A 72089-nucleotide genomic window follows, 5' to 3' on the forward strand; every position below is an offset into this window, starting at 1 on the left:
ATCCTAACATAAAATTTTATTTTTCGAGGTCATCTTGACACGTTTATGAATTTATCCGTTTTGAGATATTACCCGGTGTCAATTTACACAGTGTCAGCTACACGACAAAAATTTAACTTTATCGGGTTCCATATTTTAAAATTCAACTAAAATCAAAAACTTTGACTAAAAATATTATTCCTATGTATTTATTTTACTAATTAATACGCGATTACGGTTAATATAATTACCAGATTAGTCTAATTTTTGGCGGTTGTCACATTCACCCATCCTTTTAGAAATTTCGTCCCGAAATTTAGGATGTAGTGCTGGTTTCGGTTTCTCCTGGGAAGAGGTGAGGGTATTTCGCCTTCATTTGATCCTGACGTTCCCACGTGAACTCGGGACCAAGTCTTGAATTCCAGCGAACCTTGACAAGCTTAATCCTGTTATGTCTTAGCTTCTGGATTTTCCAGTCCATGACTTCAATAGGTTCTTCTACAAATCGAAGCTTATCATCAACCCTTATGTCTTCAATAAGAACAATCAACGATTCGTCAGATAGACATTTCTTCAGATTGGATATGTGAAACACGTCGTGTATTCCACTGAGTTCTGAAGGTAGGTCAAGTCGATAGGCTACCGACCCTACTCGTTCGGTAATTTTGAACGGTCCTACGTAACGTGGACTAAGTTTTCCTCTTTTACCGAATCTGACTATGCCTTTCCAAGGTGATACCTTTAGTAACACTTGGTCTCCTACCTGGAATTCCAACGGTCTCCTGCGATTATCCGCATAACTTTTCTGTCTGTCGGCTGCAGCTTTTAACCTATCCTTGATTTGAAAGACTCTGTCGGTGGTCTCTTGGACAATTTCAGGACCTGTAAGTTGCTTTTCTCCGACTTCTGCCCAACAAAGAGGAGATCGACATTTTCTTCCGTACAAGGCTTCAAACGGTGCAGCCTTAATACTGGAGTGGTAGCTGTTATTATAGGAGAATTCAGCTAAATGCAGATAAGTATCCCAACTACTTCCGAAATCAATGATACAGGCTCGCAGCATGTCTTCCAATGTTTGGATAGTTCTCTCGCTTTGACCGTCTGTCTGGGGGTGATAGGCGGTGCTCATATCTAAGCGAGTTCCTAAGGATTCGTGAAGAGATTGCCAAAAACGAGAAACAAATCGTCCATCTCTATCAGAAATGATTGAGACCGGTATTCCTAAGTTATAGCATAATTTCTGATTGTCGGACGTGCACGTTTGCTTGATTATCCTCCTTGTGCTCTCTTCCCATAGTCAGTTCGTTTCATACCTGATGATTCCCCGACCATTCTCAACACTCCGCTTCTTACCAAGTCGAAAGTTACGATGCCGGCCTGAGTCACGGCATTCTCGAACGAAGTGTGACCCACAGAGTTCACCAAACTCCTCACTCCCGGGGCTAAACCCCAAATATAACGTTCAATTCGTTTATTTTCAGGAGTTACTAACCATGGTACTAAGCGGGCCAATTCATTGAAGCGGTTCGTGTATCCCAAATGATCCGCTCCTCTCATCTCCAAATTCCAGAGTTCGTGTTCTAATCTTTGAATTTCGTTCCTTGGGCAGAAATGTTCCAGCATAAGTGTTTTGAGTTCAGCCCATGTCATGCGATTCACCGTATCTTGACCTTTTATCTGTACCGTAGTGTTCCACCACATTAATGCGTGATCAGTGAAAGTAGAAGCAACATACTTGACAATGTTTTCGGGTGGACAATTGCTGATATTGAGGACAGATTCAGTCTTTTCGATCCATTTAATCAGCCCGTTTGGCCCTTCGGTGCCCTTGAAATCAATTGGTTTACAGGCCATAAAGTTTTTGATCGAATATTCCATTCGAGGGGGATTAGGGTTGTTATTGTTATTGTTTGGGTTCGGTGGGGGATTATTTGCATTGGTAGGGGTATTTGCATTAGGTGGGGGATTGTTATTTGCAACTGTTTCATTGTTGGTTTGGGGAGCATTATTGTTTTGTTGTTGGTTTGTTTGCATATTTGCGCTTACGCCGGCAGTTACTTGTGTTACAATAAGAGGGATTACTACCTGCATTTGCCGAGCAATCATCTCGGCTATTTCTGCCTCAGTCATAGGGTTTGCTTTCTTTGGGGCCATTCTATTATGATAAACAAATATAAGCCAATTAGTACTAATTCCAGTCTACGGCACTGTGTAATAATAATCACAATAAATGTTGTACAGGTAAACCAAATAACATACTGACATTTCACAAAATTTTCTGTACATTGATAATAAAAGGTAAATAGACTTAGCCTGATAAAGGCCAGTGCTTGCATGTATATATCAAAATCTGTCACTAAGTAACTGTTAGACTTAACCCTATAAGGGTCAGTGCTTGTAATAATGTACAAAGTTGTGCCCCATATTAACATAACATATTACTATATACATACATGGGGTATCAAAAGATCATGTACACATAGTTGTAATATTCCGCATCTATCCATACAGACGATAGGCTAGCCACAAACATAAAAATAACAGCACCGTAATCACCCAGTAACAGTTCCACAGCCGAACTGTCACCCTATCCAAACACCAGTGGTAGTAGGCATCTGACTGCTGCAAGTTCAGTACCGTCTGCTGTAATGTCGATAGGCACTGAGTCACGTCCCTCCTCTCCCGGTTAATGTTAGCTATGGCTATCGAGTGGTCTATCACACGGTCAGTCAGGACAGCCATCCAAGAGTTGTTTCCTGCGTTTGGGAGGTCAGGACGAGGGGTAGGTATACTCAATGAACGAGAAGATGAAGTATCTACCCTAGGGCGTGAAGGTCCTCCCCGGTCATGGGTAGATCTGAATGGAATGGAGGTAGGGTCAATCGGGGTTACCCGAATACGAGCAGTCTGCCGGACTCGTGCAGTAGCTGAAGTCGTCGGCGACAGGTGTATAGGTGGAGTGGGTAATCTGGCTACTCTAGCTGGTGAACGATACTGACTGTTAACTTCGCCTTGATCCCTACGTGGTGACCTGGGTGGATAACTATCGCATCTGTAACCAGATAGATCAGGCACATTCCTAGGCAGCTCTCTACAGATAACTTCCTCTTCCACCTCTTCCTCCTCCTCCTCCGGTTCCTCTTTTGGGTCCTCCCCTTCTGGATCCTCCTCTTCTAGATCCTCCTCCTCTGGATCCTCCTCTGATTCTTCTTCGGGATCCTCCTCTACAGATATCACCGGTTCTTCTTCCGGTACTTAGTCGTTATTCCTTGACATGACTCTGTACAAAGGTTAGTTATAAGAATAATATCAATTGCTATGACTAACTATTGTTGAGGAGATTAATTAATTAAACCAAATTTAATATTAATTATATTAGAATATAATATTAGCTTTATCTAGATTTTAATTATTATTATTATTTAAATCAATATTGAATATAAATGAATATAATATTCATAGTAAAATATATCATTATCAACAGTATCGTACGTATACGTATTCATACACCTTGTTCCACATAAACACGTATGAGTGTTACATATATATATACTTTCCCATTACCTTTTATACACATATGTTGCCACTTTTACCTAACCACACGTTCCGCGATTTCTCCCAGAATTCCCTCGTACAAGCAAGTCTGTTATTATGTTCCGGACCACAATAACTCACTTGCCCTACAAGTTCATCCCGACATCCATCAGTATATAATATTAATTTATTATTTAATTATTTCCCAGAGTTAATCGAGCCTACGGTTATATTTTAGGTACCCTAAGGGATAACCTAATCCTTTATAACCAATGGCTCTGATACCAACTTCTGTCACACCCCGACTAGCACAATGCGGAAGCGTAAAACGGGAATGTAACAGACACCTCTGATATCAATACATTGTTTATAAAGAAACATTACAAACTAATTTACAATATATTACATTTCTTTGTTCTATCATTGTTTAACAGTCTAAGCGATACAAACAAAACTAGTTCGTTAACTATACATTCTTACTAATAACGCCCTTGCTTCTATTCACATAGCATCAACCACACACTTCAGGCAAGTAACAGATCACCCAATCATTCCGATTTATGTACACATGAAAAGCAGTTTAAAACGGGTCAACTACTAGAGTTGGTGAGTTTCACGAGTTTCAAGAAAACAGTAATGAGTGTTCACAAATCAACACTTGTAATTATGAAATAAGTATGTATGTATGTAAATGATGTATGTGATGTAATTATGCTAAGCTACAGTGAAGCCTGGACTGTTCGTGCTGCGTGCCTCCATTTCCCACGCTCAATCAACCACCGTGGCTCCCCTTCCGCCCACAACATGCCCCGGTAGCTATGTCTAACACTACATAGCCTGTATGTTTAAATATGGTCATGTGCAAACGGCGCTATGTGACACGGCAACCAGGCCGATTCCGTTTGGGTTTGTCAAACCAATAGTACTATTCACAAGCCACCGGCTCGAAGTTAATCACTGTGATTGTGGGGACTTTCGTGTGTTAGCACTTAGATAATTCACATCAATACATGTTTCAGGTATGTATACGTAATCAAACATGCTTTTCACCCCAAAAGTTCGTAAAACAGCTTAGAAGTGGGGTCATGAAACTCACGGTTTTGTAGATATTCCGTACTGTATCAACTCGTGGTTTGTTCAGTCCGCTATCAGTAGTTCCTATAATTAATATTATAATAATATTAATATTTTAATATTATTATAATCTCAATACTAAACTGGGCTGTATAACTAATCTGGGTGTAGCTGGAACGCCCAGAAAGTGGCAATAGGCTTAGGTTGTGATGTTGTTCAATGTCTAATACTTAAAACCGAACTTGGCTCAGATTCCCGTTTTCCCAGTTGGGCCAAGTTGTTCGTTTACGCGTTCAGAAAACAGTTATGGGAAAATAAGCTTGGGTAAATGTATTGGTTAATAAAATGATTAAGTTATAAAGAAAGATCACATACTGGGGTCCCGGATTAGCCACGGGGCCCGTTTCCGCTTATTCAGTTTGATTTGAGAAGAAACGCGCACAATCCACCCGGATTGTCCAGGTTTCTCATAGAATCCCGTTTCCGCTTATTCAGTTTGATTTGATCACTCTTGGTGTTTTGATATTCCCGCAGATTCACTAGTCGCGAACTTGCCGGTTTTTATAAAAACTGAATTTGTTTAATATTCAGATTAGCATAATTAATTAATCGTTAATCATTAAATTATGAAAATTTAACCACTTATCAATTAAAATATGTAGATTTTTATAAAAATGTTTCTGGAATTTATTTACTGATTTATTAATTTATAAAAATTCATTTTATCAGCTATATTTCGTTTGAAAATCGTCCGTTTACCCCAAACAATTTTCAAAAATTCACAAAAAATTCCTAAATACTCAAATCATGTCCCAAAACAACCTGTATCAATTCCAAAATGTAAAAAGCTCGTGCGATATTCTTTTCGGCCCAAATTCGGCTGTAAAAATTCACACGAATGCAAATAAAAAAAACACCTTTAAACTTCTCCAAATGATCCCAAAATTCATATGTGACCAAAATACATCAAATCTGAGTTCCCAGAAAAATTTCATAATCTTTGAAGTATTTTAGCTATTTTTCCCAAATAAACGTCTCAATTTGGTAATAAATTCGCCAAATATTCTCGGATGATCGAAAAATTACCAAATTTAAAAAGGGACTCTTTGACATGGTCCCTGATGTCCCTGAAAAATTTCATGTCCTAAAAATATGCACATCACAACCTTAACCTAAATAGCCCGTAAGCGAGTGTTTCGGCATTACCTCAGCGGGTTTGGCTCGTTTCCGACCTTTTAATCAAGTTTTCAGGTTCTTGTGCTTCTAAGCAAGCTAGGTACAAGTCCTATATCACAAACCAAGCAATATTTCATCAACATAACTGCCCTTAAGTTAGGGTTTCGGCTAGTGCACAAAAACGAACTTTTGAACCGTAAAAACTTAGTTTCAACCCTTTAATCCGTGTTTATGGCCAAAAAAATTATCAAAACAGGTTCCTTACCATGTGTATGATCAAAATATGTTTATGGACCATTTTTAGGATTTTTACACGGTTAGGAATGATTTTTAGTAACCAAGACATGTTTTTATGGTATTAAACAAGTTCAAACAAGTAAAAAAGCTACTTATTTAAGCTCTTACCTTAGGGTTTTGGAAGTTTTCTGGCTGAAACAGAAGGGGTGTCCAGAGTTTTCCAAGAAATGATGTTAAAATGGCTTGAACCTAGTTTAAATGTGAAAGAATAAACAAGGGGGGGTGGCGGCTGCGATCGGACCATCATGGGCCCAAAGTGGGCCCATTTTGGCCCAAGTTTCTGATTTCTCAAGCCCAAATACGAAAAGCCCGGTCCAAATTTAGTTCGGGTTCGGTTTTTGGCGCGAAAAACTTATCGGGTGCGTTAAAAAACGCGAAAACGAGTGTTTTTCGGCTAGTTTTGTGTAAAATTATAAAAACATACTATATGTTTATAAAAATCAAAAATATTTTCACGGATCGCTTAAAACATTTCAAATAAGTGTTTGGTAAGTCTTTTTCGGCTTAACGGATGATACAATGCTTGGTTAGTAACTATCTTTCGCGTTTAAATCTATAGCGGGTAGTTAAACGAGCATGTTTTCGTTTAACTTGTTTGCTATCAAACTAAGGCCATATTTCTAATATTTTAGCTTATATAGATCGTATATCACTTATAAATGGCCCCCCGAGATATCTGGGTCATAACCCGACCCGTTCGGTTAATCGTTCGTTTGTTACGCAAAAGGCGTTTATTTGCTTAATCGGTAAATACGTTCTAAGGTGTACCTTGTTTTGGCTCAAATGTCACACGTGTCGACAACGTTTGTCTTGAATATGTTACCATCGGTTTGAAAGATGATGGACCATTGTGATTGCGGATCTTGATCAAGAATGTTTTGACCGCCCGTGAAATGGCTAGTCGCAGGGTCAAGAACCTGGTGAATATTCTATCAGTAGGAATGGCTTCGGGCGCATAAGCATTACAGTGATCGGAGTAGGAGATTGACGAAGATGAAGAAAAGGCTTTTAAAGTAAAGGAAGTGAAGAATATGAAGAAATGGAACATGTGTGAAGGATTCGTGGCTGCAGTGAAAGATATTTGATGTTATCACTTATCAGTTTATCATGTGATGTTTATAATGGTTTCATAGCCACCTTCTAAGAGATCGACTAAGATGATTCCTATAAGTCAATTTGTAATTAGATAATCATTTACTAAGTATTATTACTTAAATAAATAAATCTACTTGAAATGTTTATTATTTAGTTGTAATATATTTAAGTAACAACTTCTTGAAATATCTAAAATAATACCAAACATAGCATGCTTATCCTTATTAGACAACACAACTGACTTGAACCAACTTAAGGTTCCTTCCTAAATTATATTAATAAAGAAACTATTTTAGTTTTAATTTCTGTCTTAGAAAGTAGATAAATAAAATAAAGTATATAAAGCATTTATTAAATAAAAGGGAATTAAATGATTCATGGCTGCAGCCTCCAATGGGACATTTTTCTTATGGTTTGACTTTGTTTGGATATAATGTGATGCTTATATATTGTAATGGTTTCCATTGATATGTGCAACTTGCCACCTTCTAAGAAGCTAAGATTATTTGAGTTAAGTGGTTGTTTAGCTTATAAAAATGATTTATATTAACATAATTGTATTAATGTATTAAAAAGTCTGGCATAGCTGTGGTTTGCGAATATTAATCAAGTTGTAACTTTTAGCTAATTATTTTGGAGATGTTTGACCATTGGCATTCGCATTAACTAGCTTCTTACCTATTTTTTTAAGTTCATTATCAAGGATTCAAAATATCGATGCTTTATTTTTTTCTGCTAATCTATATATTGATTAAAAAACTCTCCTAGTATTTATTTTTGATATATCTTTTTAATGAATTATTTGTTGTTTGATAATGAATTATTTTGTTTTCTTTTGATCAGAGGCGGATAACATGTTAGTTACGTGCTTACGTAAGTCAATAGTCAATAATATATGTTGATTTGCATACATGTAATTCGAATACTACCCGCAATTTCTAATTGATAGATATATGTAATTCTTGCTATATTTTGAAGCTTATGGAAAGCTAAGAATAACCTCGTCTTCAATCAATTTGCTCCGTCTCTTTCTGTGACCATGAAAGAAATAAAATTTTTTGGATTTATTTGGTTTGGGAATCTGTCAAGATAGCTTCATTTGGGTGGGATGTTTGACGGGCTTTTAATATAAGATGCTTAAGGGATTAATTAAGTTGTTGCTTGCGTAGGTTTTTTTTTTTTGGGGGGGGGGGGTTTCTGATGTAAGTTTTGCTAGGGTATTTACCTTGGCTTCGCTAATATATATAGTTTCGTTGATCGTTAAAAGATACGTATAACCTTCATGTTTGTGTAGATTCCCACGTATTAGCCTGTTGTTGTTTTAGTCAAAAGAGTTAACTGCCATTTTAGTACCTGTAGTTTTTTCAATTACGCAACTTTAGTAACGTTTTTGAATTTATTGCAAATGGCTACTTCAGTTTTCTAAAACTTGCAATTTTAGTACTTTTTTTAACCCCATTTATTTTGTTCGTTAAGTCAGAGGTAATTTGGTAACTTTGTTATTTTTTTTTCTTTTCTTTTGAAAGTTTATATCTTGTAAAGCCCTATATTCCCAAATCATAACATCAATCCCCAAATCCTTTCTCCTCATTCATTCCATTGATCAAAACCCTTTCTCCACATCATCTGTACCAAACTTAACCATCCACCTTCAATCTTTAACGGTCGCTTACCAGCGAGCCTCCATGATTTCCTCCTTGAGATGGGTAAAGCTAGTGGACTTCTTCATCTTCACTGGCGGCTTCATCGGAATGTTGTCATTTAATTTAGTCTATTGTGACCGCCTGATGTTTGGTTTATTTGTACATATATTAGTATGTTAACTTAGTTGTTTTATTCGTTTAGTTTAGGAACTTTGGTACTTCATACGTGTTTATTGTGTTTCAGGTCACAGGTACTTAATGCGCTTAATTTGGACCTGTACGAGCACGGAATGAAGACCCGGGATGTCCAGCACGCGAACCGAGATATTTATTTGGACCGGTTGAGTGAAGTGACCCATCGCGTAGCGCGATGGGTATTGAAGGTGGGGCATCGTGCTACGCGATGCCCTTTAATTATTGACCATGCGTTGACTTTTGGTCTATCGCGTAGCGCGATGGACCAGGACGGGAGACCATCGCACTACGCGATGGTCCCCAGAATCGTGAAAGTTAGGGTTTTACTTTATATTTCGTTTTGACGACCCTAGACGGCATTATCGAGTTTCCAGAGCAGTTTCCAAGGAGAATAGCAGCATTCCATCACTCCCAATCATCTCAAGGCCTTATACATGCTCCATATCATCTATATCGAAGCCCTAGAGATGCCGAGACGCGGCTAGACCATTCGAGTCATACCCGGGATGTATAGTTTGTAATCTTTCAGTTTATTTCTCGTGTACTAGAACAACTAATTGTAATTATCTTGATGTTAATCTATGAGTATTGATGTTTAGTATGTTTGTGCAATCAGTCGGTTTAGGTTTATTTCGATCAGAACGATTAGTTTGTCGGTTGCTATAATAATTGCTCGTAGGATTGTTTTGACCTGTTAATTGTCAGAAAGCATACGTTTGCCCTTAGTTGAGTCACACTGGCAGGGACCGTTTGATAACCAGTGCCGTGTGATAGCGAGTGTGGATGCCTAAGGTTTAACCGGTTAGTCAGTCTGTAGTTGACACAAGATAGTTTATCTGTTAAGTTGCATGAGTTTGCTGTTAGGTTGCTTACTTGGATTCCCGGGTGTGATTTGATTTGTTTGATTGATTCAATACTTGATTAATTGTTCGTTTCTTATAAAACTAAATTGTTTGCTAGTGTGATCAACACTTTGATAGAATTCACTTCATAATGTTAGGAATCAGTTTCGCATTACACTGACCACATACTCATCGTGGTTCGACACCCTACTTACCCTAGCTTGCTTAGGTGATTAGGAACACTAATTTTAATACTTTTGACTAGATAGGGACAGTCTAGCATCACCGCCACTCTTCAGTCGGCTGTACACCTCATCCAAACACTCGAACTCATCGGCGTTCTCTTCTCTGGCGAGATTTGGATCAAAATTAAACAGTGCATCTCCGTAGGTGTGGATATTGTCGGAATCGTAACCGGCTGTACGGGTTTTAACAAAAAATCTATTACCGGTGATTATTGGATTCGGGTTTGTGGAATCGTAACGTGTCGTCGGAGTTTCACCGGAAAACTGAAAAGCGGCGGCGGAGGGTGGTGGTGTCGCCGGCGAGTATTGGATCTGGGTTTGTGGAATCAAAGCCAAATTTTTGGCAATTGAGAGGCTGATTGGATACATGTTTTGGACTTCTAATTAATTGATGATTGATGAAGAAGAAAGGATTTAAGGATTTAGTGTTTGATTGATGTTTTGATTTGGGGGCTTAAGGATTTAGAAGATATAAGCGTTCAACAGAAAAGAAAAAAATAAAGAAAATAATGAAGTTACAAAATTACCCCTGACTTAACGGACAAAATAGACGGGGTTAAAAAAAGTACTAAAATTACAAGTTTTATAAAACTTTCTTTTATTTTGGAAGTTTATATTTGTAAAACCCTAAATTCCCAAATCATAACATCAATCCCCAAATCCTTTCTCCTCAATCATTCCATTGATCAAAACCCTTTCTCCACATCATCTGTACCAAACTTAACCGTCTACCTTCATTCTTTAACGGTCGCCTGTTGGTGAGCCTTCACGATTTCCTCCTCGAGATTGGTAAAGCTAGAGGACTTCTTCATCTTCAACGGAATGCTGTCATTTAATTTAGTCTGTTATGACCGCCACTCTTCAGCCGGCTGTACACCTCATCCAAACACTCGAACTCATCGGCGTTCTCCTCTCTGGCGAGATTTGGATCAAAATTAAACAGTGCATCTCCGTAGGTGCGGATATTGCCGGAATCGTAACCAGCTGTACAGGTTTCAACAAAAAATCTATTACCGGTGATTATTGGATTCGGGTTTGTGGAATCAAAGTCAAATTTTTGGTAATCGAGAGGCTGATTGGATACATGTTTTGGACTTCTAATTAATTGATGATTGATGAAGAAGAAAGGGTTTTGGGATTTAGTGTTTGATTGATGTTTTGATTTGGGGGCTTAAGGATTTAGAAGATATAAGCGTTCAACAGAAAAGAAAAAAATAAAGAAAATAATGAAGTTACCAAATTACCCTTGACTTAACGGACAAAATAGACGGGGTTAAAAAAAGTACTAAAATTGCAAGTTTTAGAAAACTGAGGTAGCTATTTGCAATAAATTCAAAAACGGTACTAAAGTTGCGTAATTGAACAAACCACATATACTAAAATGCCACTTAACTCTAGTCAAAATTTGTGTAAATTTCCAGGTATTAGTCAAAGTTTGTGAGATTCTTTCAGTTAAACGCAAAATAGGAAGTAACGAAATATCATAGAGTGGATTAGAAATCTTTTAAATTAGCTTTTTGGTTTTCAAAATGTTTGTTAATTATAAGCTTTATCTAAGTGAATTAGGTACACACTGCTTGTGGTGCGTGTATATAATGTATATATGTGTGGGCTTGTGGGTGGACAAAAGTGATATTGCACTAATTTTAACGTTATTTTACTAATTTCGTGAAAATAATGTTAAAAGTGGCAAAAGGTTAATCAGACATCATGTAGTGGTGGCGTTGATAGTCAAAAGACAAAGGTCCATGCACCAACCAATCAGCCAGGGTCCCGATGGTTGTGTGTTACGTGCCTTATGCCCAAGGCTTAATGCAAAACTACTATCGAGTCGGGGGTCTTACTGAAAGCAGCCTCTATATTCCTATCGGGTAGAAGTAAGGTTGCCTATATCTTATCCTTCTCATACCCTATCATAACTTTGCTATTTGTGGGACCGAATACTAGGTTGATGATCTTAAGTGAATCAGGGAGATGCTCAGATGAGAATAAAAATATGTTTAGAAACATTTGAATCGTATAACTCATTTGTGCTTTGAATGTAACATACAAGAAGTCAACAAGAAAGTGATTTTGGAGGTGTTTGGGATTGATTATTTTTTATTAATTTATAACTTATTAACTTTTTAAAAAATCATAAGGTATTTGAGATTGCTTATACTATGAAAGAAAAAGTTCCATAAGCTACACTTTTTACCCTTAACCTGATGACCTCTCTTCCACCCCTTATGTAAATGTAATGTACTAGTCATTCGGTTCTCAACATAACATAGATATGAATTATGAAAAGTCAAAAGAGTGCATGTAAAAACTCACAAACTTCCATTCAGTTAAAAAGTTTATGGAAATCTGGCAGCCGCATTCTTCCCAAACGGAAACGGGCGATCCTTCCGATTAGGTAACCCGTTTACTAATTAATTATTCATATTCATATATGTATGTATTATGTATATATTGATAGCTGAATGAATCCGTGGAGTGCTTCACTTACTTGAAAATCTTATGGTGGTGTTTGGACATCACAATCAGCTATGCGATAGTGTGTGCGAAATTCTGATTATTATTATTATTATTATTATTATTATTATTATTATTTATGTAGACACTTTAATTCACTTGGTTTGTTGTTAGGGCTGTAAACAAACCAAACGTACTGCGGGAAGTTTGTTTGTTTTAATAAATGCACGAATATGAACAAAGAATTTCGTTCACGAACGAACACAAGCCGGGGCCATGCTCATGAACGCTATTTGTTAACGTTCGTTCATTTACGTTCTCCCGGTTACCTTCCTTTATGTCTGCCCGATTAGGTTTGTTAATATCTATGTTCGTTTATTATTACTATTCTTATTAAGTTTATATTTTTAACTATTACTATTTTGATATAATTATGGTTATGATTACTATGTTAAGCTTTTTTTTTGGATATTATGTGGTGTTGATTTAGTGATTATTATTCTCAAATTAATATATGTTCATTGCTGGCCATTTCTAATTAAGCCTTGGAGTGCAAGGCAAATAACTTGGCGAGCAAGGCACAAGTTATATATGGATCCTAATACTTCCTAATGCATGTCCGTTTAGGTTTTTAGGTTTATTTAATTGTTTTATTAAATTACCTATTGTTCAGGAATCTTAGTTAGACTCAAATGTGTTTAGCGTTGGTCTATATAAACCGTGCAGGGTTTCATTATTGTAATTAAGTTTTGAGTGAGTTTCTTAATACAATAAACGTTTGGGTGTTTGCCAACAATTCGTGTTGCCAATTTAGTTCTTGATTCATTTGTGTTTGTTTATGTGCATTTGTGCTCGTCAGTGTCCAGTTACATTCCTTTTGTCAGTTACTGTGCGTTAGTGTCCGTTTGTGTTTGTTTACAAGATTAATGAGCATACATGGACGACTTAATGAACAAACACGAACTCGAAATTCTGTTCGCTAAAGTGTTTAGCAACCGTCCATTTGTCTGATAAAAGCTTAACGGACGAACACGAACAAGGTCTTGTCCGGTTCAGTTCGGTTAGTTTACAGCCCTATTTGTTGCCACTTCAATCACACTGAGTATTCAAAACTAACCACTTATTAAGTGACTATCAGATATTTTGAATGCACATCCAAACACCCCCTTAACACATTTTGATTTATCTCATTGTGAACATGTATTGTATTATCAGTTGAAGCCATAATGTTGTTGACTTGGTGCCTGTAAATATTGATTAAAGTATTGAAATCTTATAGAACATGGAGGACTAATGCAAGAGATGGTTGCAGCTTTCAATCTATAGTTGATTTCAGATAAGAATAGTTCACACATTGTTAATTATTTAGTAAGCACTAAGCAGGCAAAGTAAGAGCATACAAACATTAAGTTTCATTGCTTGTTACAGGTACCATTTCATACTCAACATGCTTCTGGAACCGCTTTGGAAACATAAACCGACCGCCAAAACATTGCTGCAAGAAAATGATCACTGCTAACACCAAACCTCCACAAACAATGACAACATCCCAGGAAGGTGAGTAAAAATCTGCTCTCGGATTTGCGTAAATATATAACCTGTCAAACTGATGGCTGATGTACCTTTGACCCCTGTAAAGATCATATGCATGAGGTAGTAACCGCACGAATGTGGTCCCTATATAAAACCAGTGACTCAAAGCATTTCCTTTTGAAATCTGGAAAATATTGAGTGCTAGTTGTGGGAATAGGAAACCATCGAGGGCTAACCCTGCATAAGACCTCAAACCACCCCAGACGGAACGTTGACTTGAAATAGTGTAGTTTTTCTTCCAGTTCACTAGCAACATTGCTAACCCACCGATGATATACGTAGGTAAACAAATGGCAAGTGTCCGTATCTCATGAATCCAGTGGTTCTTCTTTGCAATCCATGTTAACTGTAGAAGACGGGATTGCAAAATGAAAGCCACCATAGTCACTATCCTCACAATGACCTCGTTCACTTCAACCAATCCATTCTTCCCAATTGGTACATTTTCTTGATTCCTAGTGTTCGAGAATATCGCCTCAAAGTTTAACACTAGAGGAACCATGTGCCCGAGAGTAAGAATCGACATCATTGAAACCGAAATCAAGTTAACCAATTCAGGCCTCTTCTTCAAATAAAACAGTTGTCTTCCTATAAACACACACATAAGTGTGTCTGATATCAAGACCATGATGATTTCTAAATCTATTCTCATATTGATGCTCTTGCTTCACTTTCGGTAAACGTTAGTGAAGTGACATCGAGCTTCTCAAAGTACAAAATATCGCTTTTTTCACGTAAGCTCTCGATGCTTCCCTTTATAAAACTTCCATTACCGTTGTCTTGCGGAAGTTGGAATTTAACCAGAATCTCACAGTCAAAAGAAGCGTCTTTCTTCAATTTTCTACAACCAATCATACAAATTTGGCCCGTTTCATCATCATAAACACCTTCTGCAGATATCTCCACCATACCGTAATTAGTTGAGGTTAGATTTAGTGACGAAACCCCGCTACTTGAGCGGGAACTAATGTTCAGCCAAAAACCGATCTCAAAGCTTATGTTCACCGGACTGCTGTTGGTGGTGGTTGAAATACTTGCCAACGGAGCTGACGCCTCCTGCCATGTACTGTAGTCTGGACTCACAATTGTGTAGTCGTTGAACCCCTGACTTCTCATGGAATTTGGGTATGCAAAACCTGTTGAAACCATGTTCTTGTGTTTGACAAACATGTCAAAACTATAATATGATTGGGACTGATACTTGGCCCCTACATGCTTCTTTTTCGGGCAATTCCGTCTTACTTTCTCCATTTGTGTATATTCATACTCTTCCCCGTAGTTCTCCCGGCTATGATCAAAGCTTTGAAACTTAGCCGTTCTAGATGAGCCCGACTCGTCTTTGAACTTGGTGGACCAAATTTGACCCTCGGTATTATGCGTTTTCGTGATTGACCGAACTGCAGGGAACCACAAAGTCAACCTAATCGAGCAATCCCCAACACGGGCATTACCCAAAGGATCGCTCTGGTTCAAGATACGGCATGCGACAATACACAACTCATCTTTTGTCCCGCTCCAAGTTCCTTCTCCAATTAATGATATGTCGGGTCGGAAAGATTGGTAGTACGAACTATACCTTCTGTCTTGAAATTCGACCAAAAAACGAAGTTTTTTGTCTTCCCAAGAACACTGAATCGCGTACAATGACACAAAGGCTGGCAAGAAACCATTATGATCTTGACCAAATAAAGAACAGTTCTTACAATTACTCGGATACTCCAGCTTGTAAGTTGTGAATCTTTGTGTGAAAATCGAACACACATCTAGATATTTCATACTAGTCACTGAATTTTGCACGATTTTAGTTACATCACACTCTTTATTTGATACCAAGGTATAGTTGTATCTGAACGGAGACACCCGAGGGAATCCAAACATCGAAATCGGGTCAAAGTAGTCATTTTCATTAGGAGAAGACAAGCTCTCCAACTTTCCACTTACTAATATTATTCAAAGTCATGACCTCAGCGAATTTAAGCTTAAGAACAGCGTTTAGTGTAAGTGGATTACCTTCTTTTGTAAACCAACGGGCCGATCCAACCATGCAAATCTTATCTGTAGACGCTGACCAAAACCCATCCAACTTAAACAACAACGTACGCCGATATTTCCAACTAGCCCGTGAATAGTTAGACCTGGTATTAGTGAAGTTGGATGGGAAGTAATCATAATATATATTTGATGGATAGAAGCCTAGTCGGGCCTGGATTTTGTACGTGCTAGCAACGCTTGTGGCGAATATGTTACTAGTCGGTTCGAAGTTGATGGAGCGTTGTGATGGGGGGTCTTGATCAAGAATCTGCTGACCGCCTGTGTAATTGGTAGATATCGGTTCGAGAGACCAGAGTGTGGTTAAGAGGCTCTCAGTTGGAATTGCGTCAGGAGCATAAGAGTTGCAGTGATCATAGTAGGAGATTGATGAAGTTGAAGATAAGGCTTTTGAAGTAAAGACTGTGAAGAAGATGAACAAGTGAAGGAGCAAGAGTGAAGGATTCATGGCTGCAAACAAAGATGTTTGATATGTGATACTGATGTTTATAATGGGGTTTATGGGTCAATGTACAATATGTGCAACTTGCCACTTTCTAAGAAACTATGATGATCCCTGTGAAGTGGGGTTGACATAATCATAAAAACTTAATAACATCTAAAAATGATTTTATAAGGAAGTCTCACCAAGTTTTGACTTACAAATAAAAATTCAGTTTGTACTTAATTAACTAGGATATGTATTGCTATAAGCTTACCCAGAAAATATTGACATAAACTACAAATTTAATATTTTCGACGTAACTAATCATTATCGAACTAAAAAAAGTTGGGCAAAACTGGCGGGTCATGTCTGGCTGCAAGGGTTAAAATCGATTTGGACGAAAATGAGTTATGATCAAAATGAGCTTGGGTTAAATATAGTTTTTTGAAATTAAAAAATATTTCAAATATCAAAATTGATAAGCTACTTTAGTTCTGAAAAGACTGAGCTTTTTCAAGCCATTCATGCATGGGCCTCAAGTTTTATTATGCTATATGCTATGTTATAATTAGTTTAGACATAACGTTTATAATCAACGATGCATTAACAGGGCTTGGTAATAATTATATTCAAGTTTTAACTTAAAAATAATAAAATATTCATTTACAATTTGGCATTTAAATCGAACTAGTTTCTTATTTTCCAAGTCATGCCTTCTTTACAACAAAGTCAATAATGGGCGGCCTGCTATTTGTATATTTTCCAAGCATTTTAATTTATAAAGACTTTTAATATTTTCTAAAGCGGCTTTAAACCCATACTTTTATGAATTACGACTACAATATGGATAAATGTACTATACTACTCAGTTTAAACTTGCTCATTTATTATTATCTTAAGTATAACTCCACATAAATGTAGATATAAATGTAGATGATAAAATACATGTCTTGTATATATTTTCATAACTTACACATGCTATCCACTTTTTTCTCGTCTTTGAGTAATAACACGAACATGAACACAAATGTTCATTTTTTAAATAAGCGAACATGAACATAAATATGTGTTTGATTAAGTGTTCGCGTTCGATTAAAGTTAAATGAATGAACACGAACATACATTTGTTCGTGTTCGTTCGATTCGTTTATTGGCTTTCATTATTCATATTCAATACACCGATCTCAACTCTAAACTCTGCCCATTTTATTTATGTCCATTTGTGTTCGTGAACAAATTCATTTCCTTAATAACCGAATACGAACATAAAACTCGTTCGGTACGTGTTCGTTCGTAAACACATTATTCTCTTTAACAAACGAACATGAAGAAGGCATTTCCGGTCAACTACCAGTCAGTTTATACACTCCGGCAGAGCAGTCTTCGTTTCAGAAATCCTATCTACAAGTTCCGCTACTTTCTATAACAATCAACACCCTAAGAGTTAAATTAAGTTGTATCATCTACCAGGTATCTAATACTGCAGTCTATTTTCCTAATTTATTATTCATATATATTGATAGCTAAATCTGTGAAGTTGTTTAATTACTTGCTTCTTGCCTTGTTAATGCCTAGGGTTTAGCGGCCAAAGTGTTGCTATTGATAGCGTTTGTATATGCTTGCTTGCTTGCTTTTAGGTGTAACAATCTTTAGTTTTGTTGTTTTGATTGTTTAGTAACTTCTCTTTATTAATTGTTAGCACAACATCACTTTGATTAACTTTGTTTGTTGCAACTTTAATCAAAACTAATTATTTGACGCCTAAATTCAACGCACAAGATCGATCAAACACTTTATTATTGCAACAGAAAACTGACTCAAAAGTCTCTAACCAAGCCCTATATTCATAATCTAACCCTAACTTGGTGACCATAATAATCATATTACAGTTAGGAAACTTAATTAACTTGACCGACGTGATCCTTCCATATTCACAACATGGTTCGGAATTACCAACATAAATGATAAGTTCTTATTAATTCACCACTTACAAAGTGATTATTGATGACTATTTCAAAATGCACATCTAAATACCCTTTATCATATGTAAGTTATCTCATCAATGAACCATCGGTAGATGCAACAATATAATTGACTTATTTACTTGTAAACATTGAAGAATATTTAGAATTAGAATTGTTACATATAACAACTACTGACAAAAACTTGAGATGGTGGTGACTTTTGATCTATAGTTGACTTTAGATAAGAATACATACTGCACTGCACACACTATTGGTTATTATCTACCAAGGAGACAAAGTAAGTGTTGAATAATCCAGAATGATATTGAAGTAGAAAAGATTGAATATACACAAACACAAACTTTTATTGATTGAATCTGATACAAAGTATGAATACATCGAACCTATATATACTAGATGAAGCGTTGCCTTCTAGGGTTGCGTCCCTTGATGCCGCCGTTTCATATCACATATACATCAGGCACGTAACTTGGTTAGTTCTAAGCTCCAATCTTGACACTTCTAACGCTAGACTTACAATACGACCCAAAGACCCTAAACATACTATAAAATAATTACAAACTAACCCCTTAAACTTTATATTTAGTTTAACATCCAATAGTAAGAACATACAAATCTTGACTTTGATATTAATTATCGTTGCTAAATCGGTTGCCTTTTGGTTTGGCTCATATGTTACTTTCTCATCATATCTTTGGAACCATACAACCGTTAAGTGATAGATTGATTACTCTTTGCTTGTTACAGGTACCATTTCATACTCAACATGCTCCCGGAATCGCTTTGGAAACATAAACCGACCGCCAAAACATTGCTGCAGGAAAACGATTGCTGCAAGCACCAAGCCTCCACAGATGATGACTACATCCCAAGAAGGTGAGTAGAAATCTGCTCTCGGGTTTGCATAAATGTACAACTTGTCAAACTGATGGCTGATATACCTTTGACCCCTGTAAAGATCATATACATGAGGCATTAATCGCACGAATGTGGTCCCTATATAAAACCAGTGACTCAAAGCATTTCCTTTTGAAATCTGGAAAATATTGAGTACTAGTTGTGGGAATAGGAAACCATCGAGAGTTAACCCTGCATAAGACCTAAAACCACCCCAGATGAAATGTTGACTTGAAATAGTGTAGTTGTTCTTCCAGTTCACTAGCAGCATTGCGAACCCACCAATAATATACATTGGTAAACAAATGAAAAGTGTCCGTATCTCATGAACCCAATAATTCTTTTTTGCAATCAATGTTAACTGAAGAAGACGGGATTGCAAAATGAAAGCCACCATTGTCACTATCCTCACAAGCACTTCATTCACTTCAAGCAATCCATTACTCCCAATTGTTACATTTTTCTGATTCTTATCGTTTGAGAATATTGCCTCAAAGTTTAGCACTAGAGGAACCATGTGCCCGAGAGTAAGAATCAACATCATCAAAACCGAAATGGCATTAACCATTTCAGGACTCTTCTTCAAATTAAGTAGCTGTCTTCCTATAAACACACACATAAGTGTGTCTGAAATCAGGACCATGATGATTTCTATATCCATTCTCCATATTGATTCTTTTGCTTCACTTTCAGTGAATGTGACTGAAGAGATATCAATCTTCTCGAAGTACAAAACATCGCTTTTTTCACGTAAGCTTACAATATCCCCCTTTATTAAACTTTCCTTACCCTGTGGGAGTTGTAATTTGACCAGAATCTCACAGTCAAAAGAAGCACTTTTGTTCAAGTTTCTACAACCAACCATACAAATTTCTCCCGTTTCATCATCATAAATCCCTTCTGCAGATATCTCCACTCTATCATCATCACTTGATGATAAATTTAGATACGAAACCCCGCTACTTGAACTGGAACTAATGTTCAGCCGAAAACTGATCTCAAAACTAATGTTCACCGGGCCTTTGTACATGGTTGTTGAAATATCTGTCTCTGTTGCATCCACTCCCTGCCATGTACCGAAGTTTGTGTTCATAATTGCATAATTTTTTAATCCCTGACTTCCCACAAAAATAGGGTCTGCAAAACCTCTCGAAACCATGTTCTTATGTTTGACAAACATGTCAAAACCATAATATGGCCCGAATTGATACTTGGCCCCTACATGCTTCTTTTTCGGGCAATTTCGTCTTACTTTCTCAATTTGTGTATATTCATACTTCATCCCATAGTTCTGCAGGCTATGATCAAAGCTTTGAAACTTAACCGTTCTAAACAAGCCCAAATCATCTTTGAACCTGGTGGTCCAAATCTGACCCTCGGTATTATGCGTTTTCGTGATTGACCGAACCACAGGGAACCACAAACTCAACCTAATCGAGCAATCCCCAATGCGGGCAGTACCCAAAGGATCACTTTGGGTCAAGATACGACAACCAATGATGCACAGCTCATCTTTTGTTCCATTCCAGGTTCCTTCTCCAATTAATGATATGTTAGGTTGAAAAGATTGATCATATGAAGTAACCCTTCTATCTTGAAATTCGACCAAAACACGAAGTTTTTTGTCTTCGTGAGAACACTGAATCACATACAAGGACAAGAAAGTAGGCAAGTAACTATTATCTTGGCCAAATAAAGAACAATTTTTACAATTACTTGGATACTCCAGCTTGTAAGTTGTGAATCTTTGTGTGAAAATCGAACACACATCTAGATATTTCATACTAGTCACTGAATTTTGCACGATTTTAGTAACATCACACTCTTTATTTGATATCAATGTATAGTTGTATCTGAACGGAGACACCGGAGGGAATCCGAACATTGAAATAGGGTCAAAGTAGTCATTTTCATTAGGAGAAGACAAACTCTCCAACTTTCCACTTACTAAGCTGCTTTTGAAAGTCATGAACTGAGCTACTTCAAGCTTAAGAACAGCTTTTAGTGTAAGTGGATTACCTTCTTTTGTAAACCAACCAGCCGATCCAACCATACAAAGCGTATTTGTAGACATTGACCAGAACCCATCTAAATCAAACACCAGCGTACTGCGATAATTCCAACCAGCCCGTGAATAGTTCGACCCGGTATTTGTGAAGTTGCGCGCCAGGTGATAATCATAATATATACTTGATGGATAGAAGCCTAATTGGGCCTGGATTTTGTACGTGCCAAGAACGTTTGTGGCGAATACTTTACGAGTGGATGCAAGGTAGATGGAGCGATCTTCATCAATAATATTTTGACCACCTGTGTAATTGGTGGATACAGGTTCGAGAAAGCGGTATCTAGTTAAGAGGCTATCAGTTGGAATTGCTTCAGGAGCATAAGAGTCGCAGTGATCAGAGTAGGAGATTGAAGAAGATGAAGAAAAGGCTTTTGAAGTAAAGAGGGTGAAGAAGATGAAGGAGATATGGAACAAGAGTGAAGGATTCATGGCTGCAATCAAAGATAGATGTTTGGTTGACTGAGTTTTGATATGTGATGTTTATAATGGGGTTTATGGATCAACGTACAATATGTGCAACTTGCCACCTTCTAAGAAACTATGATGATTTCAATGAAGTGGGGTTTGATATAGGCATAAAACTGATTTAACATCTGAAAATGATTTTATTTAATAATCTTCGTGGATTGTTATTATATTTTCTCTCTCTTTGATGTTGGGCATGTAATATCATTTTGTTTTGTTTTGTACTTGGTCTATTTGTGTCTTGTAAGTGGTTTCTCTTTTTTTTAGTCTTATAATATTTGGCCTTTCGAAAAGAAATGAAAAAAGTTGAAGGCGCTTATTTGTGCTTGTCACACATGATCTTCGAAATCTAAGAAGAATCCTATTGCGTGGGTATTTCATTGCGTAAACATCAAATTGAGTTTTTTTTGAAGGTCTTTTTGTGTTATAAATGGTAAATTAATTATTTGAATAAAACAAAATTTACAATATATCCCATTTAAAAAAAAAGTATTTTTCATTCATAAAAACCTCAAATTTAATCAGGCAAATGTTTATGTGAAGACCTAGTTATTAAATTTAAAAGACTTAAGAGCATTTCTAGTGAGTTCTCCAAATTATGCGAGGGAATTCTCTATTTTTTAGAGATGGTAAAAAATGGTATGAGAGGAGAAGAGAGAAAATGATACTGTTTATGGTTAAATTTGGAGAAACACACTGTTGATCTTTATAATTTTTTTAATATTTTTGAAAGTGGTTGTGAGTGAATGAGAGAGAAAAGGTAATGATAAAAGTATAAAAAAAAGTATTATTTAATTTAAAATGAGAGAAAAAAGGTGATATTTTTAGTGTAATTATATGATATATATGGATATAGGGTAGGGAATAGGTTGGGAATGCTCTAGCTTATGTGGTTTGTATGTATTACACGCTTGATCCTTAAACTTAACAAATTACAAACTTGATCTTTATAGTTATAAATTTATTTACAGAGGCAATCCGGATTTATGAATTTTAGAACGAGGAAGATGGTGGAAATATTTTTGTGTTTTTACTTTTTTTTTGTTTTTAATTGAGTTATGATTTTTATAAAATTATTTTCGAGTAGTTTTTGTGGCTACAAATCCTTTGTAGAATAAGCTGACCCGTATAGTATATTATATAACGTTAAAAAAAATTCATACAATCTATAATACTAAAAAAAGTACATATAATCGTTTCAGTTTGCTTGTTGCGGGATTGAAAACCTTGTTAACCATAACCGACCCACTATTTTCGGTTTTCAGAAAATCATTAAGCCAAACCACTGGCTTTTGGTGTGGTTTGGTTATATTGGTTCAATCACTACCTTCGTTTTCTGCGAAGTTTCTCATGTATCTAATTCAAAGTCTCCATGTCTACCCAATATTGTTAGTTGTTACATCAATGTTTGTATGTTTCGGACAATATCATCCTACTAATTTTCCACAAAGACAAACAGGAGAAATAAAAGCCACAAAAGACTTTAAAAAGTCGCCTCTTATTTTCCAAGTCATTCATGCCTTCTTTACGACAAAGCCAATAGGTGGCTTCCTATTCTTCAAGCTTTCATTTTCAAGTCATTTAACATTTTCTTAAAGCGACTCAAACCAATTACAAAAATATTATACTTTCTAAACTATGACTAAAATAAATATGTTAGTTATCCTAGTTATTTACTTAATTGTAAGTGAGTGTTTTGCTAAACACATTTTCTTATTTGGTTTGTTCCTTCTTTGATCTTTCAGCGTGTCGTGTTATGTTAGTAATGTTCTCGTATTTTTGCACTAAGAAAAACAAAATCTTTTGATTTGATGTTTTTAAAGAAGAAGTTCATAGAAAATTTGAAAGGCAGTCTTATAAGGAAACACATAACCGTGATATAGTATTTATACTATTAAAGGAAGTTCACTCTTTACTCTTACTCTTAAATTTCGTACTTGTGTTCGTCAATGGAATTGAACCACCTCTATTATTTTGAAAGAAAAAGTCTTATCTAACGTCTTGATACCAACTAATTAACTTAGATAATTGTCACTTTTCAGTTCCTATTGACAAATTAAAGATAAGAAAAACTGGCAATCGAATCAAAAACTTGATCTTGTGAGTTTACGTTAATGTTTTAAAAACCGGTTCAAACCGGACGGTTGAACGGTCAAACCGGACTTTGCACAACAAGCCGGTATTTTGAGCCCGGTACTTTTGCCCGGTTTGCTAGAACATTGTACCGACGGTTTTTTATAAAATACCGGTTTTTACCAGCAAACCGGTTTTAAGTCTGTGAAATTTTTTATATCTGTGGCCCATATTTTATCAAAATTACTTTTAATCCAACAATTAATATTCAAACGTGTAAACTTTAAAACTATTTTTTTAAATTTGAGTGCTTTTTTATTATTATTTTTAATATGGATTAACTTTTGGATTATTTTTTGTTATGGAATCATAACTTTTGGGTTATTTTTGGAGTTGATGTTGCATTTATAGGAAATTATAAGGGAAACTATTCAACCTGTTGAATCTCCCGGTATAACCCGGTTCAACCGGTTATACCATATTTTAGTTCAATCCGGTATGAGTAAAAAACCAGTTTTTAAAACATTGGTTTATGTTGTTTTCAAAGACCATATCATTGTGAAATCTCGACAGTTATACCATCTTACCTGACAAGATTAGCAAAGATATTAATGTGATCATACTACAATGTTTCTAACTGTGAAACAACAATCACTTTTGAGACTTATACAAAAGACCAAGAAATGATAGCTAGTCAATTACAATACGTACCATTGTTTAGAAAATTACATAAAAGACTTCATACCACTATTTTGAACTAATACAAACTATCACTTCACTTCTTTGTTGCCTTTTGCTTTGATGTGAATCGGGTGATTGTGATTCTTGCTTCAAGGTCTAGCCTATTCTCTTCCGTTCACAATGTTTTTACACAGTTCGTTAATAATTATTTTTTTCATTTTCTCTTCCGCCTTCCAACAAGTGTGTAATGTCTTAAATGTGAGAGTGTTGCTAAATCACTTACACTAGAGTCCCTATATTCTTCGTTACCATTAAAATATAAGGAAACATACAAGAACCCAATCCCGTTTTTTGTACTTTTCGTTATCCATAAATTATAACGATTATGTATAGATTGAATAGTATTTTTTATATTTACGAACTCATTATTCCTTATTTATAATTCCTTTGTGTGACGGAAGAAAGAGAAAAAAATGTTAAAATTGATTAAAAGATTATTATTTATTTAAATGTAGATAAATATAACGAAGGAGATGTAGGGTTTTCTTAGAAATAAATATGATATTTAGTTAAGTTTTGATGATAAAGATAAATAATGAGATGTGAATGCTCTTAAGCATACATATTTGTCCACAAATCTCTACTATTGATTGGATCCCTTGGCATTTCATACACTTTCCTTCAAGTTTCTAGTCGGTAAACCTTAGAAACTCATATTTTCGGATGACTAATTTCATATTTGAGTTGGGTGCCACTCATACTTACATGGGACGGCATCTAGCTCCCATTTACTACATGAACAACTCTTTTACGTAACATCTACACACAGATACAGCCAAGGATCACAAACAAGATAATTGTGGCTTCAATTTAGTGAATGTGTATTGTGAAGCTTCAAAGTTTATAACGTTGAGTACCTTAGTTGCATCATACTTAGCAATTGTTTTTCATCACGTACGCTCTAATATACTCCAAGCATGTGATATTATTTGTATTTGAGCCAACTTGAAATATATACATAAATTTCCCATTTAAAACCGGTTAAAAATCCAATATCAAAACTACATTAAACGTTAATTAATAGTATAGTTACCAATCAAATCACATATGATATATTATATGCATGAGGCCTCAAAGTTGCAAAGACTTACAAAAGTCCAAGTCAATGAATTTTGTCATCATTTTCCCCAGTGGAGCTTAGAAAATAGAAAGATACAAGAAACGTCGTTTCTTTTCCAATTTAAGGAACATTTACGAAAACAATTTAACCTATGACTTAATTACGACACTTTCTAAGTTTAGACCATAAAAGGCATAAACTAGGACAAACGGATAAGTTTGGACGTCTTAGGGTGTTAGGGGCACCATCCGGTTTTGAGGCTTTCTGTCTGTACCAATCAGGTACTACTTCATAGAAGTGTTTGCCTAGATCTCACCCTCAAGAAACCTCTCAATATCAAGAATTGAATATGAATTCACTTAAAAAAAAAATTCAAATAGCCTAGTTCAGTAACTTGAATAACTAAAAAACCGATTCGGTGAATACTAGACAAGTTACCTAGTTAATTACAAAATAATTTTATAGAACGTTAAAAGATTAACAGAAGACCCTCGAGTCAAACAGTAAACTATTAAACTAGACATCCCACCATGGATACACATTGTCTGCCACCATAGATTTTCGACTACCAGATTCAACGACGAAGAACTAGAAATCAAAGGACGTTGCCAGTAACCACATAAACTCAAATCAAAGATCGAACGAGAACGAATCCAGAGAGTCAAATTCCATCAACAATAAAAACCAAGACAAAGACATACATACAAAGTAGATATAAGCCAACTGCATGCATGATAATACCGCTTAAGAAAGCCTAACATAAACTCATCTAAACTTCCAAAAGCTTGAAGCTTTTTAAACATTAATAGCTCTATCAGCCATACTTTCTAAATGGTAGACCATAAAAACAAGGTTAAGCTTCCATGTTATTTACATAATTACGAAAATCTGTTTTAGATGCGGAAAAAGGCCCTTAATTTCTGAGTAAAATTCTGCGTTGGAGGCAAGAACTCCTCCAAATTCTCAACTACTCCTATTTGTTTAAATGCTCCTACAAGTGTCTTCATGTACCCTTTCACATCATTCTTAAACACCTGTGAACCCGTTGCCTCACCCTCATCACCACACCCGACCCTCACGCCTTTCATATATGCTTTACAACTCGTCAAAATACCCTTGGCATGGTTACGGAAATGCCCAATCACCAAACCCTCAAAATGCTGCATCCAAAAAAGAAAAGATAGTTGAATAACAGCATTAAACCATTTACTTAACAAATAGTTCATCAAACATGATAAATATCATCACTTACAGTTGTAAAATAGTATTTTTCATGTTTTAGAAATGCTAAAATATGTAAGCAATCCCAATTGACATATATAACCAATTTAACAGTGGTTAAAAAGTTGACAAATAAACACACAAACTAATGAACAATCAATAATCAATTAACAAACAGAAGTATACCATCAACAAAAACGAACGGTGAAGATGAACTAACAAATATTGATTTCAATTTTCAACACTTGAGTTTAAGGCTTTTGATTTTTTTAAGCAACGCTAAACATCTAACCAAGCCCTTTTTTAATTATAAGAAAGTAAAACAAAAAGGGTTGTTTTAAATCTCTGTACACTTGATTTAAGCTTCTTTTGCAGGGATTAAAGACTAAAATGCCCCCCATACACTCCAAATGTCCCAAAGTGCCCCCAAGTGCCCAACTTTGAGATAAACATGATCAAAATGGTTATTATTCTTACACGCCATCGATTAAAAAAAACAAATTATGTAATTCATTAATAGTAACTATAAAAACAGCTTTATTATACTAATTATCTAAATGCTTAGACAAACCAATTTTAAAGGATGTGTGCATAACAATAAATTTAGGCAATTTTCAGATTATTCGTCCCATTTGGCCCGTTCCCTTTTCAGCTAATATCTTAATTTGACCCGTTCCTTATTCAGCTTATATTTTACTTTTAACATGTTTGTATTAGTATATAAACTAACTTATTAATATTTATATTAGGTATAGGGGTCTTATTGTAATTGTTGTATTTAGTAGGGTTAAAATGTAATTATATACTCTATAAATAGGGATGATGTTAGACAAATTTGTTAACGTATTCAGTATATTCAATCATATATTCAGTATTGTTCTCAAGATTTGTGTTTGTGTATCATCATCTTGTTCTTATTCAATACAATTGAATTGTCAATTGGGATTTGTTCTGTGTTTGATTTCTAACAGTTTGGCCCGTTTGAGATAAAACAGCCTAAATCAACTCAATCACAAGTAAGCGCATTAAAGTTGCCACCTTTAGTAAATAAAGATACCATCATATAACTAACCAATACAATCATACCTTTGGTGGTTTCTTCATGGTGTAAACCATAGTTCTAAGAGACAATACTAGAGTACGCTCGTTGTATTGCAGTGATCTTCTTTCACCACAAACAGAGCCACTTGATCGTTCATGTCCAGGCTCATTAAAGTACGGTTTTTCATTCAAAATCAGACCCTGTATAGAAAGCAAAACTTGGAATATAGTTGAAACGCCAGGTGTCCATTTCTCATTCTTGGAACCACCCCAAGTGTTCAGAAGACTCAAACAAACTTTGCCACAGTGATAAAGATTTGGATTAATTCTTAGACCACCAGAGTGATAATGCACTTGCTGAATAGAATTGTGTAATATTTGTACCCGTTAGAACTTATCACATAAAAAAAATCAAACGCTAACAAATAAGACATACAGGTGGATCATAAGGATAGTTTTTAGGAAAGCAAACATCAAAGAAAAAAAGACCATCATGATACGGTGTCCCTTCGGGTCCCACGATCACAGCTCTTAAAAGATCCATTCTTGATTCATAAACCCTAACAAATATCATATCTGTAACCAAGTAACATAGTTTATGTTATTAACAGTTAAATCAACCCATACGCATTAACAGATAATGAAAGCTTGTAAAAATCAAGAAAATGAACCAGGCAAGTCTTTTTCAAGAATCCTCCATTCGTCTTGAATCTTTTTAGCCCATTTTCTAGGCGGCTGCAAATTTTATAAAACACATAAAAAGAATCAAAAGTTGGATTAAAGGTAGCATCTTTATTAAAAAAGATCAATCATAACAAGACTTGCCTCCATCATTGCTGAATTTGACCCTGCATGGTGATGATCGGAATAATCCTCAACAATATCAAACTTTTTAAAGTTTTGATGCCTTGTAAGCACCTCATCATTGTTACCAGAATCTTGGACTACAATCCCTTGATCTGACACATGCTCTAATTCGTCAAGCCTATTATTAGAACTACTTCCTACTGAACCAGAAGGCTGTTTATGGTGCTGAGTTTTGACCAGTTTCTTTGCAGAATGAAACTTCATTGCACCCTTTTGTACACGCAGACCTGAACCTGCTGATGTTCTTGACCCGTTAGCATGCTCAGCATGAACCTTCGTTGTAGAAGTTGTTTTCTTTTTCATCTTGATAGAACCTGGAAACTGTGGAATGGAAGCTTCTACTCCAGTAGGAAGATCTATGTTATCAAAATGAGATTGCCAAAACGCGTACTCGTCCTCAGATTCAGACTCGTCAGAAGATAAAATCATGTAATCTTTTCCATTAACCGAATCAGAAAAACCGCCATCTGAATCTAGTTCGGTCACCCCAAGTGTTGATGACATAACTCCCTACCACAAACATAAAACACCATTAACTTACTAACTTACAGACTATCATAGACAGGGTGAGCAAAAACAGAACCGTTAACCGAACCGAAAACCGACGAAACTGAACCGAAATTAACCGAACCAAACCATTGATGTTTTCATATATTTTTAGTATTTATACCTCCATTTCAAGTATTTCATGTTTTATAGCACAATTCATTGTATTTAAACCTCCATTTCATGTATTTATACCTTCATTTCATGTATTGATAAGTAAAAATTTAGACCAAGTTTGATTTTGGCTATCAACCGAAAACCAATTGATTATTTGGGATAAGGCTAATAACCAAACCGAACCATGCACACCCCACACCCCGAATCATAGTGTTAAATAATAAAACTTATACCTTTCCCTTTTTATCGGACTTGAGCGCCATTGCAGACAGAACCGCATCTACATCCTAGAAACACAGAATTTCATGTCATGGTTAGCACTTAACAAGATTGATCTTCAATTTCAAGAATAAGCAAGTTTGGAACTTGTTTCATCATTCATTTGGTAGGTAAAATTAGAGTCCCAAGTGCTCTTTGAATGAATTATTATATCAACACCTTATAATATTAACAAAGTATGCATGATCATACAACTTAAACAGGCTAATAATATAACATAATAATCAACATGAATCTTATTATTACCTGATGTTGTTTAAGCTTCTTATTCTTGTGATTTAGAGGCTGACTGGATCCCTCTGGAAACACCCTTTTCCTGAAGAAAAAATTGATAAATAATTGAACATAATAATTAATTATGTAGTAAAACACAATAAAAAAGTTATACTTAGAGTTTTGAGGGATGCATATTCCTGAAGAAGACCCCATTATGATACGATATGCAAGATTAAAAGAAACCCCTTTTTCTAGGGTTTATGTTTCTTGATCTTAACCCGATAAGTATCTTGTTGCACTGAATCCACATAAGAAATGACGGGTCAAACTCAGATGATCGGCGGTGATTTAGCGGTCATCAAAATGGTCAAAATTTTTATTTATATTTATACTTGTAACCAAATCAATTGATCAATCAGACTATAAACAAAAGAAGCAAATTTCCTGGCGATTTCTTTCTTTATGATATTTTCTAATATGTAGTCACACCGGACTAGTTTGTTTTTATTATTATTATTATTATTATTATTATTATTATGTTCTCATAATATTTTAGTGGGTTTATAATAATAGTAAGTATAGTTTTTTTTAGTAATGATAAGAAGTAGTCTAGTCTGTTTATTGGTTGAGATTAGCTTACGGGTGAAATCAAGTGTTAGACAAGAAGAATGACATAATATGAATAACATATTTGTTAACTTTCTCTCTCTACAGGCAAGGTGCATGTCAATTCTTCTATTATTTTAAAACGTCCATAACTATTTTATACGACATGTTTTAAAAAAGTAAAATCATCATAATAGCGAGTGTTTTTTTATCTTTTATATGAGTATCATATTGCTATATAAAAGTAAAAAAAAATTAGTGGGTTTTTTTTCAAATTGTGTTTTACAATAATTGTGTTTTAGAAAAATAATATGTTTTACAAAATTGTGTGTTTATCAAATTGTGTTATAAATTGTGCTTTTCCTTGTGTTTTTTATATTGTATTTTTTTTTCATTGTGTTTTCTGTTGTGCTTTTTCCGGTGACTTTTCCGACGACTATTTTCAGACTGCTTTCCGGCAAAATTTTAAGGGAAAAGATCCCGGTGGCTTTTCCGGCCAAAAATTCCGATGACTTTCCGGTGAAATGTGGCGGCGGGCGGTGGAGTGGTGGTGGTTAGAAGATTAGTGAAGATGTAAGTATGTTTTTGAGATTAAATTAAGTGGGTTTTTAGATTAAAATAGTGGACCAAAATGCCTTTCTTCCTAAGAAAATTATACTTTTTATTTAAACCCAACCCATATTTTAGTTATTGATTAATTTGATTTTTTTAAGAAATTGTGTTAGTTAACTTTAAAAAAAATTAAATACATTGTGTTGTTTATTTTTTTTACAAAAACATAACATAAATTTTCATTTCTTGTCTCATTAGCAGTTCTGACACGCGTTTGAATCAGTAAATTAGTCATATTTACTCACTTTGAGTGTCCGATGGCGATGAGGAGTAGAATTTCAATTTAAAATGTTGTATTTTTTAATTTATTATTAAGGGAGTTTTACGTATTTACTCTTATTTAACACCATTAATTACATATTTCCATGGACCTAAACAAGCAATTACATGTTTTCTTTTTTTATATCAAATTACCAAGTTACCTATGTCCCTTATCATTAATAAATTAATTAAAAAACAAAGTTATATTAGTTATTTTATAAAGTTAAACCCAAACCATCAAATCATCTTCTCCAACCTATTTCCAGCAAACTCGATTTTTCCAACATGCTTCCGGCCATATCATCACCGCTAGAAATGGCCACAACCACTTTTTCCATCTGAATTTTGTCGTCTCCCTCTACGGCTCTACCTGACCTCACCGAAGACACCGATTTCCCTATGAAAATGCCCCTTGTTAATGTCAATCTTTTTAATCAAATAGTTTTGATTTTATAATAATATTAACATTTATGTTGTTTAAAAACTTAGTCGTGAAAATTTTTAACATATATAAATATTATTTGTATGTAAAATATGAAAATTATGTGCCAATAAACCCATGTGAATAATGAAAACAATTTCCCCTATCAAGTGACTGGAAAGTGAAAACTAAAGTGTCACAGTGACGGTAAAATCTATGTGATATGTTAAGTTAAAATACAAGATAAAGGATACGACAAAATAGAGTCGAGAGTTTTAAAATTTAGATATAGAAGATGGATGAAGTTATATAGGAGGTCTAAAAAAGTGAAGAGTTAATAGTGAATAAAGTGAAAGGGTTGACAATCGTCAATATGAGTAGAGCGCATGTTAACGGGCATTATGTTTTGAAGATCACATCCACTCAATAGTGCCGATACGTATAAGTTTAGTGGCTACTCACACATCACATAACGAGAGCCGCAATGATTAAAAGAAAAGTCGTGCAGCAAAAGTGCTTACACTTCTGGTGTATCACTAGTAGGGAGTTGAGGTCACTTCATGATGAGTTCATGACAAGACAAAACCTATGACCCCTATCAATAAGCAGGGTGGACTGGTGAAGTAGGGGTGTCTCGCACAACCAAGGACTCTATACAGGGCCTAAGAATGATAAGTTAGGTTATATTGCCTATTTGCTTTTGCCCTTTTTCTATTGTTTTGAGTTTTAGATACATGCTATTAAGACCATAATGCAACCATTTGGAGATATTATTACCAATATGGTAAGAGCATTTCGAATGTTACAAACAAAAATCATAAGTAGAAGTAATCATAAGTTCCAGGGGATTGCTTGGGTCTATTATCCTTACATAATAACTATTCCACTGCAATCAGACAGATCAAGTAGGGTAAGATAAAACCGAAAAATGTGACTCGTTGAAAAGATGAAAACAGGAATATAAGCATCATATCGTTTTCTAAAACCCCAGCCCTAACACGCCTTGAATATTAACCATCCAGTGCAACGTCCTAACTTTTCCAAAATGAAAATTGAACGAACGAATATGAAAATGAGACTATACTTCAACAAAAACCACAAAAAAGGAAATTAAAAATTATATATATGAAAATTAAAAACCTATGCAAATATCTGCAAAGATGTTCATATTGCAAAGAACATATTCTCACTTTCTCAGGAAGTACCATACCACTTGGATGGTCTAGCATGAAACAACCATTATGCAGATTCCATATTGATGGGTCCCAATAACCAACACATCTATAAATACCAGACTTTGCATAAATTTTAAAAACACAGCAAAGTCAAATAATCTTTCATAGTTTCTTAGTCTAGAGTTCCCCCTTTTCCACTTCATATTATAAATTAACCATGTCTACCTATAGCAACTGTGGCTGCTTTGACAAGGTCAACTGCACGTAAGTAACATGATCATGTTTTATGCCATCAAACGATTTCAGTTATAACAAAAAAATCTTCTGATATATGTTATGTAATTTGCAGCACCGTGGAGACTATTGTGATGGAGGTTGCTGCAGCTGACAATGATGGCAAGTGCAAGTGTGGTGCTAACTGCAGCTGCGCCAACTGCATGTGTGGTCACTAGAGAAACATGATGATGTAACTGAAACTCGTGGTGCCCAATAGCTATTGTTAGTCTTAATAGTCTATGGTTCAATAAAACTGTAACACGTGTGTGGCCTTGGTCCATGATTATACACATATACATACTATTGTAGTGTAATTTGATCTTTTGTTTTATGCACGCGGTTATTGCAAGAAAACTCAAACAGAAACTACAGAATTTGTAAGATACATGCACATACACAAATATAGCAGTCAAATGAAATTGAAATTAAACCAACAAATACAACAGTCAGAGTAAAGATAACTTTTATAGATCACAAATCAAAAACTCTTTTGTTATAATTACGATTTAATCATTAGCTTATAACAACAAAGACAAGCCGAAACGAGGATTGACCTCAGTAATCCCGAAATGTAATCAATCAAGATTCATGTATTATGAACTTGCAAAAGGCATAGTCTATTATAGCTCATGTAATCTAAACCCCTGAAACTAAAAGATACCAGTGTTTCTAATAATATAATCAGACATTGAAGCCCTCGGAACGAAGACATAAGCGATGAGCTTCAATCCACTTCGAGCAAGCAGATTCACCGTGCTCCACAATGCACTCATCCCTCAGCTTCTTGGTGTCAGGACAAGCACAGCATATCTTCTTCTTCGGTTTTGTTTCAGATCGCTCAGCGGCCACAACGGTTGGTGCTTGCTCTTTTGTTAATCTTAAAGCAGAAGGGAAATCCTGGGTTTGTAACCCACTCATGATTACAACAAGTTCCTGAATAATAAACATGTTTCAATCCAAACAATCTCTAAACTTCGGAAGATAAAAAATGGTTTTTTTTTTGTTTTTTTTTTGGGAACAATCAAACCATACCCCTAAAACCCCATGAACCCTATTAAAACAAAAACACCCAATTGGGTACGATGCATAAACATCGATCGACTATTAAAAAAACAAGATTTAGGTCAAAGAACGTTATCCCAATTCATCAATTGAAAAATCAAGAAGATGACGCAAGAAATGCACAAGAATAAGATCCCAATTGATTTGGGTAAAATGATGCGTACCTTTGTTGAAGCAGGAGAAGGAGAAGTGGAGGATCAGATTATGGCGTGCTGCGTTTGAACGCCGCACAAGAAGAAGTAGAAGAAGAAACTTGAACCGGATCTTCTTGTACGATCCGGACGTGTAAATTTTTTTTTCTGAAAAAGCGAGGTGGTCGCAGGTCGGCAGGCGGCAGACCCCCGTGTAGAACCCTAGATAGTTTCACTCGAAGGGCATAACCCCTTGTTCCTGGGTCTTCCCAGCATCCTCGAATGAACCGTCTCCTCCCCTAATATCACTTGACACCAGTTGTGCCGCTACAAGAGTCAAAACTCTCTGGCATAACGTGGGCAAGATAAAACCCCCGTTTTTGGCTCGGATTCGAACAGACAACCTCCCGAAGGAAGCATAGTTCTTATCTTTATTGTCATAATTAACTAGGCTCGTCTAGAATGTATTTAAGGTTCCTTGTGTATATAGATTTTTAAAATTTTTTAATTTATCATAAAATTTTATTGCTTCAATTCACTTTTAAATTGTGTCGGATACTAAGTTCTAACGAAGTTAAATTTATCCTTGTTATGTAGCCCAACATATATCATGCATTCATCTTGACCCTTCACTACATCATCAACAACTCTTATCATGTCCCTTCGATCTTATACCATGCACGATAAAATTAAAACAAGTAAACACAAATAATCGGCAACGTTGTTTCAAATGTGAAAAACTGTTGTTTAAGTTATAAAAAAAAAAAGATTATGCAGGAACGGCTAGGGTGAAGATAGCAGATCACAATGAGAAGAAAGAAAACAATAGAACTTAGGTACCGTTTGGTATGCAAAAATAACAGTAGGAATGGAATGATTCATTACGTGGGAATGAAAAATGTAGTGTTTGGTTGCTCAATGGAATGGAATCATCCATTACACGTGGAATCCCATTCCATCAAAACCATTCCTTCCCACCCCCCTTCTTTTTTTTCATTCCATTCCTCCTTCACCCTACTTTCTCAACACCACCACCACCTAACAACCACTACCATCGACACCACCACCAACTCCGTCGACAGCACCACCGCCGCCACCACCATTTTCGTCACCGGAGTTACCACCTTCGCCATTGTAAGTTCTTTTTTTTTTGTTAAAAAGTATTTTGAGATATGAGTGTTTTTGTTGTTTCTATTTCATTTCTACAATTTTTTTGGATACCAAACAATAAAAATGAATAATTGATTTCATTCCCATAGGTTAACCAAACAAGGAAATGGAATGGTAATGATCCATTTCATTCCCTTGTCCATTCCATTCCTTCTTTCATTTCATTCCCCCCTTATTCCATTACCTCCAACCAAACATACCCTTAAAGTTCATGAAATATCAATAATTCATTAAATTCTTCAACCCAAAAAAAAAAAGGGAAAATTGGAAATAAATAATCCCACATTTTGTATATAGGCCGATAATAATCACACTTTTAAAAATCACTAGCAATGGTCCCACCTTTTAACTATTTTTCTCTCACTAGTCCCCCGTTAAAAAATACTTAACGTCGTTATGTTTTTCCCCTAAATTCAAACCGATGTTTTTGGACTTTTGATCAGTGAGACAAAAGGTGGGATTCAAACCAGTGAGACAAAAATAGTTAAAAGGTGGAACCATTGCTAGTGATTTTTAAATGTTAGATTATTATCGGCCAATACATAAAAGATGAGATTATATATTTCCAATTTTTCAAAAAAGAAAAACATGTTTAAACAACCAAAAGACAAATATATAATGATAAACATAAGTCAAATTAAATACTAATTTAAATAAAAGATAAGTAAAATTCAATATTTAAATTTATGTAGCTTTATCCTTACCATCGTGGGTCATCGCCCCATCATGGATACCATATATGGATTTCGTTTATCGAAAACAAATAAAACGGATAAATATAAGATTATATGGATTTCGTTTTATCAAAAACAAATGAAACGGATAAATATAAGATTGTGTAGATGATCGTCTCTTCACCATCACACACACATTTATGTATTCTTTTTTCTTTTTATTTAAATATTGGTTAAACCAGAACGTGATAATTAAAGGACAATTTACATGACAATGTCGTGACATGACGTTATACATTTTTAGTCAGCCCACAACTCAGTCTAAAGATTCAAAAAATAAACAATCACAACTTACATTATAATTCATAATTTAAGTATATCTACTAATCAATTTTCAATTACAAAACCATACACAAACCCAAAAGGACATCAGCATCTCACATTCTCACTCCTTTGGAGCCAAGTTGTAATGTACACTTGACTCTCCAACTGCGGGACTTATGGTTTCCAGGGGCGGATCTACGTGTGTGGGTGTGGATTCACGGGAACCTACTGAGTTTCGAATTTTATATAAAATGTTTATATAAAATATGAGAGTGAACCCACATATAAATTATAAGTGAACCCATATACAAAATTAAATGCTAGTCTGGTGGTAAACACCCTCCTTTCTTTTGTTGAAACCTGGGTTCTAGTCCACTTCTAGCCGGATTTGTTTCTTTTCTTTTATTTTTTAACCGGTAAGTTATTTCAAAACAAAGGTGTTTATAAAGAGAAAGTGGACGATACTATACCTGTAACATGATATATTAATCATTGCTAAAAGTTATATACAATAATACTATAATAACTTGATAGCTTGCATGATAAATAAGAGTCTCTAAAACTCTCTATCTACTGATACACATATATAAATACAAAATCTTTTGTCTCAACTCTCAAACACCTTAATATTCGATCATAAATTCATAATCATCATAAAACTTTTTACAACTATATGTATAATTATTTTTTATTTTTTAATTAATTACAAAGTGCCAGCAAATTGATATAAAAAAAACTTAACCGATGAATTGAATATACTTCTTCTCAAGTCTCAACAAATGATCAAGAAACTACTGCCATTCAATATGCAAAACCTACTAGGCTTCTTCTTAAAGTTCCTCCTCCTTTGATGATCATAGTTTGATGGTTGTATCATCGATCATTCAAAGAGACGCCTTCACCAAGTTAGATTTAGCAACCACCGTTAACAGTACCAGTGACGGATCCGGGACTTGCATTATGTATATTTAGAGATATTTCGAAAGTGAACCGTCAAAACTTTCAATCATCGTCTTCAAGTAGTAAACCCTCGAAACTTTCAATGACAATGTTTGTTTTTTTTGTTATTGTATCGTATTGTTATTGTATGAAAAACCTTAACCGACCCGAACCGTTGAAATGACCCTAACCGTCAAGCCGACCCGAACCATTGAATCGATCGAAAGTGAACCCACTAAAAGAAATTCCTGGATCCGCCACTGATGGTTTATATGTCCTTGTTCCTCAAGGCCAGGTCCCCATCTGGTGCGCAACAAGCTCTAAAACTAACCTTAATATTTTTATTTATTTTTTCTATAAACGACATTGCAACATAAAAATCTCTTTTTAGGAGATTAATTACCATAACTAAAAGGGAAAATCTCATAGAATAGTAACCAACTTTCAAAAGTGTTCTAATTAGGTCACTGATGCATATTTTCCTTAAATCGGGTCACTAAATCTTCAAATCAAGTGTCACCGATTTTTGTGTGCGTCAAGAAAGAAATGGATGATAAGATGTGGGTGTCGGAATTTACAATAGATGTAGTTAAATTTAAAAATTTTAAAAAAACGTTAATTATATTAAAATTTAAAAATAAAAAATAAAATTTACGTCGCCACTCAACGTAAACTTCAAAAAAAAGATAAAAAGATTTCCTATATGAAACAAAAAAGAAATTGGCTAAAAAAACATATTAAAACTTTTAATTTAATCAAACACGAAAGTTGAGTGATCTAATTGGAACACTTTTTAAAGTTTGAGTGACCTAATTTGAACACTTTTAAAAGTTAGTTACTATTCTATGAAATTACCCTAACTAAAATCATAAATGAAAGATGTAAACGTTTTCCTTTCCCTTCATTCACAATAATAGATTACAATATATACAGCAAGGAATCCCCTATTTTAGGGATAAATATCAACCTTTCAAATACAAAGATAAACATATCTTTTCTAAACTAATCGGGATTCTATTAATAAAAGTTTATTATTAAAAAAACCACATCATAACATGAGTTTCTGAATTTTAACTTGGTTCGTAGTTTGGTCCAATTCTCCGGCTTATTTAGTTGGTAACTAGGTTTTATAACCCACGCGTTGCGCGGGTTTGTGTCTAGAAATTTATATCTCGCGCGTTGCAGTTGGGGTGAAACTATGAAAAAAAACCATATTGACAAAAAAAAATGAGATAAAGGAAAAATAAAGCAAATTGACTTATATTTATATATCATCATAGTCATTACAAAAGAAAGAGGCTCAAATACACAATTTCTCAATGGGATTGCTTATGAAGCACGGCTTAGTGCCACCATAGCTACAACCAAAGTTGCCATGTCAAGTAGCAAGCCACCATCACCTGCAGCTTATAAAACCTTGTTGACTGTAGAATTAAATTACCTACTATTGTTACATACTTCCACGAAACAGTAAGAAAATTTTTCTTTTTGTTTTTAGCTTTATTGTTAAAACTGTATATATTTTGGTAACTCCTTAAAAGAGTGAAGGACATGTAGTTGACTTAAACAAATATAAAAGTAACAGCAATTTGTAATGAACCACAAACATTCCTAATACTTCAAAACTATATTCGACCCAAAAAGTGGTGGTAGCATGGGTGATATTACTTTATAGCAATATCACTTAACAAAAACAACAAAAGTTATTCTATCATCACCTATGTTTAAATAAGTCAAAACTTTATCATCAAGCGTGAGAAACTTACTTAACAGCACCATATCAAAGTCTTTCAGCAGTTTGCTCAAGCTCATCCAGAATTCATTCAGCAACCATACTGAAACTAAAGATATACTTATATATTAGTTCTAATAATAAGCCAACAGTGGATACAATGCAACACAATACTAAATATAATGCAAACAACACTTGAGTTACCCGAACTCAAAGACTGAACCTTACCGGAAAGTCAGATTCAACATTGCAATTGAAATCAAAGAAATATGAAATGCTTGGATCGAAAACAATCAACTTAAAATCTGCAAACAAATATTTTAATCTATTAGTCGGAGTACTATATCATTCGCATATCACTATACAATGAACTGGGGTCCCAAACACCTATAAATGGTTAGCACTTACCAATCTGAAGGCAACCCGGCAACAAAGCTTATTACTTCTCTCATAGGTATCTATTGGGGTAATAGCTCCGGATGCGGATGATGCCTAATTAATTAATCTGCGAAGGTCAAATAGAGGTGGATGATTTTTATTATGCAACTAAAATAACAAAGAACTAAATGTCTTGGACTCACTGTTCTTTCTAGGTATATGATCTTCATTTTAGTTGATTGTGTGCCTCTCTCTTGTATACATCCAACATGATATATCCGAAAAAAACAAAAACAAAAGCAAAAGCAAATCAAGTTTCATTTCTTTTCAAGAATCATAAAACCCTAGATTTATAAGAAGCTTTAAGACCTACCCAACTTATCTTCAAGGTCCTTGACTTGTTTGCAATATTCCAAGTAGTCTTTACTTCGGTCAAAGTCAGCACCCTATATTGTTGCCATTTTTTACTGTCAAATAAATATAAGAGCAGGTAAGAAATTTTTTCGTTGGCACGAAACCGTACCTTTATTATCGACATCAAATTGGTTTTGAAATGTAGTGAACCCCTGCCTTAACTGTTAGGATCCATGTTTTGGGTAAGTGTAGCAACATGCTAATCGAACCTGTAAACTAACGTGAATTAATTGGTTTACAAATAGCAAACGCATTTAAATCCATATTAACTCTATCAAAGAAATTAGACAACACAAACAAAAGAATTTACATCTAAAAACAATATACCAGAGCGAACATACAACACGCCAAAATAAGCTGAAAAACCACCGATGGTTCTTTTAACTTTGATTATCAGATGGTGAAGGCAGAGACGGAGCGACTAAAAAATAGATTAGGATAATAGATAAACCAAATTAAATTACAAATAACTTCATACCGAAACACGTAAATGTGAGTGAAATACAGTAGAACTGAAAGAAAACATGGCGATTATTACCGTCGATAACCACCACTACCATTTTCATCGCCATAAACTGAAAGGATGACTGAAGCAGGCGGAAGCTGGCACCGAGTAGTTAGAGAAACATAAGAATGAGAAATTGATAATCCGAAGGAATCGATAATAATAACTAATCAGCAGTAGTGACACAAAAGCAAAACACACCTGGTTAAAAATTAGGGTGACGTGTGAAAACCAAGCGAACTATACGAATAACATGACGCAAAAAGTAACCGTGAAGAAGATACAAAAAAAACAAAAGTTTATTAAATTGTCAACTCAAGGCTCAGTCGGTATCACAGCTACAATATACATTGCCATGCCAAATCCGAACATCATCATAGCCATAAATAGAACTGAAGAGGCGGTGTCACAAACATAACCAACATACTTTCAAAAGTTCAATCCAAGTCAAAGTCAATTCCTTCTGGTCATTCAATATATATATATTGAAAGATGACTTCTTAACATGTACATAAACATAATGATTCTTAACATGTACTTCATGTTTAAATGTTTGCAAAGGGTGCTTTACATGTTGTACATTTTGGTTGTAAAGAAATACATGTTTCTTCGTTGCTGATTCACAACATAAGCATCATCACAACCATAAATGAATATGAAGACGCAATTAAAAGCAAATTGGACATCATCACAAACGATAAAACGAAAATTAAATTGTAAACCCAAGGCTCATATTGGTATCACGGCTGCAGCATAAACTACTACGCCCAAAACCGAACGTCATCATAGCCATAAACTGATCTGAAGAGGTGAATACACAATAGGTTCAGCTCCACACCATGGCTGCAAAATAAATTGCCAAGCCTATGACCGAAACATCATCACGACCATAAACAAACGCCATTATATTTGTAATGAGACGAACTTTTTATATCGACAACCAAACCATCTTGGTTGTCAATCCAAGCCAGCAGAGGCTTCAGATACACATCATTACTGAGTCAAAGTTAATGATTTCAAATTATTCAAGAAGCTACACTTGAATGATAATGAAATTTATTCAAAGTCGCAACATAGCAGCGCAAATTGAAGTTCAATATGTAAAAGGTTACAACAAAACAACACAAAAAGTGCAGGTTAGTATCTTACGGCGGCGGAGAGAGGCGTCAAGACGCCACCGGACCACCGCTACCGAGGGTTTCCAAACATAACCCGGCAACTGTAGGTCAACCACGTGTTCTGCACGCCTCCCAACACCACCGCAGCACCACGAACCTTGCAAAACACCGCCACCAGCCCCCCCCCCCCCCCCATCAGCACACCCCTAGGGTTTTCCAGATCGACACCATTCCAATAGCCTCTACACAACCAACCTTGCACCACAACAAAACCCTAAATCAGGTTGTGTAAAGCCGATGGTGGGAGATGCGGCGGTCGTGGTTTAAGATTGATGGTATGCCGGTGATGGTAGACGGGATATCAACAGAGAGAGAGAGAGAGATAGAGGCCATAGTGATAATAATAAAGATAATAAAAGAATCAAAATGTCAGTGATACGTGGCTATGGTAGGAGGTCAAAACAACCCACGTCTGATAACACGTGTAGAACAATCAAAGAGAAACCAAAATGTACAACATGTTAAGAATCTTTTACAACCATTTAAACATAAGTTACTTGTCAAGAAGCTTTAAGGATATGTGAAGAAGTTGTCTTTTAATATATATAATTTGATCATTACCGGCTTTCTGCTCAGCGCAGCTGAGAGCTCAGATGGGAGAAGGAGAAAAATAGTGTAAACATTAAAACAATGGATTCCGCAGTCAATCCAATATTAAGAGTCAATAATTTTCTGTCATTGAACAGAAGAACTAACCACAAAATATGATATCAGCACTCAAGAAATTTCAATTCACATCTAGAATAATAAGATGAACACATTAAGGCAATAAAATCAAACATTTTCTTCATAAAAAAAGAAAAAAAAAAGATAATAAAGAAAGCAAATCTGAAAATCTCCCAAAGATTTACAAATCACAATCAAGAATATATGTGCATGTGCTACTAATTTATCAAACAAGAAACAAAAAAAAACCTTCACAGCCTCCATTAATGGAAGAAGATGTTTCTTCCAACGTCACCAAAGACAGATCGCGCAAGCTGCAATATCAGTTCAAGAGCAAATCTTGAACCAAGAACAAATCTTGAATAAAGAACAAGTCTTAATCAACCCAAGAACAAATCTTGATTTAACAAGAAGTCTTGAATCAATCCAAGAACGAGTCTCGAATCGACTGTATGTTCGTCTAATCATATTTTTCTCTCCAACTGTACGCAAGAAACAACACCCATGAAAGTGCCAAAACAAAATCCCCAAAAACCAGCCGGATCCAATCACGACCGAGCTCCTCAAGCTTCCTCTCAAAGTAAATCCTCCAAATCGCCATGGCAACGTGAAGAAGCACACACCCTTTTGCAAAAAAGCTCTGAAAGTCCCTATCTTTCACAAACGCCACCATTAACAACAATATCCCAACCGCAAACAAAAGCAACCCGGAAAACGAATCCGAAGTTTTGATTAACAACTGATCATGCGGCGTCGATCCCATTAACTTCATGGCAATTTCATTCCCATGACAGAATGCAAAAACCTCATGGCTATAAAACATCATTAGGGTTCCACAACTTAAAGCCACTAGAGAGTAAATTAAGCATATTGAGAAGAAACCTGATGACCCCATAATTAAGAACCCTAATCAAAATCTTGGATTTAATCAATGCTAAAGAAAACCCACATGAGATAATGACCTAACTTGCCCTAAATTATCATCAAGATCAAGAAACCCTAACATAAATAATACCCGGATGAAATTAACCGTCCAAGATCCAAAATTAACCAAAAATAATAAGAACCCTAATAATAGATGAAAGCTTTTCTTACAGTAAGGTGTCAATTAAGTTGAAATAATCAGCTGAAATCTTGAAAATGGGTAAAGGGTTTATAGAATGTAGAAGAATGAAAGCAAAGTGCGAGAGATTGTTGTTTATAATTGGGAACAGCGATAGCGATGGTGGGGTGTTAAGGAAATAATGAGTTTTTTTTATCAAAATGAGGTAGGGAGGAAAAATTATTTATCGATATTGATGATTTGAAAAGTATTTATTAAAATAGGGATTTTAACTATTTTGTTTCCTTCTAACCTTATTGGGTTATTGATAAAAAATAATTTATATTTAAAAGAACTTAGATTGTTTATTTAAAAATAATAATGCAAACTTTTGTTTCAATCTTGATATTCTATCAAAACATATTAATGTTTTTTAATATTCCATAAATATGGATGTAACTTTTTTTTTAAACAATTGTTAATGCAAATGTTTCTAGCTTACAAATAATTTTTTTAGTTTCTTTATAAATATTTTTATGAACATGTACAGTGAAATTTATCTTAATTTTTGATTAAATTTACATTTTAAAACGTAAAAGAAAAAATGTATGCTTCAAATTTAATTTGTAAAATAACATGTATCTTACGAATGGTTTTCATACAATTAATTTTTATATAATTTGTGTAATCCTTGTAGAAGGATATTCCACAGAAAAAAAAAACTTTTTTTTATGAATAACGAATTAAGCATGACCATCATAGGTAACTCAATAGCAAAAGACGACTCTATACGTCTGTAATCTCTAACAGTATTTGGTAGCCCAAGCTCAATATTTCCTGTTTTGGGAAGTACCTGCCGCCCGAATGCCTAATGCGGTATAACTTCTACTCTAAATACCTTTTCTTATGCCGCCTGAATTAAGCATGGCATCATAGGTAACTCAATAGCAAAAGACGACTCTATACGTCTGCGATCTCTAACAGTATTGGGTAGTCCAAACTCAATATTTCCTGTTTTGGAAAGTACCCGTCACCCGAATGCCTAATGCGGTATAATTTCTACTCCAAATACCTTTTCTTACGTTTTTAGAGCCATTTAAAACCTTAGTAAAAGTTATATAATATAAAATGAACATTTGTATCTAAAAATATTAAGTTATATATCAAATTAATAATAAAAAAACATTTGTATATATATCAAATCGTTGTTACAGCTACAATATTAAAAATAACATTTAATATAATTTTTTTGATAAAATATCACGATCCAACATGTGTGCATTATATATTTTTTTTTATAAAATATCTTAGTTTTTTTAAATATAAATTCTTTTTATCAATTATATTTTTTTTGATAAAATATCTTAGTTTTTCTAAATATAAATTATATTTTATCAATAACACAATAAGGTTAGGAGGAAAACAAAAAAGTTAAAATCCCTATTTTAGTAATTACTTTTCAAATCACCTATATTAATAAATAATTTTTCCTCCTACCTTATTTTGGTAAAAAACTCGGAAATAATAATAATAATTATTATTATTATTATTATAACAATAATAATAGTAATGTTATATGTAATGTTTATGCCAATATTTGATGCCGACGATAGTGCTCGAGATGTCATGATCTCGCTATGGTGCATCGAAGGCTTGTACCATGTGTACAAAGTGATAATATCCTGATATGTGAGGAATCGTTATCGGGTTATTTGAATTTGAAAATTTTTTGAAAGTTAGTTTGAATAAAACTGGTAGAATCCGATTTGAATAAGTGTATTCATGTTCGAATCAAATTCGAGTTTATCTGAATAAAATTGATTCGAATAAACTTATGTGATATGCAGTTAATGCGAAAAAACATTGGATAATATATTTGAGATATTGGTTATCATGGTGGGATATCAGTAATTTTAGAGTATGTTTGGCAATGAGTTTTTATGAGCTTTTAGGGGCTTCAAGCTTCAAACTTTTAAGATTCAATGGGCTTAAAGCTTTTATATTAGGAGAAAAATCTCTTTTTCTAAACGCTACTACTACTAGCGTTTGAGAAAAAACTACAGGTTTTTTTACAATTGAATTTATAATTTTGGTACTTGAACTTTCATTAATTCTTGTTAATTTATATAATAGTTATATATTTTACTCTTATTCAAAACTAACTACCCCATGACTTTTTAAAAGTCCATAACCTTTTCACACGTTAATATCTTTTTAAACACATTACATCATAAAAAAGAGTATTTTATTCTTTTTAATTTGAGTATGATATTGATATATTTCTTTACCGGTTATGATTGGCAACAAGTCGAGTCAGACGAGCTCAGGTCATGTGTAAGTCCAAATTAGGGTCGGAACGAGTCGATAAAAAAGGGTTAATTTAATTCGGTTCGTGTCGGTACGGTTTTGGGTTGAAAGGGGCCAGGTCAGAACATGTTTCAGATTAAAACGGTGTCGGGTTGGAAAGGGTTTCAAATCAAAAGAGGTTGGTTTAAAAAACTATCTATTTGAAATTACTGTATATTTTAGCTTTGTTTCTTGATTTTCGCCACGATTACACGCTTGCTACCTTTGCAAGAAGTACACGTCTGCATTCGGGTTATGCGTGCACTAATATCAAGTGAATCACGTACCGACACTGATTATGCAATTGATCTCAGGTTGCGCGTTCACTCCGCCACACCACGCTGACACCCAATTAGTTTTATTAAAAGCTCTAGCTATTCTGCCAAATACCTAAATATATCTAAAAAGCTCCAGCTACTTTGCCAAACACCTAAATATATCTAAAAAGCTACAGCTAACAGCTTCCAGCTAGTTTTGCCAAACATACCCTTAATATCATGCAAATTTTACATACATATAGCAATTTAACACTAGCAATTCAATATATTTTCCTACAATCAAACTTAACCTTTTTGCAACTTACAAAACACCAACATTTGTAGCAAGTAGAAACTGATTAAGACTTAAAACACTAGCATTAAACACTAAAAAAAATAATAATTAAGACTTAAAACACTGATATCGGGAATATCGATGATTGATCGATCAAATATCGTCGACATTATCGGTACCGATATTTCACATGAAGACCGATAAATATTAACTGCATAGCTTATATGCTGAATTGTTATCGGATGAAGAACAACCCTTGATTGCCGATGTCTCATAGTTAGGGCTAGGTTAAAACGTTAAACTTATTGATCAAAAATTTGGAATAAAGTTAGGTTTTAGGTTGAATTATTTATTTCGCTCCTCATATTAAAGTCTGATAAGTGTTAACTTGATGAAATGCAGTCTAGCGATAAGTGAGTATCTAGTGAATGAGTTAACAAGCAACTGAGTTTATTCGTTTAGCAGACTTAAATTTTTCTTTACCTTTATGATAATAAAATACGTTATATTATTTTACATATCTACTTCATATCTTGTATGATCATAAATATATTACAATGTACACAAAATCAGTTAGGCTTAATAACTTATTAGGGGATAGGGATAGTATGTGGTACCAAGTACCAGCATCGTACCATCCTGATAGATTTAATACGGTATTCGATACCCGCTTTTCCATAAACTCATTATTAGTATTTTTGGTACTGGTACGGTACTTATCTCATTCCTATAACTTATTGTGTATTCATAATTCAATCTTAGTAAAGTTTTCCAAAATTACATATAATATCCTTACTTCTAATACACAAATAAGTGTTATTAGTCCTTTTGACAACATAAATGACTATTACATCCCTTTTTTAAAAGCATATATATGTTATAACTACACACGCCAATCGTTTGTCCATATAGCCCCCACCCTCATCAGACCCTTTGGCATCATAAACCACTACATAGACACCAACCAACACCTCTCCATGGAACCACATTGTTCAGTCTTGCAGTCCCCATTCCCGGCAAGATCTAAAAGCACTTGACCACTATAATATATCTATTAGAAACTGATTTAACATTGTAATTCATACCCTTGTGTCATACACTAGGAGCATCGTAGATCCTCCATTAGTTGTCCCTCGACGTTACAGCGACCCCAACCTAATGTCAGTTAGCAACCTTCAACATAGGTACCTCACACCTACAACCAACTGTAATTATGGATATCCAAAGTTTTGCCTAAAGTTATATAGTCATTTTAACTTGTTATAACTACCAATTTTGGTCACACTACACATATGTTAAGAAAATGATCATACATATTCATAATTTTGTTGCATACATCATTTTATGTCTCTATTGTTGGTGCATACATGACCAACATGAATTATCTATTTTGAAGATGTTATATAGGTCAAATACTAGTCGAAGATAATCATATATTCATAACATTGGCGTCGATCATTCATATATACAATCGAAAGAAAAGGCTTAAGAATCCACTAGAAAAGAAAACATGGTTGATGGCATAATAAAAACAATGGCCAAATATTACTAGTTCGTCGTCTTAGTCATGCCAACTCTCACAAATTCGAACATGTAGAATTAGCATTCGACTACCAGATATATAAGTCAAACCACCACCACCACCACCTTTTTTGTTTCTTCCTAGCCATTTGCATATTAAGCTTAAATTACCAATTAATTTGATTAGAAATCGAATTGGCACCCACCATACTTTTTTTATAGAAAAGGTAGGTTTGCAACTCAAACTTTTGTCCTGAGAGATGACGAATGAAGCTGATGGATTTTTTAGAGCTAGAGGGGGGCTAATGGGGTGTGATGCATTCAAAAGCTACTATATATGTAGATGATAGATTAAGAAGGGTAATGGTCTATACTCTATATCGATGATGAAGGGAACTAAAGTAGTGATCAAGGAGGAAATCACACTACAAAAACCACAAGTGAGAGGCGTTAGATTGTCACGTTATTTATTTATTTTTATAAGCTTATATCTTTCGTATTAAAAACTTGTATATAAGATAAAAAGGTCTATGCTATTATTTCATTCAATAGATTATAGCAGTAGTACTTGTGACAATGACAATGATTGAAAGTATGAAAAAGAATGTTGCAGAGTAAAAGCGTGATTTTGATCGAACCACTCAAACGAAAACAATAATTAACTCTAATTTCTAAATCATTTTAAAGGTTTTTAACTTTGATTTGTGCTTAAAATTGTGAGAATAATATCCAGAATATCTTTGATCATTCATCAATCTTGATGAAGATGCCAATGATGTTCATTATAAGTCATTCTAGTTTATGAAACCCCAATCAACTTCTATATATTTAACACAATTTAATAATATTAGTATTAATAATAATAATCAACTAAAGCCCACCACCCCATGATCTCTGACCACCACACATTCATAAATCTTTGTTTATTCTGTGCACAAAATCAAAAGAAATCAGACAGTGAAGGATCAGAGGACATGAAACTGCCACGTATGTTGATATTCAATGAGTGGGTTAGAAACATTGGTTCTGTAAAAAATAATAATTTGTTATCATCATCATATTTTTTTAATTCTTTCTCAAGAAAAAACAATACCCTTTTTAAGAGGCTAGAGATTTTCCATAGGTGATTCTATTTGTTTTTTCCTTTTTATGGCAATGAATTAAATAAATTAAAAAACCCTTTTATGGTATCAAAAGCCCAAGAAAAAAAAGGCTTGTGCTTTGTGGTTCTTGGTTGCAGAAGCTCAAGAAACCTCAAGCTTCTTTCATGGTGATTATTACTGGTACTGTTATGTTTCTGCAATTAGTTTATAAATTTTATAGAAATTGGATTCATCATTATGATATTAAAAGTTGCTAAAATTGAGTAAAGTTCAAAACTTTTTTCATGTTTCTGTAATTGGTTTATAGATTTTTTAGAAATTGGGTTCATATGATCATATTATGTTGTTCTGTTTGATATTTAATATTTTCTATATACAGATGCTTTAAGAGAAAAATGATGTTAAAGTTGAGTAAAGTTTAAAACTTTTTTCATGATGGATGTTTGGAAGGTTTTATTTGAACAATTTGTGGATGAAAGTGGTCTTGTTGTGTTTGATATTAAAGATTTTTTATACATAAATGTTTTCAGGGCAAAAAGAAGCTAAAAATGAATAAAGTTGAAAACTTTTTTCATGATGGATGTTTGAAAGGTTTTATATGAAGCAATTTGTGGATGAAAATGGAGAATTCATCTGAATTTGGTTATCAAATATCTGGTAATTCTAGAGGGTTAAATTCTTCAGAAGCATCAAACAGAAACCCTAGATCAGATCATGATTCTGGAATTATAGCAGACAGAGCAGGACAAGAGAAGACCGTGTTGACTCGGTTGAACCGAGTCAGAACTCAGTTCGGTTACTTTCGTGAAGATGCGGGCGCAGTTATTAGGCCCGTGGAACAAAAAGATATTAGCTTGAGGCAATGGGCAGATGACAGAAAACGAGTCGTTAATTCCTTAGAATGCTTGCATATATATATGCAAATAGTGGAAATCGTAAAGGTGGCACATTCACAAGGGATTGTTATTCACAATATCCGGCCCTCTTGCTTTGTAATGTCGTCTTTAAACCGTGTGTCGTTTATAGAATCTGCATCTTGCTCAGATTCTGATTCTGATTCTGAACCTAATGAGAACACTGGTTTTAAGGGCCAGAATCTTGATCACGCGGTATCAGAGAACACATGGATGCAATCTACTTTGGAGAATCTAGAGGCAAGTTGCAGTGAACATACAGAAAAGGAACAACGGTTCCCAATGAAACATATATTAGAAATGGAAACCGAGTGGTACACGAGCCCTGAGGAGGCTGCAGGTTTGCAAGGTTCTTTTGCTTCTGATGTTTATCGACTCGGGGTCCTTCTCTTTGAGGTATTAGGGAATTATGTTGGATTTTTTCATTCAAGTTCTTGTGTTTTATATCATTTATACCAACTAAATTTATGCAAAATGATGATTTTACAGCTGTAACAAAATTTAATCCCCCCCCCTCCCCCTTCTTATAGAAGGGGATTCTGGTCATTTTAATAAGATTTAAACTGAAAGTTTAACGAAAGTTAGCCAAACTTGTTACAAATTCAGAACCACAAAGCCTAAACGTGCAACTTTTAGAACTTAGTACCCAAAGGCGTGAGTTAGATCAATATCAAACCATAGGGACCATGTTTGTAACACTGTAACCTGACTGAAAGTATTATTATTATTATTTGTGTCAACAGTTGTATTGCATGTGTAACACAGCAGAAGAAAAGAATGCAACAATGTCTAGCTTGAGACATCGTGTTTTTCCTCCTCCGTTACTATTAAAATGGCCAAAAGTTGCATTATTTTGTTTGTGGTTATTACATCCCGAGCCTGCTAGTAGACCGAAAATAGAGTGAGTTCTCTTTATTCAACTTGCGTGATCGTTAATATTCATTATGCATATGGAGACTTTTGAACTAGTGCATAAGTTTTATGTGAGACTCAATTATAACAAGATTCATAAAAATTTATTTTTTTTAAGTAGCCTCCATTGCATTGTCCCTAGTTAACAAAAACCATGTTTTTATGCTAAAAAGATAAATTTATGTGTAATTATCAGTGAAGTGTTGCAAAGTGAGTTTCTTACTGAACCTAAAGACAAATTAGATGAACGAGTGGCTGCGATCGACCTTAAAGAAAAGTCCGACAATCAAGATTTGTTGCTGGAATTTCTTTTAATAATGCAACAAAGAAAACAAGAAGCTGCAGATAATTTGCGCAGTATTGTTTCAGCTGTGAATTCAGATTTGGAAGAAGTTATGAAATTGCAATCATTAAACGACCGAAAACAAGAATCAAATACGAATCTTGGAGATCAAGATTCCCCTGATGATTCTTCCACACCAAGTCTCAGAAAACGCATTAAATTAATCACTAATGTTAATCAAAACGAAGGAAATTCAAGCTCTAAAAGTTCAAGATTAATGAGGAACTTTGGAAAGCTAGAATCTGCTTACCTTTTGAATAGACAAAGAGCGTTTAGACCAATTAATAGTAAAGAATCGGTTAATGATATTTCATCAAAAGATCGGTTTGCGAGTAGACAAAGTAGATGGATAAACTCGTTTTTGGATGGTTTATCCAAGTATCTGTCTTTTAGTCATCTGAAAGTCAAAGCAGATTTGAAACAAGCTGATCTTCTGAGTTCTTCGAATCTTGTGTGTTCACTGAGTTTTGACCGTGATGGAGAGTTTTTTGCAACTGCTGGTGTAAACAAGAAGATTAAAGTTTTTGAATTTGATTCAATCTTAAATGGAAACCGTGACATTCATTATCCTGTTGTTGAAATGTCAAGCGGGTCAAAGTTGAGTAGTATATGTTGGAATAGTTATATTAAAGGTCAGATTGCTTCAAGTAATTTTGATGGTGTAGTGCAGGTACATCAATCATCTTCAAATCTTTAAGTTTATGCATTTAATTATTTAGATTCAAATACGATTATAGACTTGTAATCACTTTTGTTTGACTCAAATAACCCTTTTAGTCCACTAGTTCTAATATGACTTTTTTAGTTCAAGTTTCATTTTTGTATCAATTGAACTCCAGACGACTAACCCAACCAAATTTTCTGTTAACTTTTTGTTAAAAGACCAAAATACCCCTGGACTATATGCGATAGTCAAAATAATAAAACCTTTGGGACCCACTTAAGGTAACAAAATTTGTGTCCCAAAGATTTTATTATATTGACCAAGTAACATAAATAGTCCAAGGGTATTTTGGTCTTTTAACAAAAAGTTAACATAAAATTTGGATGGGGTTAGTCGGCTGGACTTTAAATGATACAGAAATGTAATCATTGGACTAAAAAATAAATTCAGAACTGATGGACCAAACCACAGGGACTTTAACCATATTTAACTCAATTGTTTAAATATTAAATGTACTATTTTTCAGGTATGGGATGTTACACGAAATGAAGTATACATGGAAATGAGAGAACACGAAAGACGTGCATGGTCAGTGGATTTCTCATCAGCGGATCCCACATTGCTAGCAAGCGGAAGCGATGATGGTTCAGTTAAACTCTGGAATATCAATCAGGCAATTCATTATCAATCAGGCAATTCAATATCGGTTAAATAATAGCGCCAAAGTGCAAATACTAATAATATCTAGTTGTATATTACATATTTCTTATTTTGTATTTTTTATGCAGGGAGTGAGTGTTGGTACCATTAGGACAAAAGCAAATGTCTGTTCGGTTCAGTTCCCTGTGGATTCTGGAAACTCGCTTGCATTCGGTTCAGCGGATCATAGAATATATTATTATGATCTTAGGAATCCGAGCAGGCCCGTTTGCGTGTTTGTTGGACACGAGAAAACAGTTAGTTACGTTAAGTTTGTAGACTCGACGACGCTTGTGTCTTCGTCTACTGATAACACTTTAAAGCTTTGGGATTTGTCTGAGTGCTCGTCCCATGTTGTTGACTGTCCGGTTCAGTCGTTTACAGGCCACACAAATGTTAAGGTAAATGTCTTCTTGAGTTATTGTTTTTCTGGATTGCTGACTGTTTATTCTTTTTATGTTTTTAAGTCTTGTTTTGTAATTTTTGCAGAATTTTGTCGGTTTATCTGTATCCAATGGTTACATTGCCACTGGTTCTGAAACAAACGAGGTATTTCAGAAAACACATGATCTTTTACATTCTGTATATTATTTTCGCCAGGTCTTTGATCAAGTTATATTTAATATGATTCAGGTTTTCATCTACCACAAAGCTTTCCCTATGCCGACTTTGTCATACAAATTCAACACCGTAGATCCGATTTCAGGCTATGAAATGGATGACACCGAGCAATTTGTGTCATCTGTGTGTTGGCGGAACCAATCTTCTACTTTGGTTGCTGCAAATTCCATGGGAGATATTAAACTTCTGGAGATGGTTTAGGAGGTAATAAACACAACAAACATAAACAATGCAGAATCTTTTATAGATACAACTTTTTATTCATTTCAGAAGATGTTAAACATCATCACAACTTGTACTGCAAATATATTTAGTTGAAAAAGGAAGTTGAGATAGATTTGACATCTTGTTATTCTATATTTTGTAAGCTTTTTTGTTCAGATTTATTTCATTTGCTAGCAAATATAAGTATGCAACTATTGTACCAATATTTTTGACTTATTAGGTCCTGGTCAACACTAACTCGAGAAGCAAGTCAGGTCAAAACGGGTTGGGTTTAGACAATTTTAAATATGGCTCAAATCGTGTCCGGGTTAACCCGTTTTGAATTAATTAAGAAAAACGTAAAATGGAGGACTAATCAGATTTTAAATAGTTGTTTATTTCACATGAATTTACAGTATTAGGTGTTTTCATATCAGAACCAATATTATGTTGAGAACCATATAACACATGTGTATACGCTTCATTAAAAATAGTAAAACTAAGAAATGATTTATTTCACTACACTCTTTCCTTGATCTAATCTCTCTCAAATAGGGATTGCAAAAATACCCAAGCCCGGCGAGTATACTCGAAGCATCCAGGATGGGTATAGCGGAAGCCCAATGGGTATTGGATCGGGTGTGGGTGATTAGTTTTAAAAAAGTTTCGCCGGCATGGGCTAGGTATGGAATTTGGTGACACCAGCCCGATTACCCCAAAACAAATACTAGTTTACCGAACTATATACCCGAATCATAAACCCGAAAATTTTTAATTTTTAATTTAATTTTATTTTCCTTAACTCTTCTCCAATAATACTTCAGTTTGTAGATTCATTCTAAAAATAAAGTAGTTTTTCTTTTGAGATTATTTGATGATATTATTTATATATTATATGTTATAAAGTTTATACATAAATTCACATAAATTATAGTAATATTATTTATTTATAATAGCGTTTATATGTATGAATCCATCATATTTGAATATGTGACAGTTGATATATAAATAAAAAGTACATACAATGTGCATTTAAACAAAAGACTGTCATTACTATATTTTTAAAAAATAAATTCTAAACATATTAAAATCTATATGCATTCTTGGTTTTGAAATGAACACAATAAGATTATGTATATATAGAAAGGGAACAGCACTAAGGCTTAGTGGGCTACATATTGAACCATGATATAATCAGACACTAGAAGAAAAACATATAATTGTTTATATATATAATATATAGTCTGGTAATACAAAAATGCTACAGCATAACACTAAGCTAAACTCTGGGCTACATACTGAACTATAGCATAAACAAGTAAATGTCATAATCTAACAAGAGAAACAGGTACATAACTCTCTTTATATATATAAAATATATTCAGATAATACAAAACTGCTATAACATATGACCAAAACTAACTTCTGGTCTCTTACACATACTCCTCAAAAATAAAGAATATAACCTATCGACACTGATTTCCATTTTTAGCTGACTGAATCAACTTGTTTACAAGTCTTCTAAGCCTTTTAGCTCCCGGGCCGGGCTTAACCCGTGTGGGCTTCCCGACCTTAGAACATGTCGGGCTACCTTTGCACCATCCACCAGGAGTAAAACTCCCATCGGCCCGGTTTAATAACTCATTATCAATTCTATCTAAAACCGTTGTATCTTGGTTGAACTTACGGGCAAATGCAGCCCCACTTTTTATCATTTTAGTAGTGTCGTTAATGTTGAGCACATGCGGATGCTGTTTTGGCGGGTTGTCCCAGGAAATAAAGTGCATATCGTGGTTAACAACGGTTGGAATGAATTCGGGAACGTTGCATATAACCGTTTGAAAGTAACCTTCGGGTGAAGACACGAAGTTTGTGTAGTACATGAGTAGAGTTCTCGGTAGATTATCCCAACCCCATATGCAGTATTCTACAAATGATCTTGATAATACCATCCAAGCAGATCCTGCAAAAAAAAAGGCATTCTTTTTAATTTCTTTTAAGTAGTTGTAAAAAGAAGTTGTAAATATTACATTGGGTGTGTGTTTAGACATGGAAAGATGAATTATTTTTTGAGAAAAAACCGACAGATATGATGGTCTGCGATCAGGCTTGCAAACAAACCGAAAGTTCAGCGAACTGTAGGTTTATATTGTTAACTTTTTAGGAACAACGCATTGTTTTCACATTACTTTTAACTTGTTTTGGCTCAGTTATGTTCGATCGTTTACGTTTGTGAACCGTACGTTTATACTTGTAATGAAGTAGCATAAACGAACACAAACAAGTTCGTTTTGTTAACGAGCGAACATGAATCAGAAAACCATGTTGGCTTAATTATTCGTGTTCGGTTGAAGTTAAACGAGGAAACACAAACATGCTCCGTTCATGTTTGTTCGGTTCATTTACAAGCCTATTTGCGTTTAGACTTGATCCAATTTCTACTTTAGGTAACATACTTTATTTCACTTACAAAAATGCGTGAACTTTGAAAAGGTTGAATTGTTAAGGTAATCAAACACAGTTATTATTCATAATGATGATGTGGCAGCTAACGCTCAGTAATTGACCATGTTGACCTTTTTGTGGAGAGTGGAAACAAGTTAACTTAGGGGGTGTTTTGGGATACCTTATTTCAACCTCCTTGTAACTTTTGGCAATAAGTTATAAGTTACAAAAGTGTAACTTGTGACTTATTCCCCTCACAACTTTTTAACTTTGCCAAACATCTTATGACTTTTTAGAAAAGTTAAGTCAAAAGGAGGTTAAAATAAGCAATCCCAAACATCCCCTTAGAATTTAGAAGATTACCCTTTTTATGGAAGTTTTAGTCTTAAATTTATTACCTTTTATACAATTTGCCCTTAAAAGTTTCCACAATGTTTGCAAATATCACTCATTCTTACAAAATCTCATGTTCTTTTTGCATTTACCTAAAAACTGCTGATTTGGATCCAACTTATCGGTAAACAATTTAAACATGAAAATGTTGAAATATTAATAAAAAAATGCAGGGCATTAAAGATTGGGGTGAAAGCCAAAACTTACCGGTAAACAATTTAAATGCTGTTGGCAAAGGTCTGTTTGGTTGCACCCAACATATATCAGATTTTTTATTCTCATATAGTCCAGGGTCAATCATTAATGGCATTGCTCTTTGATCCCTGCATATAATACAAGTAGATTAAATCCAAGTAGGTGGCAAAACGGGTGGATAGGATCATGGGTCAGAACGAATTTGGTGGGATTTGGTTGACCCACAAACGTTTTCGTTTTCTTTAAGTTCTACAGATTATTAATACATCAAATATGATCATAAAACTATTGTAACACTAACATAAAGATCCAATCTTTTTAGTAAATCGTTTTTCCTTTTTATTGGTATTTTAATATTTATGCCGTTTGACCATTTTATCATGAAAATAAAGCCCAAACCGACCCATTTCACATAAACAGGTTGAAATTGCTTACTCCTTCCATCCCAGTTGACTTGTGTGCTCAACGAAATTCCAGTCTCGATTCAGATTACGAAATGTTGAAAGAAGATCTGAAAAAAATTCAAGGATTCAATCAGTTTTGTTCAAGTACTTGATTTAACATCATTTGTGAAATATTGACTTTCAGTTGACTTTTAGTTGCAAATAGACCATTGTTCTAGCAAAAATGATAAAAGAGAACACTATGCCTTAGGAGGTTATTGCTTTAAAAGATTAGAGGTAGCAAAATGGATAGGTTGGGTAATGAGTTTGGGTCAAAAATATATTTTGTCTACAAACGATTGATTTTGTTGTAGTTAATAAGTTTATCAAATAAGATCACGAAAGTTATATATTGTAATATAAACCATTTATTTGAATAAAATGATTTAGTTGCTTTCTGCTTTAAAATGCATTATGGGCAACTTTCAACCCGTTTGACCCGTTTCCTATTAAGCTAGATCTTAAAAAGGGTCGAAAATTGCCACTTCAAACAACTTTATCATAGAAACACTACACTATGTATGAGTGAGCAATATAGGAAAAATTATGACAAATCTAATGTCTAAACGCAACATTTATTCCAAAATCGTTAATTAAATAACACGTATACAGTATACCATGCATAGCAAAGAACTTACCATCTTGAGTCACTAGAGGATAATCAGAAGCACTAAGATTAATAAACCAGTCCCAGTCTTTATTCCTCTTTAAAAGAATTGCACACGCATGAAGCGTATTCGACACCATTGTGGGCCCTCTATACGTCACCATATTCGCTTTCGTGATCATAAAAACATTGCCAACTTCAACAAACATGGGATCTTTTTCAACTCGCGATGCAAGCTCCATTCGTTCCTCAACTTCCGATTCAAGATCAAGATGAACAACATAATAATTCCACGGATGATACAACGCTCTAAGCGTCCTCCAAAGCTTATTCAAGTCCCCTTTTGATCCAGAAATTAAATACGCAAAACGAGGGACCGAAGGGCGTGATTGTGGAGTAGGATTTGAATCTAACTTGATTTTTTCTTCAGCAAAATGCGGAATTGATTGGTTTGAGGCGACATGCATGTTGAATAACGGGAAAAATGAATTGAATTTGTACAAAGGAGGAAGGAAGCCCATGTTGAAACAAGTTGCTAAAAGGAATAAACATATGATTGATGCTATTGCAAGAGGAAATGCCCATCTTTTTTCGGTATGAAAAAATTTAAGTTCTTTTAACTTTATCATGATCTAACTCCCCCCTTCTCAAAACCTAAATTATATTACAACTCAATCGGTAACTCTTACAAGATCTTCATATATCGATCACGCTACACCGACTAAGCTCTGTTGAATGAAAAAGATCAAGAAAGTTAGTTAATTTTTCATGCTTTCATAAGTAATTTAACTAAAATGAAAGTAAAAAAATGAAAACTTGCTATCATAATAACCATATGAGATCAGACCAAAAAATCCCAAATTTAAACTACTTCACATCTCCATAAACATATTCTAATTCAAGAAACCTAGTAAAACTGTAAAAGATTAGCGTACAGATCGAAAACTGAAACATTAAACTAGATCAAATCAAACCCATGTCATAGAATCTCAATATTTACATAACTGATTGACCAATTTTCAAAATTTGGGGTAAAAAAATTGAATCTTGGAAATCAGAGCTCAAGAAACCCAGAAACAAATGCATCAGATTTTAACAAATCAAAACAAAATAAGAGAAATTAACAAATACCCATTTCGAATGAACGAAAACCCAGAAAGGAATCACCTTGTTGGAATCTGTTGATTGATAGAGTGCAAGCATCCACAAAAGTAACAGAGGAAGTGGAGAGAAGAACAAAGTGGTGTGATTTTATTGATTTGCTTTGTATTATTATTATTATTGTTATTATTTCTTTATTTTCTTTGAATCTTCATGTTATGTTACTGTTTTATTTTGTTTTGTTGTGATGTGTTGGGGGAAGATTATTTATTTTTAATGGAAATGAGATCATTAAATTAAATTAGAATTTAGACGGCAGTTTTGTTGTCATATTTTTTTATTTCCTTAAAGAAATCGATTTAAAAATCTTTTTTACTTGGGTCAAGATCTTTTTGTGAACAACCATTCAAGTACGGCCATCGGGTAAATTAATTGGCAAAAGGCCATTCGCGCTTGCGATTGTAGCTGGTGACCTGACCTGTCATTAATTTTAGAAAAAACTCTTCGCTCGAAAGCTCACTGTGATAAAACCCTGGTTTGCGAATGACAATTTGTCACGAACAAGACTTGAACCGGCAACCTTACCTAAAGAAAGTCATAAGGGTACTGCTAGAACACTGTTCCTTTGATACTTGGATAAAAAAAAGAGTTAAGTGTCATTTTCGTCCTTGTGGTTTGACACATAATACGAATTTAGTCCAAAAAGTTTATTTTTTGCATATGGACCATCCACGTTTCTCAATTCTTGCCAATTACATCCAAATCACTAACCTCATTAAATTTAATCGTTAAGTTAGGGGTAGACATGTCTTTTCACTATTTCTTTATTATATGAATAAAGTGCCAAAATCGTCCATGAGGTTTGGTCATATTTGCGAATTTCGTCCAAAAATATTTTTTTCGCAAGTAGACCCTCGATTTTTCCCAGCCGTTGCCAATTTCGTCCAAATTGTTAACTCGGTCTAAATTCAACGTTAACTTATGGGTGTTACTGTCCTTTTACATGTTTGTTTACATTATTGTTATTATGTGTTTGTTTGATGACATATTAGGGATGAGCTCGGTACCGTACCGGTACTGACCGGTACCAGTACTGAAAATCCCGATCCCGTTAATCGCAAATGTTTGGTACCGGTACCAGGACGGTACCGGCATTTGAGGTAAAATTCGGAAAATAGCGGCACCGTACCGGCCCCGAAAACTCAAACCTTGGTACCGACAGTACCAAATCGGTACCGATTTCGGTACCGGTACCGATTTTGCTCATCCCTAACATATATAACATTTCACGATTCCTATGTTTGAATCCAATATATTATATGTTTGTTTATTCTTCTTTATTTTTAGTCATATAAGGGGTTTAGCTCAGCGTAATAATAATAACAATGGAAACAAATATGAAAAGGACAATAACACCCCTGAGTTAACGTTAAATGGCACTTTACTCGAAAAAAAAATATTTTTGGACGAAATTCGCAAATATGACCAAACCTCATGGACGATTTTGGCACTTTACTTATATAATAAAGAAATAGTGAAAAGACATGTCTACCCCTGACTTAACGATTAAATTTAACGAGGTTAGTGATTTGGATGTAATTGGCAAGAATTGAGAAACGTTGAGGGTCCATATGCAAAAAATAAACTTTTTGGACTAAATTCGCATTATTTGCCAAACCACAAGGACGAAAATGGCACTTTACTCTAAAAAAAATTTTATTTGAAAATTGTAATAATTCTTTATTAGGAAGAAGATCTTGGTGAACAAATTTTGGCACGAACTTGATGTTTAGATTAATAAAAAGAATTATGAACTATCATCGATAGACCTAGCTAAGTTACGATAGTTAATAACACAGACTGTTTTGACAAGTACACAAGCTAATTAATAAACACCGATAGACTTCAATGTCGTTATGTTATGTCAAAAGATCTTTTAAATCTGTTCAATAGGTTTTAAAGAGCTATACTCTCAAGTTTCATCTATAAACCTACTATAATTAAAAATGTTGGTACTTTCACATTTAATGTTGGGAGTCTATGTATACACTCTTTTAAGAACTTTCAAGAGCTCCGGTGGTTGTCCTGGTTCAATTTAACAAAGACTCAAAACTATTCTTTCATATGTATTGAAGAAATGGATTCAAAAGATTTGATAAATCTAATGAAAATCCAATTTTAACAAACAAATTGTTCCAATAATATGATCCATAATTCTTAATAGGGAAAACCGAGACGAAAGTATTAGTGCATTTGATTGTTAGAAGTTTGTGAGATGCATACTATTATTTGATATTAATGCTACTAGCATAGATGGTACATTAGACCGTGTGTAGCGGATGACAAGATTAGGCGACAAGGGGCGATTTTGGCGAGGACCCCCCCCCCCGGGCAATAAGAGGGGCGACAGGGGGGCAACAAATACATATCACTGGTGTGTTTTTTGATTATTTTATTATATTATGTATGTGTGTGCACTATATATCTATATTATATACATATATACGTAGGAGTGCGTTATCGTACAATAATTGCTTAATGTACATTAGGTATGCGAAATACGTTCAAGGTTAAAAAAACAAAAACGTTCAACCCAAATTCCAACCCTAATACGTTCAGGCTAAAACCTAAAACGTTCAAGCTTAAATCCTGATACTTTCAAGATTAAAACCCATCACTCAAAGTAAAAATTAATCGATTGAAGCTTCAAATTGATGATTAATTAGATCAATTCCAAGATTAATTGATCAATTAGGTTCATTAATTTCAATTTCAGTTCTTATCAAAAAGCTAAACAAACCTGTGAACAAAAGGGAGCGGCTTTCTGCGTTTTTCCTACGAGTTCGTTGTCGACGCCGATGATGGTGATGGAGAGTGTTGATAGCACCGGCGAGCGGTGGAGGTGGAGATAGATTGAGCGGAGATTGGTGGAGGTGTTGATTTAGGGTTTCTTAAAATCAAGGGTGAAGGAAGTCGCGTACCTATTGTACAATAAGGGATTTATGTATTGGATCCTTTATATATATACGTGTCTTTATATATATGTGTGTGTGTGTGATGGGGCTACAACACCATTACACCCCTAAAATGAAAATCGTCTATCTGCTAACATGGCATTACGTGTCGAAAATCACCCCATTTTATACATAGCCTTAGTATTATGTTAGAAGTACGTGCTCTTACATGTACCGTGTGCATGTGAATATGTGGGGTAAACCATCAAGCGAATACAGTACTGTGGTAGACAGAGTGGTTCATTTGAGTTTTTACTTTCATATTAGTTTTCACACTAGGGGTGGCAACCTTGACCCAAACCATTCCAAATGGGTCAATTTGGGTTGTTTTAAAATTCAAATGGGTTGATTTGGGTCATATGTTTTAATTAAATGGGTCAAAATGGGTCACTTGAAATTTCACATTCTTATTTTTGGGTCAAAATGGGTTGACAAATTTAACTACATGGGTCGATGTGGGTTAGTGTCTTAAGGAAAAGTGACATGTTCGGGTTGAAACGGGTTTTAGATTGGAACGATATCGGTTTAGGTTTCGGCTCGGATCAGCTTTCGTGCCGACACGAGTTTTAGCACTGGACGGGTTGGGTTTTGGTTTCTTTCGATTTTTCGCGCTAGACGGGTCGATTTTGGTTTCTGATTCGTTTTCGTCGACATTTCGGTTTCGGTTAATTTGTCGGGTTTTTTTTTTGATGAACGAGGATAACGGCGAAAATATTTTAGTTTTTTTACTTTTTTCGTTATTCGTTTATATTTTGAGTTATGATTTTTTTATTGTTTTTTTTTTGAATTTTTTTGAGGAACTTAGATCTTAATAGAAACTATCAAAAAAAAATTAATAAAAAAATCATAACTCAAAAAATAAAACAAAAACAAAAAATGTAAAAAAACTAAAACGTTTCGTCTGTTGTCCTCGTTCAAAAAAATTCGACAAATTAACCGAAACTGAAAAGTCGACAAAAACGAAACAAAAACATGCTGAAACAAGCTGTTAAGTAATGAAACGAACTGAAAAATCGCATAAGCAAGCTGTTAAGTGCTGAAACGAACTGAAAAATCGCTTAATCGAGCTATAAATTGCTAAAACGAACTGAAAAATCGATTAAACGAGCTGTTACGTGCTGAAACGAACTGAAAAATCGCTTAAACGAGCTGTTACGCGATGAAACGAACAAAAAAATCGCTTAAACGAGCTGAAAAATCGCGTAAAAGAGCTGTTACGCGCTGAAACGAACTGAAAAATCGCCTAAACAAGCTGTCACGCGATGAAACGAACTGAAAAATCACCTAAACGAGCTGTTACGGATTGAAACGAACTGAAAAATTGCTTAAACGAGCTGTTACGCGCTGAAACGAACAGAAAAATCGCTTAAACGAGCTGTTACGCGCTGAAACGAACTGAAAAATCGCTTAAACGAGATGTTACGCGCTGAAACGAACTGAAAAATCGCCTAAAAGAGCTGTTACAAGCTGAAACGAACTGAAAAAGCGCTTAAACGAGCTATTACGCGCTGAAAAAAACTGAAAAATCGCTTAAACGAGCTGTTACGCGATGACCAAACTGAAAAATTGCCTAAACGAGCTGTTACAAGCTGAAACGAACTGAAAAAGCGCTTAAACGAGCTGTTACGCGCTGAAACGAACTGAAAAATTGCTTAAACGAGCTGTTACGCGATGAAACGAACTGAAAAATCGCCTAAACGAGCTGTTACAAGCTGAAACGAACTGTAAAAGCGTTTAAACGAGCTGAAACGAACTGAAAAATCGCTTAAACGAGCTGTTACGCGCTGAAACGAACTGAAAAATCGCCTAAACGAGCTGTTACGCGATGAAACGAACTGAAAATTTGCCAAAACGAGCTGTTACGCGATGAAACAAACTAAAAAATCGTCTAAACAAGCTGTTACGCGCTGAAACGAACTGAAAAATCGCTTAAACGAGTTGTTGCGCGCAGAAACGAACTAAAAAACCGCTTAAACGAGCTGTTACGCGCTGAAACGAACTGAAAAATCGCTTAAACGAGCTGTTACGCGCTGAAACGAACTGAAAAATCGCTTAAACGAGCTGTTACGCGCTGAAACGAACTGAAAAATCGCTTAAACGAGCTGTTACGCGCTGAAACGAACTGAAAACTCGCTTAAACGAGCTGTTACGTGCTGAAACGAAATGAAAAATCACTTAAACGGGTTTTGACTCAAACCCGTTTTGACACGTTCCAACCTTGACCCGTTCTAACCCGAACCTGTTAACCCTAACCCGTTCCGACTCGAACCAAAACAACCCTTTTTATAAGTGACCCGTTTCGATCCTAACCCGTTTCGACCCTAACCCGTTTCAACCCTAACCCGTTCCAACCCATGACCCGTTTCGACCCAACCCAACCCATTTGCCACCTCTATTTCACACTTATCTTCACATTTGAGGGACGTGGTTCGGTACCATCTTCTATTTAAGTTTTCCACTGCGTCATTTTAATTTATTTAATTAATAAAAGTAATCTTTTTATGTCTCCACAACTTGTGAATAAAAATATATAAATGCATAATAATTAAAAATACAAGAATAATTGTTAGCTATCCCGGAAAAATTGTTTGCTCATTAGAAACTTTTGTCTTAATTGCTCTTGGCCAAAAATGACGTCCTTGGTGAAGTAGCCACAAAGTAAGCCATTGTGAGCGGGTACCTAATTTCTTTCCAAGTGGGGTTTTGAGTCATTGTGATTGAGCTTTCAGCATCATTATCTTTTTAATTTTCACTACAAATCTACAATGCTACTGAATATGTAAAAAATAACTGGTTTTAAAGCATCTGAAGATAAAGAGAACGAATTCAAGGTATTCATTTTAAAAATATGATAAAATGTTTAAGGATTGTAATGGTTGGAGTGTTGAAAATGTATTAAACAAATGAATTATATTTATAAGGAAAGTTAAGTAAGTTTTATAAAAATATAGCCATCGAACGATATTATAACCGATTGGCCGATGAGAAACATAATAGCCAATAGTTTGGTTTCCATTTACGTGGAATTTCACGCCTTTCCTCCATGACCATGGTCCACACACAAGGATGTGGTGTTTCACTACGTGATTTCACACTACTTCACCTATACATTCTTCACTCACCATACTCACCATAATACAAGTTCTTATAAAAGATACAAACCGATTTAAGCTCATGTAGTAAAAACGTCTGTACATAGTTCTAGACGTCTAGATAAATTATTTTTTAAAGTTTATATATCATAATAAATAGTTCAAAATGGAGGAAAAAGTTGGCTATTTGGTCAATAATTGATTTTATCATTTTTTTAATTAAACATTCTTAACTTTAAGATGACGTGTGGTTATTAAAAAAATATGTTTTGTTTTTTTTTGGTAAGGGTGAGTTGCTCTATAATTGCTTTCAAATTTTCAATCATTTTTAGAAGTCCGACGAAATGAGCAAATTCACAAGCAATAATTCACGAAGCATTTTATAATAATAATAATAATAATAATAATAATAATAATAATAATTTAAAATATCGTCATTTAGATTATATTTTATAAATGCATGTCTTGTGTTGCGATTTCAGAATTGTAGTTTGGTTATAAATTATGATAACTAACAATACCTCAATACTTGTTTTTTAATGGCGTTAGTCTGATTGGCTGATAAATATTTGAAGAGAGGCTCCTAAATCAACCGCTCATCGCCCAAGTTCGAATCCTCTTACAGTAGTGTTCTCTCCAATAACTGATATATGCTTGTAAAATCGAATCATGACCTTGAAAACCTTATGAAAAACCCCCCCTAACCACCCGAACAAGCTCGTACGACCCTTATATTAGTTTGGTATGCTATGATATCACCCATTAGCATTTAGAGGTGCCATTAATGTGCTTAAGCAAGGATAGCATTTTCTCAGCATACGCACATGAGTCTACACCTTAATATTAAAAACCATGTGTATAAGCCACATTTTGTATTTGGTTATTAAATGTTTCTATGAGACGACATCAGTAGTAAACTTTTTAAACTAATCCCGAACATATGGTTTTAATTACTATATCATGGTCGAACAATCGAACTCAAACTTGAACTTTAAGTAATACTTTAGGCCTATAGTACCCTCTTCACTCGAAACAACCTAATAAATAAAATTAGCAACATAACGTTATAACTTCAATCCACTCTATCATGAAGATATTGATTGTACAGTTCAGGTGATCAAAAGGCATTTTGTGAACTAGATGGATGTTGTTCACTTGCTTGTGTAAACGTCATGATATAGAGCCATAGAGGGTTAAATGTAATTTCTTATCATATGATTTAATGTCAACCTCTAACTAGGGCCAACCCAACCAACTTATGGTTGCACCTTCCACACTACTCACCAAGACTGCTATTTTTCAACTTAATTTTCCACAATTTAAAATCAAATATCATTTTCTTATTAAAAAATGAAATGTGTAACATCATACAGATTTCAAATAAAATTATTTGGTAGGTGAATATTCGTATATTTTGGATTGTTTTGTTTGTGATATGTTATTAACTTATTATCATTCGGTAAATTTCTTTTTTCTACGTAAAACTTTAATCCATTCATTAACTTATGCAGCGATTAAGCTTCAAAATCCCTCATCCACTTAACATCTAAGGACGCTCTTTATCTAATTATTGTCGTAGACGACTCAATCGCATTCACATCAAACCATATTGTATCTCGTGGAGTCATTTTTATAATCGGTTTAATCATATTTGGTGTGCAAATGTATTGTAGATTTGCAGTCCTTTTGAATGTCTCACACTCTGACATAATAGACAACATCTAGTTTTATTTTAGCATGTGAATAAATTGACTTCTGAACAAGAATTTTTTGTAATTATAGGTGATTTAGAGAAACACTATGTATTTCTAGGTGGTTTGCTAACCTTTTTGTAAAAATGGATAACTCGTAAAGGGGGCCTGCGAGTTTTAACAACTTCTTTAAACTTGCAAGGGGGGCTTGCGAGTTTTAAAAAAACCCGACGCATATTCTAAAGTCGCAAGGGTGGGTGGCGATTTTTGATACATCAAATCTCAATAAGAGGATCTCCATTTTTATTCTCTGCCTACCCACCAGTGGTGGATATAGCTTATGAGGAGGGGTAGCCTCCGCTACCCCTCAACGTTTTACCGGTAGTGTGAAAAAAAAATTGGTCAGTTTTTGTGTTTCGTTACCCCTGAACAAAAAATAACGTTACCCCTATGTATTTTAAGCCCAGCCAATTTAATACTTAAACCTAACAAAAACCCACTTAAATTATAAAGCCCAAACCTAAAACCCAATAACCCAAATAATACAATAAAAAAAAAGGAGCAAACCTCAGACCTGGTACTATGCTAAATATTCCAACTTCAAGTTCAAGCATGTACGACTCTTTTCTTATTTAATTAAATATTGTGATTATCAATATTTTAGTTGAGTAAACTTTAAAACTTCTAATTAACAATATGTGTTTGATCTGATCGAAAGATATCAATAAAATCATTGTATTAGTAGCTTAATAAGTTTGAATAATTTTTACAATATCATTAAGCAAACAAATTTAGGTTATTTTGATGCGACCCATTATAAACCAACTTGTTTTAATCAGCCATTGCAAATGGGTTAATCAGGCACCGGTACGCTTGCAACACGAAGCCGAGCCCGGGACATGCCAAACGCGTAACAAGACACCTGCACGAGCAAAACGCGTTACCGGGCTCCGCTGCGCGCGAAACGCTTAATCGAGCCCCGTAAACGCGAAACTGTGGGAAAAACTTTTTTTGTCTTAATGTACGGTTAAAAATTTTTTTTACGCTACCCCTGAAATAGTTTTCTAGATCCACCACTACTACCCACACGGTATATGTTTAACAACAATATGGTGTATAAAAAGGAGAATAAAAATGGAGATCTAGGCCTGTAAACGAACCAAACGTTCGGCGAACTATTCGTGAACCATTTGGCGGGAAGTTCGTTTATGTTCGTTTATTTAATAAATGAACGAACATGAACAAAAAACTTGGGTTCGTTTAATTAAACGAACGAACATGAACACATGTTCCGTTCGTTCATTTATGTTCATGAACGTTCGTTTATGTTTGTTTATTTATGTTCATTTATGTCTGTTTATTTAGGTTCATTAATGTATTAATAGAAAATAATTAAATATTATCCAGATATGTCATCTGCTTAAAGGTTTTATATTTGCTAATTTGCGTTCATTTAGGTGTTTTCATTTAAGTTCGTTTATGTTTGTTTGTGTTAATTTACATTTGTTCATGTATGTTCGTTTATCTTTTCTCAGTTATGTTCGTTTAGATTTTAAACAAAGGAACACAAATGTCCTTTTTAAATAAACGAACATAAACATAAATATTTGTTCGATTAAGTGTCAGCGTTCTTTTAAAGTTAAATGAAAGAACACGAGCATGCCATTTTTCGTGTTCATTCGATTTGCTTACATGCTTTCATTATTCACACCGATGAATACATCAGTCTTAATCTTTAGGCTTTGCCGATTTATTTGTGTTCGTTTATGTTCGTGAACCGTTCGTGAACACATTAATTTCCTTAATGAATGAACACGAACATAAAATCTCGTTCGGTAAGTCTTTGTGAACCGTTCGTGAACATATTAATTTCTTAACGAACGAACATGAACAAGGCCTTGTTCTTGTTCGCTCGGTTCGTTTACTGCCCTATGGAGATCCTCTTGTTGAGATTTGATGTATCAAAAATCGCTACCCACCCTTGTGACTTTAAAATATGCGTCAGGTTTTTTTAAAACTCGCAGCCCCCCCTAGCGAGTTTAAAGAAGTTGTTAAAACTCACAGGCCCCCCTTGCGAGTTATCCATTTTTACAAAAAAAAATTAGCAAACCACCTAGAAATACAAAGTGTTTCTCTAAACCACCTATAATTACAAAAAATTCTCTGAACAATCTTTTCATACCACAAACAAAACACAAGTTTCAACATATTATTTACTGATTACATAGTTTATTGGCACATATATGTATTCTTAGTTTCACTTTACAAAGGCCTAATCATCTAACTTTTTCCTTCACTCACTAGAAATGCTATAAGCCTATAACCGATTACCTAAAAGATTGTATTGGATCACACCAGAATTGATAGTCACGTGAACGTGCATATGTATTGTGGGCCGACCCAATTTGATCTGTAGTCCTAATTTATTCATTTTATTTAAACAAATTCAAAATATATACATGTATATGACACGGACGCATATACACATACATATATAAGGAGAGGATCAAGAGAGAACTCTATCTTAAAGAGAGAACTAGAGAACTAATAAATAAATATTTTTAATTTAATAAAAAAAATATTTTTAAATTTTCGTTTTTGCCATTATTCTTATATTTTGTTACCATCCACTCAAAAAAAAATAAAAAAAATAATAAAAAACTCGTTGTAGTGCACATATGCAATACATCGACTTTTTTTTATTGCATATGTGCACTAGTGTGTAGTTTAATATATGCAATAGTGTTGAATAGCATATATGTAATTTTTTGTATTGTATTAATACAATAGTGTTATATTATATCCAAAAATACAAAAAAATCAATATAGTGCATATGTGTATTGGTATTGTATTACGTATATGCGATATTGTGTTTTGAGTACAATTATTAGTGTTGTATTTACATATATTCAATAGTTTGTATTGTATAATGCAATTGTGTTGTATTATATGCAATAAAGCACTATTGTATATATGTAATACCCATTAGTGCACATATACATTACATCGACGGTTTTTTTTTTTTAAGGAACAATATCATCTTATTAGAAGGAGGAAAGAGAAAAAAATCGCAAAAAAATTTAAAAAAATTAAAATTAATTTTTAATAGTTCTTTAGTTCTCTCTAAATCCCACTCCATACACATATATATATATATAGAGAGAGAGATGATTTTCCTAGAAAAGTAGAAAGTGTAAAATTTATTAAAAGGGTAGGTGATAGAGGTGGATTTGTTATCACTTCGACTTTAGCTATTGAACATTAATCACTTACTCCTCTTTTCTTACAAATTATAGGATTTTATATAATTTTTTTTAACATTTGATAACACTTACTAGTCCTAGTGTTTTATGTTTTTCTAGTCAGAAAAAAGAAAGATAAGTATTGGACAATGGACATAAATAAAATAGGGTTACATACCTCTCGGTTTTGTTTATCATGTACATGTATGTGTTAGCATCCCTATACGTCTGTCTACCACCCTTTACACACACACATATATATATATATAAAGTCACATCAATAGAGGTATAACAAGTGCATAGGGAGGGTGCCTTTAGTCAATGCCGAATACATATTATAGGGGTTGTTTACGTTTTGCAAATGTGTTTTAAACACATAACCATATGCATGCAATTACTCAAATGACATTTTGATCTTAAAACTCAACTGATTTTGATTGTTTATTGGCATTTATGTATAACGTTTTATGTAGTCACATGTTTTAGGGGTTGTTTAGTAATATTGCGCAGAATCATTACAACTAACATTTGAATCATTCAGCGTGTCTCTAAAACTTAATCATTAATAAATATATTTTTAATGAATCAAACACACTCTGCCTCTGAAAGATTCGCCTTTTAACGAATTCAATAAGAGACTACCAAACAACTCCTTGATCATACCAGGCTCTTTTATTTCGAACTGTAAACTTTTATAAATAAAGGTCGAAGCCACAACCCACCTCCACAACCCGGAAGAAGGCAAAGGAGCAAAACGCAACTACAACAAAGAAAACTTACACCGATTTGACTAAGTTGTCGATTTGCAACTTGATCTATGCTTGAACCAAAGAAAACAATAGGATCTATCGTCACAAATAATGTCTTGGATCTTCACCTCTTTTCCTTCAAGAATTTTCTCATTACAGGCCTTCAAAATGCACCAACGCGAGATAATAATGATACCCTGAAGACCTCCGTCTCCTTATTTCCTAGCCCCGTGTGGTTGTGCATTTCTAAGAGATCTCTAACAGAGAACGCGAGGTCTTACACCAAGCAATCAAGGCATCCCAAACCATCCCTGTCACCGAGCAGCTAGTGTAGATATGCTCAAAAGATTCTTGCTTGACATTGCAAAACACACATAAAAAGTCCATGAGTAAAATATTCCTGCTAATAATAGTCTTTTAGTAGGAATTCTATCCATTTCCGATCACCAATCGTGAATATTACATTTGGACGAGACTCATTTACACCACTTCATAACATAATTAAGGCTATTATCCCCGCTTGAAATTAAATGAGTTTTTAACCGACTTAACCAGAAAAGAACCCGACGGATATCCAGCCAACACCAGGAGTCAGAACTGGCTTTCCTACATCTGATTTTCAGGTTTATGTGCAAAACAAATAAATAAATAAATAAATAAAAATCCAAAATATTAATTCGATTATGGTTTAATGGTTTATCGAACCAAAACTAAAGAACCAGACTTCCCGAGTGGATTGGATATCACCACCGTACCGGTGACGGCCATGGCAGCAATGAGCTTTGCCGCCGCAGCACAACCGTTTCTCAAAAGAGCACTTCAAGCAAAGTTTCACCCCTCTTTATTCCGTACCCCTTTGACCTCTTCAGGTTTTTTATCATCCTTCATTTTAGTGATTGCTGCCATATTTTGTGTAAAGTTTGTAACTTTCTTGTTAATTATGCATTAATCAATCATGGGTCTATCTGTATCAGGTATTGAATGTCAAACATTTCACAAATTAACTTCAAAATTACATGTGAATTTTCATAATCTCCTGCAAACAATTGTATCCACTTAAAGAGTATATAACAAGAACTCTATATATGAACACACTTGGTTAGTCCTGTAAACCAACTGAATAATCACGAACAAGGGCGTGCTCGTGTTTCTTCAATTGACTTTAAATGAACACCAACACTTAATTAGACAAATATTTGTGTTCTCTGTTCGTTCGTTTAAAAATAAACATGTCCGTGATCGTTTATGTTCGTTCATTTAAAATCTAGACGAACAGTTACAAACATAAATGAACATAACTGAACAAGGATAACAATAAAGTATAAACGAAGATATATGAAGTGAACAAACGTAAATGAACACAAACAAACATAAGCAAACACACTTAAACGAACATATATGAGCAAATGCTAATGAACACAAACAACCACACTTAAATGAACACAAACAAACAAATATAAAAAATTAAGTAGATACAGTATTACAGAAAATG

At 34.5% G+C, this 72089-nt stretch overlaps 5 protein-coding genes and 1 pseudogene across 6 annotated transcripts; 1 reads left to right on the plus strand and 5 right to left on the minus strand.

The window, feature by feature from the left end:
- Window positions 1-19315: 19315 nt before the first annotated feature.
- Window positions 19316-21982, minus strand: LOC143531825 (uncharacterized). The gene has a single exon (XM_077027035.1). It carries the CDS (start codon window positions 21980-21982, stop codon window positions 19316-19318), a length of 2667 nt encoding a protein of 888 aa, XP_076883150.1.
- Window positions 21983-26653: 4671 nt separating this feature from the next.
- On the minus strand, window positions 26654-29527 carry LOC143531800 (putative ubiquitin-conjugating enzyme E2 38). The gene is made up of 5 exons (XM_077027013.1): window positions 28980-29527; window positions 28826-28889; window positions 28591-28730; window positions 28200-28511; window positions 26654-27052 (listed from the first exon to the last, which is right to left on the minus strand). Exons 1-5 carry the CDS (start codon window positions 29523-29525, stop codon window positions 26786-26788), a joined length of 1329 nt encoding a protein of 442 aa, XP_076883128.1. The 5' UTR covers window positions 29526-29527; the 3' UTR covers window positions 26654-26785.
- A 4494-nt stretch (window positions 29528-34021) lies between these two features.
- LOC143531801 (cytochrome c oxidase copper chaperone 2 pseudogene) lies at window positions 34022-34472 on the minus strand (annotated as a pseudogene).
- An 8451-nt stretch (window positions 34473-42923) lies between these two features.
- Window positions 42924-43689, minus strand: LOC143531802 (uncharacterized). The gene is made up of 2 exons (XM_077027014.1): window positions 43138-43689; window positions 42924-43078 (listed from the first exon to the last, which is right to left on the minus strand). The coding sequence occupies exon 1, from the start codon at window positions 43596-43598 to the stop codon at window positions 43164-43166; it is 435 nt and encodes a 144-aa protein (XP_076883129.1). The 5' UTR covers window positions 43599-43689; the 3' UTR covers window positions 42924-43078; window positions 43138-43163.
- A 5705-nt stretch (window positions 43690-49394) lies between these two features.
- On the plus strand, window positions 49395-53629 carry LOC143531841 (protein SPA1-RELATED 3-like). 2 transcript variants are annotated; one of them, XM_077027050.1, is made up of 9 exons: window positions 49395-49434; window positions 49647-49717; window positions 49859-50577; window positions 50925-51082; window positions 51290-52106; window positions 52627-52773; window positions 52889-53200; window positions 53289-53348; window positions 53433-53629. In XM_077027050.1, exons 3-9 carry the CDS (start codon window positions 49882-49884, stop codon window positions 53619-53621), a joined length of 2379 nt encoding a protein of 792 aa, XP_076883165.1. In that variant the 5' UTR covers window positions 49395-49434; window positions 49647-49717; window positions 49859-49881; the 3' UTR covers window positions 53622-53629. The 2 variants fall into 2 exon arrangements, with proteins under 2 accessions (XP_076883165.1, XP_076883164.1); XM_077027049.1 differs by lacking the exons at window positions 49395-49434; window positions 49647-49717 and having other exon boundaries at window positions 49795-50577.
- A 1315-nt stretch (window positions 53630-54944) lies between these two features.
- On the minus strand, window positions 54945-58377 carry LOC143531842 (beta-glucuronosyltransferase GlcAT14A-like). The gene is made up of 4 exons (XM_077027051.1): window positions 57739-58377; window positions 57093-57168; window positions 56670-56785; window positions 54945-55587 (listed from the first exon to the last, which is right to left on the minus strand). Exons 1-4 carry the CDS (start codon window positions 58334-58336, stop codon window positions 55091-55093), a joined length of 1287 nt encoding a protein of 428 aa, XP_076883166.1. The 5' UTR covers window positions 58337-58377; the 3' UTR covers window positions 54945-55090.
- Between the last annotated feature and the right edge of the window lie 13712 nt (window positions 58378-72089).

Source organism: Bidens hawaiensis, unplaced genomic scaffold (genome assembly GCF_021521415.1).
Source record: "Bidens hawaiensis isolate Kalapana, Puna unplaced genomic scaffold, B.hawaiensis_p1.1 tig00009253_1, whole genome shotgun sequence".
In the NCBI taxonomy this organism is placed as follows: Eukaryota; Viridiplantae; Streptophyta; class Magnoliopsida; order Asterales; family Asteraceae; genus Bidens; species Bidens hawaiensis.

Coding starts and splice junctions, on each gene's coding strand:
- LOC143531825 (XM_077027035.1), bottom strand. CDS start 21,982: ATGAATCCTTCACTCTTGTTCCATATCTCCTTCATCTTCTTCACCCTC.
- LOC143531800 (XM_077027013.1), bottom strand. CDS start 29,525: ATGTCATCAACACTTGGGGTGACCGAACTAGATTCAGATGGCGGTTTT. Junction 28,890..28,979: donor CAAATTCAGCAATGATGGAG/GCAAGTCTTGTT, acceptor TAAAATTTGCAG/CCGCCTAGAAAATGGGCTAA. Junction 28,731..28,825: donor TCTTGAAAAAGACTTGCCTG/GTTCATTTTCTT, acceptor ACTTGGTTACAG/ATATGATATTTGTTAGGGTT.
- LOC143531802 (XM_077027014.1), bottom strand. CDS start 43,598: ATGGGGTCATCAGGTTTCTTCTCAATATGCTTAATTTACTCTCTAGTG.
- LOC143531841 (XM_077027050.1), top strand. CDS start 49,882: ATGAAAATGGAGAATTCATCTGAATTTGGTTATCAAATATCTGGTAAT. Junction 51,083..51,289: donor GCTAGTAGACCGAAAATAGA/GTGAGTTCTCTT, acceptor TGTAATTATCAG/TGAAGTGTTGCAAAGTGAGT. Junction 52,774..52,888: donor AACTCTGGAATATCAATCAG/GCAATTCATTAT, acceptor TTTTTTATGCAG/GGAGTGAGTGTTGGTACCAT.
- LOC143531842 (XM_077027051.1), bottom strand. CDS start 58,336: ATGATAAAGTTAAAAGAACTTAAATTTTTTCATACCGAAAAAAGATGG. Junction 56,786..57,092: donor AGTCAACTGGGATGGAAGGA/GTAAGCAATTTC, acceptor TATTATATGCAG/GGATCAAAGAGCAATGCCAT. Junction 55,588..56,669: donor AGCATTTAAATTGTTTACCG/GTAAGTTTTGGC, acceptor TTTTTTTTGCAG/GATCTGCTTGGATGGTATTA.